The following is a 71536-nucleotide window of genomic DNA, read 5'->3' as shown; positions in this document are numbered from 1 at the left end:
CCCATGGAACTAGTATGACCTTCGTGCTTTTGCTGCGACAAAGCATTAGTCAGTGGGTCTGCAACATTATCATCAGTATGCACTTTACATATATGTATATCTCCTCTTTCATTAATCTCTCGAAGGAGGTGATATCTCCTAAGTATATGCTTTGCCCGGGAATGGGACCTTGGTTCTTTAGCCTACGCGATGGCTCCATTATTATCATAGTAAAGATCAACTGGATCTGTGATCGATGGAACCACACCAAGTCCCGTTATGAATTTCCGTATCCAAACAGCCTCTTTGGCTGCTTCACTGGCAGCAATATACTCAACTTCCATTGTAGAATCAGCTACTGTCTCTTGCTTTGAACTCTTTCAGCTTACAGCACCTCCATTAAGGCAAAACACAAAACCTGACTGAGATACTGAATCGTCTCTGTCTGTCTGAAAGCTGGCTTCAGTGTAACCCTTTACAACCAGCTTATCATATCCTCCATACACCAAGAATGAATCTTTAGTCATATTCAAGTACTTAAGAATATTCTTGACTGTTGTCCAGTGACCCTCGCCAGGATTAGACTGGTATCTACTCGTCATGCTCAAGGCATACGAAACATCAGGTCGAGTACATATCATCGCATACATTATAGATCCAATTACCGAAGCATATGGAACTTTACTCATACGACCCTTATCATCTAATAATTTAGGGCAGTAATCTTTTGAGATCAATATCCCATGACACATTGGGACATATCCTCTTTTTACTTCTTGCATCCCGAAACGATGCAATACTTTGTCAATGTATGTACTCTGACTTAGGCCGATTAATTTCCTTGATCTATCTCTATAGATCTTGATCCCTAATATATAGATAGCATCACCTAAGTCCTTCATCGAGGAACTATTTCCCAACCAAGTCTTAACAGCCTGTAGAGAAGGTATGTCATTCCCTATTAGTAATATGTCATCTATATATAGTACTAGGAATGCCACGTGGCTCCCACTAACCTTCTTGTAAACACATGGTTCATCTTCATTTTGAATAAAGCCAAATTCTTTGACTGTTTCATCAAAATGACGATTCCATCTCCTTGAGGCTTGCTTCAATCCATAAATAGATCGAAGCAACTTACAGACCATCTTAGCAAAATTGGGATCGACAAAACCCTCAGGTTGTATCATGTATACATCATCTTCAAGGCTCCCATTTAAGAAAGCGGTTTTGACATCCATTTTCCAAATCTCATAGTCGTAGTAAGCAGCTATTGCTAGCAAAATCCTGATGGACTTGACCATAGCAACTAGTGAAAAGGTCTCATCATAGTCTATACCATGAACTTATTTGAAACCTTTTGCCACCAGTCGCGCTTTATAGGTCTGTACTTTACCATCCATGTCAGTTTTCTTCTTGAAAACCCACTTGCACCCTATAGGTTTTATCCCTTCAGGTGGATCAACTAAAGTCCATACTTTATTTTGATACATGGATTCCATTTCAGATTTTATGGCCTCTAGCCATCTCTTGGAGTCTAGACTGTTCATAGCATCTAGGTAGGTAAGAGGCTCATCATTATCTATGAGCATTACATCATCATCTTGAGTCAAGAGAAATCTATAATATCTCTCTGGCTCATGACGAGCCCTACTAGATCTACGAACAACCTGTGTTTTCGGAGCAGGAACATCTTGATGTACTTCCTGCCCATTTTCCAACTCTGGTTCAATATTATTTTGTGCAACTCGATCTTCATCGAGATCTATAGTCCTCCCACTAATTTTCTTTAAAAGTAACTATCTTTCAAGAAATACAGCGGTTCGAGCAACAAACACTTTATTCTCGGTAGGATTATAGAAACTATACCCTTTAGTTTCTTCAGGATATCCCACAAAATAACATTTATCCGATTTTGGTCCCAACTTGTCAGACACCAAGCGTTTCATAAACGCTTCGCATCCTCATACTTTCATAAAAGACATGTTGTGACGTTTCTCAGTCCATATCTCATATGGAGTCTTTTGAACCGATTTAGTTGGAACTCGGTTTAGTGTATATGCAGCTGTTTCTAGAGCATAACCCCAGAAACTTATTGTAAGATCTTCTAGACTCATCTTCGATCGCACCATGTCCAACAAGGTACGATTTCTCCTCTTAGAAACTCCATTCTATTGAGGCGTTCGAGGAAGATTAAGTTGTGATACGATATCACACTCCTTCAAGAAACCTTTAAACTCGAGGCTTAAGTATTCTCCTCCACGATCTGATCGTAGAACTTTTATACTTTCCCCTGTTTGCTTTTCCACTTCAACCTTGTATTTTTTGAACTTTTCAAAAGAATCGGATTTGTTCTTCAAAAGATAAACATATCCATATCTACTGAAATCATCAGTAAAAGTAATAAAGTAGTAAAAGCCACCTCTTGCCATCGTACGCATTGGACCACATACATCACTATGTATAAGTCCTAATCGTTCGATGGCCCTTTCACCTTGTCCGGTAAAAGGAGCTTTAGCCATTTTGCCAATGAGACAAGATTTGCATTCTTCGTATGATTCAAAATCAAACTTATCCAAGTAACCATCTTTATGTAATTTGGAAATGCGTTTCTCATTTATGTGACCTAAACGATAATGCCAAAGGTATGTTTGATTTGAGTCTTTCATCTTAATACGTTTATTATCATTATTTATGTTATAGACAGGAGTATCTATATCAAGAATATATAAACCATTAAACAAACGTGCAATCCCGTAGGTAACATTATTGAATCAAAAGGAACAACTATTGTTCTGAATCAAAAACGAAAAACCTTTCTTGTCCAAACAAGAAACCGAAATAATGTTTTTGCAAATTGCAGGCATGTAAAAACAGTTATCTAGTTCTAAAATAAGCCCAGTGGGCAACGATAAACGATAAGTCCCTACAGCTAAAGCAGCAACCTTTGCTCCATTGCCAACTCGTAGGTCGACTTCTCCCTTCGCCAATGTCCTACTTCCCTGCAGTTCCTGCACATTTATACAAATGTGAGAACCACATCCAGTATCTAATACCCAAGATGTAGAAGTAGACAAATTGACTTCAATAACATAAATACCTGAATCAGAAGCAGTAAAAACAACCTTCTTCTTCTTCAGATCCTCCAAATAAGCATGGAAGTTCCTCTTCCAATGACCTGGTTTCTTGCAATAGTGACAATCACTGATAGGATAAATAAATCCTGATTACATAATTAAATATTACAGTTTGGGCGGCAAGGCCCAATAAGAAGATGAATGATATTCAGACCAGAAAGGTTAGCATGTTGATCAGGCCTGATGGACCAGATCAGGCCAGATGGAGCAAAGAAGGCCCAAAAACCCTGTATATTAATTAATTTTGTAATTAATTAATAAGGGAAAAATCAGCTATTGAGAAGAGTCCCGATAAGGATATAAATCCTTGCAGATTAGCCTCAAGGGGACCTAAAAGGATAAGGAATCAGTTTACTACTATCTAGGGCTCCAAAGTCCATTCTAATTATGAGACTTGCCCACCAAGTCTCCTATACCAAGTCCAATTCAAGGACTCCAAATATCTATATAAGGGACCTCACCCCACAAATCAGAACTATGTTTTTTGACTTGATCCTTGGCAATCAGCAAGGTACGTAGGCATCTTGTTAAGGCAGATTGAGTCACGAAACACAAGAGCAGTCAAAATCGAGCCTTGAAGCTCACGTTCCATAGTACTAAATACAGCAATTATATATATTAGTTTTTAATCCATAACATTTGGCGCCGTCTGTGGGAAAGCACAACAACAATCATGACGAGAACACGGAAAACAATTAGAGCTCTGGAGGAAGGAACACCATCGGGGACAACCCAGGTGATTTCGTCAGCCGTAGAGATTCCTCCTCATTCAACTTATGCATCTACTCAAGGGGAAGCCCAGATAGGGGCAACTCAACCTCAGCCACAAGGGACGACTCCCCGGACTATTCAAGGTACGAATCCTCAAGTTCAACAAGTACATGTACCTGTGAATTCTCGACCTGTTGGGTATGAATATTCAACTGTTGTTACTACTAACCCCCCTTATGGGATGCCCCTTTACCCCGAGGTTGGAGGAAGTGGACATTCTGGGAGAAGTGAAGCACAAGGGCAATCGCCCCCCTATATACGAGGTTTGGCTCCTATCCCCGAAGATCGGGAATTTTCTGGTCCTTATACTGAGAGAGACTCCGAATCTTCAGATGATGAAGTGGCCCCAAGAAGGAGGCGTCCTGGCAAAGAGCCGATGGCCGATGGAAGACAACGCCCTCAAAGCACCCAAGGGGCGAATCCCCAAGAAGTGCAGGAAAGAATCAGGGCTCATGAGGTTGAGATTCAAAGGCTGAGGCGCGACTTGGAGGCGCACCAGACCACCAGACCCTAGATGCCCCCTAGGGGGAGAAATCCTCCTCCTGTCATAGATCTGGATGGTCCGATACGGAGAAGGGCTGTTGTCCCAAGAACTGATCCAAGCAATCTTCTTCCCCTTGGAGATCCCGATGATCCTACTCCGCCCTTTACTGAAGAGATAATGAATGCCCACATCTCAAGGAAGTTCAAGATGCCAACTATCAAAGCCTATGATGGCATAGGAGATCCCACTAATCATGTTAGAACGTTCTCTAATACACTGCTGCTGCAACCCGTGAATGACGCTATTAAGTGTCGGGCCTTTCCCCAAACCCTGTCGGGTATGGCTCAGAGGTGGTATAGTCGCTTGCCCCCAAACTCCATTGGGTCGTTCAGAGAGTTAAGTCAGGCTTTTATTAAGCAGTTCATCAGTGGGAGAGTCCATGAGAAAAGTTCAGCATCTCTTATGAGTATTGTGCAGGGAGCAAAGGAATCCTTGAGAGATTACCTGAATCATTTCACAAAGGAGGCTTTAAAAGTCCCAGATCTTGATGATAAGGTAGCCATGATAGCACTGCAACAAGGAACTAGGGATGAGTTTTTCAAGATGTCCTTGGCCAAACGTCCCCCTGAAAGCATGTTGCAGCTCCAAGAGAGGGCAGGGAAGTATATCAAGGTTGAAGAAAGCATGAGGAAGACTGTATTAAGTAATGAGCCCACTGGAGGCAAGAAGCGGAAAACTGATTTGGAGTATATTGCTAAGGACAAGTATCCTAGAACCGAACAAAATTCTGATTCAACCCCCAAGAAGGGAGGACCTGGGCAAAAGTTGACTGAATACGCTAAGCTGAATGCTCCTAGAAGCCAGATTTTGATGGAGATTGAGAAAGATAGAGATATTCATTGGCCTAAGCCCTTGAAGGCTGATCCCGCCAAGCTGGACAAGAGCAAGTATTGCAGATTTCACAAAGATGTTGGCCATGACACCGATGAGTATAGGCAATTGAAAGATGAAATTGAGTTTATAATTTGAAAAGGAAGATTGAACAAGTATACTGGAGAAGAAGGGGATAGAAACAATAACGTGAGAAGGAACTTCGATGACCGAAGGAGAGATCAAGAAGATCAGGGGCGAAATCCCCAACCTAGGGGACCAGTGATAAATTCAATTTTCAGAGGATCACGTCCACAAGGGCCTGTGATCAACATAATTTTTGGAGGACCAACTGCTGCAGGGTTATCCAAGAACTCCAGGAAAGCGTATGCTCGAGAAGTTATGCATATAGTTGGGGAAGCCCCGAAGAGGGCTAGGAAAGGAGTAACAATGTCTTTTGATGATTCTGATCTGGAGGGTGTGAAATTTCCCCATGACGACCCGTTGGTCATAACCCCGATAATAGGGAACAACCCGGTAAGAAGGGTCTTTGTGGATAATGGAGCTTCAGTGGATATTTTGCTCCATGATACTTTTTTAAGGATGGGATATAATGACTCCCAGTTGACCCCAACCGACATGCCGATATATGGATTCGCAGGAGTAGAATGCCCCGTAGAAGGAATAATCAAGTTGCCAACAACCATAGGACATGAACCAAGGCAAGTAACTCAGATGTTGGACTTTATGGTGGTGAAGGCTAGTTCGATCTACAACGCTATCATGGGAAGAACAGGGATACATGCCTTTAAGGCAGTCCCTTCTTCTTATCATTCAGTTATGAAATTTCCGACTCGAGATGGGATTGGAGAAGAAAGAGGAGATCAAAAAATGGCAAGAAGCTGTTATGTGGCCTCTTTGAGGGCAGATGGAGCTGGGGGGCAGGTTCTACCTATTGAAGATATGGATGTCCGAGAAAATGATGAGAAGAGAGGAAAGCCAGCAGAAGACTTGGTTTCGATTCCTTTAGACCCCGATAATCCTGAAAGGATGACTTTCATTGGAGCCACATTAGAAGAGCCCCTTAGAGGGAAGTTGGTGAAATTTTTGCAAGAAAATAGTGATGTGTTTGCATGGTCAGCAGCTGATATGCCAGGCATAGACCCGGAGCTGATTACTCACAAGTTAAACGTGGATCCAAGCAGGAAGACAGTGAAATAAAAGAAAAGAATTTTTGCCCCCGAAAGATAAGAGGCTATAAAACAGAAGGTAGAAAAGCTCTTAGAGGCTGGTTTTATTGAGGAGATTCAATTTTCGGAATGGTTAGCAAACCCTGTAATGGTGAAGAAGGCTAATGGAAAATGGAGGATGTGTATAGACTTCACTGACTTGAATGATGCATGCCCAAAAGACTGTTTCCCGTTGCCAAGGATTGATACTTTGATTGATGCCACTGCTGGGCATGAGATGCTGAGTTTCATGGATGGATTTAGTGGATACAATCAGATTAAGATGCACAAGGATGACATTCCAAAGGTATCGTTCATCACTGACTTTGGTGTTTATTGTTATCTTGTTATGGCTTTTGGCCTTAAGAATGCAGGAGCCACCTATCAAAGGTTGGTAAATAAAATTTTTAAGGATCTTATTGGTAAGACCATGGAAGTCTATGTTGATGACATGTTAGTCAAGAGTCTAGTAAAGACTGATCATATAACCCATTTGAGGGAAGCTTTTGAGGTCCTGAGGTACCACAAGATGATGTTGAATCATACAAAGTGTGCTTTCGGAGTAGGATCTGGAAAATTCTTGGGATTGATGGTCTCAAAGAGAGGAATCGAGGCTAACCCCGATAAAATAAAGGCAATCCTGGACATGGAACCGCCAAAAATTGTCAAGGATGTTCAGAAGCTCACAGGAAGGGTTGTTGCGCTGGGACGATTCATCTCCAAGTCAGGAGACAAGTGTCTATCATTCTTTAAGTCACTAAAAAATATTAAGGACTTTGTATGGAGCGAAGAAAACCAGAAGGCTTTCGAAGAGCTGAAGCAATATATGGCGCATGCCCCGTTGTTGGCCAAGCCAGTTTTGAGTGAAGTTTTATTCTTGTACTTGGCTGTTTCAGAGAGTGTCTTGAGCGCGGTGTTGGTTAAGGAGGAACTGAAAGTCCAGAAACCCGTATACTATGTCAGCAAAATTCTTCATGGTGCTGAATTGAATTATTCAACTATTGAGAAATTTGCTCTGACCTTGGTAATGACTTCGAGAAAGCTGCGTCCTTACTTTCAGGCTCATCAGATTGAGGTGCTAACAAATCAGCCACTGAGAAATATCATTCACAGTCCCAAGGCAAGTGGGAGATTGATTAAGTGGGCAATAGAGCTGGGAGAGTTTGATCTCAAGTATAAGCCGCGAACGGCAATAAAAGCCCAGGCGCTAGCTGACTTCGTGGTGGAGTGTACCATACCCAACTAAGAAGTCGGGGGGCAGGAAGATACCATACCACAAGACAAGGGAGTCGATAATGGGGGCAAAGAGAAGGATGATAAGGAGAAAGAATATTGGGTTCTCTATTTTGATGGAGCATCAAAAACAAATTCCAGTGGAGCAGGATTGGTTCTGCACAGCCCTGATGGGTTCTTAATTGAGTATGCTATGAAGCTAGACTTCCCAACCACAAACAATGAGACAGAATATGAAGCCCTGATAGCTGGCCTTGGCCTAGCTGGAACACTTAGAGTCAAAAACTTAAAGGTCCGTGGAGACTCGAAGCTGATCATATCCCAGGTAAAGGGAGAATTTGAGGCAAGAGATGATACGATGGCTAAGTATGTCCGCCTAGTAAGGGTTGTGATGACCCAATTTAATGAATTCCATGTTGAGCACATTCCAAGGGAAGAAAATGCAAAGGCAGATGCGTTATCAAAGTTTGCTTCATCCGAGATAGAAGAAAGTTCAGGAAGTGTGTACTTCCGTGTTTTAAAGACACGAAGCATAGATGTTAAGCTTGTGGCTCCTATAGGCCTGGGGACGTCATGGATTGATCCCATTAAGGCTCACATTCAAACCGGTTGGTTGCCAAACGATGCAACTGAAGCACGGAAGTTAACTGTTCGGGCACTAAGGTACTCTCTAATAGATGGGATTTTGTACAAAAGATCTTTCGTGGTTCCTTATTTAAGGTGTCTCAGGCCCGATGAGGCACGCTTGGCTCTTGAAGAAGTGCATGAAGGTATTTGTGGACAACACTTGGGGGGCAGGGCTTTGGCTCATAAGATAACTCGTTTAGGCTTTTACTGGCCAGAAATGATGGCTGATGCCAAAGAATATGTGAAGAAGTGTTACCGCTGTCAGAAGCATGCACCTGTTGTTAGGCAAACCCCTGAGATGCTGACCTCTATCAACTCGCCTATTCCCTTTCCTATGTGGGGAATGGATATTTTGGGGCCTTTCCCCACGGCCACGGCACAAAGGAAGTTTCTGATTGTAGCCATTGATTATTTTACCAAGTGGATTGAAGCCAAACCCTTGGCCAAGATCACAACTAAGCAGGTTGCACAATTCCTGTGGGAAAACATTATGTGCCGATATGGAATTCCCCGTATCCTCGTCACTGACAATGGAACACAATTCAACAATGAGGAATTCAAGAAGTATTGTGAAGAAAATGAAATTGAGTTACAGTTCACCTCCGTGGCTCACCCACAAGCCAATGGGCAAGCGGAAGTAGCAAATCGAATAATCCTGGATGGACTAAAAAAGAGGATCGAGAAGTCAAGAAATAATTGGGTGGATGAGATACTTCCCATATTATGGGCCTATAGGACTACCTGTAGAGTCACGACAGGAGCAACTCCTTTCATGTTGGCATATGGGACAGAAGCAGTAGTTCCCGTGGAGATATCACATTCCTCTCCAAGGATTCAGGCTTTCAATACAGAGGAAAATGAAGAAGGGCAGAGGTTAGCCCTGGATCTAATCGATGAAGTGCGAGATGAGGCACATGCAAAGATAGTAGAATATCATAAAAAGGCTTCATTCTACTACAACCTAAGGGTTAAAGAAAGGTTTTTCAAACAAGGTGACCTAGTCTTGAGAAAGATAGAAGCTTCTGGTGTAGGACACAAAGGAAAGCTTGCCCCGAATTGGGAAGGGCCGTACAAAGTCAAGAGCGTTCAGGGTAGAGGAACCTACAAGCTGGAGACTATGGATGGTTTTGAAGTCCCGAGAACCTGGCATGCACAAAACCTGAGGGTTTACTATGTGTAAGATAGTTGAAGTACGATTCTCACTTTCCAGTATGACAAGTAGGTTTAAAAGCACCTTGAAGCTTTGCTTGCGTAGGATTTTATATTCGAGTAGAATTTACATTGTCAAGTTGTTATTGTTAAGGGTCGAACCCATACTATGTAAGGTTTTGAAAAGCCAGACTTCATATTAAAAAGTTTGAAATTATTTCAACCTATGGATGTTTAAGTTGTGATAATACCTTGTGTGGATTTAACAAAAAATCATGCTTTGACCATTGGCCAATTAGTTCGAGTTTAAATGCGTATCAAGTATTGGAAAGATAAAGGAGAAAGAGGTGAGTAAGAAAAGCAGCATATGAAGTAACCCCGAAGGGTAACAAGTTCTGACATAAACAAAGTTCACATATTGTCTAAAAAGAAGATATACATAAAAAAAAACTTAGGCCTCGGAAGGCTGGGATTCTTCGGAACCACTATCTGAAGTCTCCTCGGATGTCTCAGTCGTCCCCTTAGAAGTCCCCATAGAGGTTCTATCAGAACTGCCTTCGGATGCTTTGGATGATGCGGGAGACACTGGATTCTGAGGCGCAGCCCTTGGAGGCTCTTCCACCCTAACCTTCTTCACAGCATGCTCAGAATCTTATTCGGAAGAAGTCTCCTCCTCCCCAGAGCTGGACTCGAGTTCTTTCCTCTTGTGGCCTTGGCTCCCTGACGGGTCATCCTTGATCAGGCCAACAAGCTTATCAGTAACTCCCCCAAGTTCTGGAACTCGCACAGGGCAAGGAAAGGAGGACTGCTCGAGGACTTCTGGAAATTCATCTTGGATGGCCTGTTATCCTGAAGGCTCAGAAGGATAAAGCCTTTGACGGCTGGATGGATACCCAGGAGTTCAAGGACTTAATGGTGGAGCACGATGCCCTCCTACACCCAGTTAGCTATAAAGAAGGTCGGGATGGCCTCCACAGCAGCATCACAGCCTTCTTTATAGCTAACTGGGTGTAGGAGGGCATCGTGCTCCACCATTAAGTCCTTGAACTCCTGGGTATCCATCCAGCCGTCAAAGGCTTTATCCTTCTGAGCCTTCAGGATAACATTTTCAGCCCAGGCCGTTTCCAGGTCAGAAGTGGAAGAGGCAAGTTGAGCCTCAAGGGCCTCTATTTTCTGGTTGGCCTCCTCCAACTTCTTGTTAGCGTCCTCCAGGCCAACCTTCCAAGCCTTGGCTTGGTGAATCGCCCCTTGAAAGTGGGTGTTAGCTTACAAGAGAAGCAGCAAAAGTATGAGATAAGAAAATCAAAAAGGGCAAGTATGAAGGGCATAGGAAAAAGACGTACCGTCGCCAAAGCCTGGGCTCCGAAAAGCTCATTCCCCTCTAAGTCCTGTTGAAGGACAAAGTCTTGATAGTCCACCGGGGAGATGGAATGCTTAGACCATTCCTTAGCAAGCGTCGTGCTACCAACGATTGAATCCTTGCCCCGGATTCCCCAAGCAGGTTGAAAATAGGCCCCTGGCCTCTGCTTGGTGCGCAAAACTTGGTTGGGGCCTTCTTCGCCTGGTTCCATTGCTTGGAGTAGGAACTCCGGAAAGCGGTCACCAAGGCGCGGGTCTTTAAAGACCTTTCCAGCACGCTTCATCCTGGTTGTCTCCAGGTCTTTAGGCTTGGTGGCCTCCTCAATTTTCTCAGCCACTGCAGCAAATAAGATAAGTAAGTTGAGTAATTGGTAAAACAGAAAATGAAGGAAATAAAAAAGTGATATAAGGGAGGAAACTTACTTTTCTTAGGGACGGGAGAGAGGCCGCGTTCTACAAGAACGGTCTCCCTGATGAGGTCCCAAGAATGGGAAGTCCCATTATCTTGCGTCAGGAGGTTGAAAGCTCTAGCCTCCTCCTCAGACAAAGTTATATCGTTTGGGCTCCCATCAACGGCAAGCCTAAAAGACGATCGAAATAGGGTGCCCCAATCTCCACCCTCCCAAACGACGAATAAAAAATCTTTCTTCCTCCCCAAGTTGTTGTCAGGGATTGACTTCACGTTCACAATGTGGGGAATAGTAGGGCACTGGTTTAGAGAAACCCAACCCGGACTTTTATCAGGGCTGTTTTTGAACTGGAAAATCTTTCTGAAAACAGCAACGAAAGTGGGGACATTGTGTTTGGCACATTGCGACAGATAGCACAGAATGAGCCTCCAAGAATTAGGGGGAGTTGGCAAGGGCTGATGCCCACATCAGCTAGCAAAAGAGGAATGAACGGATGAAAAGGGAGTCTGATACCTGCCCTTATAGTATCTCTATAGACGCATAATGCATTCTTCTTCCACTGGCAGGCCCTATCGTCCGGACCTGCAAGAACCAGCTTGAAAGGTTCCTTGATTTTGAAACAGCTGCTCAACTTTTCCAGCTCCTTGGGATCCCGCAAGGCACTAATATGGTCGTGCACGTCCAGGTGCGCATCAGACGGGTACTCATCCCCTCGGGTGTTGATCATGTCGATCAAGGAAGTGTACCTTGATCGAATAGGGAATTCATTGGACTTTCTAGCCACGTTCATCTTGGCCAAACGAGTCATTTTCTTATCAGCCATCTGAAAAAAGGAAGGAATTTTACCAAAAGAAGTGCATACAATGTAAAAGTAAACACAAGAAGTAAAGGGAGGAATTTTACCTGAAGAAGTGCTCCTAAAAAAAAGAAAAAAGGCTTTGCTACTCCGACTTACGGTTATTGCTCTAAGAATCTTGGCAGGAGGAGAAAGAAGAAGAACTTAGAAATGAGAAAGTGAGGAGTAGTAGCCTCTTCTCACTCCTTTATATAAGAGGAAAAGGGAAGTTGAAGGGACAAAAGCCCATTAAGGATAGAGGCCCAAAGAAAAAAGCCCAGAAAAAGGAATATTCCAGAATATTCCAAGGAATTCTAGAGAATTCTAAACAGGTTAAAAAGCCCAGATCAATAAGAGGCCCAATAAGAGTTAGGGAGGCCCAGTAAGATTTAATAAGGCCCAATAAAGAAGGCTAGGCCCAAATCCAATCCATTAAGGATAGAGGCCCAAAGAAAAAAGTCCAGATCAATAAGAGGCCCAATAAGAGTTAGAGAGGCCCAGTAAGATTTAATAAGGCCCAATAAAGAAGGCTAGGCCCAAATCCAATCCATTAAGGATTGAGGCCCAAAGAAAAAAACCCAGATCAATAAGAGGCCCAATAAGAGTTAGAGAGGCCTAGTAAGATTTAATAAGGCCCAATAAAGAAGGCTAGGCCCAAATCCAATTAGGATTTAGAAAATATAATACCCTAAATTGTAGCCCTAAAAGATGAAAGGCCCAAGACCTGGATTCAGGTCGAAAACCAGGTCGTGAATCCTTCCCAAAATCTTTCGAGCAGACACCCGAAAATAATGGGTAAAAAAGACCAGAATTCAGGTCAAAATCCAGGTCGTGAATCCTGCCCGAAATCTTTCGAGCAGACACCCGAAAATAACGGGAATAACAGGACTGGATTGAGGTCGAAACTTCGACCAGGAATGAGATCGAATGAGCCAAGCATTTTTCAAGAATGGAGTTTAAAAAACCTAGGCTAAAACCCAGGTCGAAAATCGACTAGGATCCTGGTCGAAAACCAGGTCGTGGATCCTAGTCGAAATCCTTCGACCAGGGAGCATGAGAAACAGAGAATTTTCGAACAGGATTCAGTCGAAATGTCGACTAGGATTCTGATCGAAATCGCTCAAGACCAGGAATTGAAAAAAGGGTAAGTTTTCGACCTAGATCCAGGTCGAAAGTTCGACTAGGATCCTGGTCGAATTCCAGGTCGTGGATCCTAGTCGAACTCCTTCGACCAGGATTGCAAGGCTGACCCATATCTCGACTAGGATCCAGGTCGAAATTTCGACTAGGATCCTGGTCGAAAAGGGCTGGAAATCTGAAAAATCCCAGAAATAAGGATAAATCCCGGAAATTAAGGGAAAAATCCAGAAAAATAAGGATAAATCCCAGAAATTAAGGGGAAAATCCAGAAAATAAAGGGAAATCCAGAAAATTAGGGAAAAATCCCGTAGTCAAGGAAAAATTCATGGAAATTAAGATAATTCCTGAATAAAAGGAATAGAAGTAGATCGCTGTAAACGTGTAGGTCGCTCCACACTTTACGCAAAATGATACCCTGTAAAGGAATAAATGAACTTAACTTTCGCGAAATCTTATACGGTTTCCCAAAGGTTGAAGGGAAAATAATAGGATAAATAAATCCTGATTACATAATTAAATATTACAGTTTGGGCGGCAAGTCCCAATAAGAAGATGAATGATATTCAGACCAGAAAGGTTAGCATGTTGATGAGGCCTGATGGACCAGATCAGGCCAGATGGAGCAAAGAAGGCCCAAAAACCCTGTATATTAATTAATTTCGTAATTAATTAATAAGGAAAAAATCAGCTATTGAGAAGAGTCTCGATAAGGATATAAATCCTTGCAGATTAGTCTCAAGGGGACCTAAAAAGATAAGGAATCAGTTTCCTACTATCTAGGACTCCAAAGTCCATTCTAATTATGAGACTTTCCCACCAAGTCTCCTATACCAAGTCCAATTCAAGGACTCCCAACATCTATATAAGGGGCCTCACCCCATAGATCAGAACTACGTTTTTTGACTTGATCCTTGGCAATCAGCAAGGTACGTAGGCATCTTGTTAAGGCAGATTGAGTCACGAAATACAAGAGCAGTCAAAATCGAGCCTTGAAGCTCACGTTCTATAGTACTAAATACAACAATCATATATATTAGTTTTTAATCCATAACAATCACCAACCTTTGGAACACCACCTTTAGGCTTCAAATCCTTGGTCGGATCAGGTTTCGGATTGGCATTCGATTTTGATCCCATCTTCCTCTTGCCTTTCCATTTACCCTTTCCTTTGACCTTCCCCTTATTCACCATCAACATGGGAGCAGGGGATGTCTTCTGAACGTTGGTCTCAGCAGTTTTCAATATAGCCAACAGTTCGGTGGGGTTCTTATCTATCTCATTTATATTGTAATTCATCACAAATTGAGAATAGCTGTTGCTTAAAGATTGCAAAATTAGGTCAATCTGGTGCTCCCCAGCAATCGGGGCACCCAACTTGGCAAGGTACTCAATATACCCAATCATCCTTAGAACATGCGGTCCAACCGGATCACGTTCTCCCTGCTTACATGCATGCAACGATTTGAAAGTATCAAACCTCTCCTGACGAGCCTGTCCTTCAAACATATGTTTAAGGTGCTCAATCATATCATAAGAATCCATATTCTCATGTTGTTTCTGAAGTTCAGCACTCATGGTCGCTTACATGAGACATTGAACATCCGTGTCATCATTGATATGTTTCTGATAAACATTATGTTGAGCACGGGATGCTCCTTCAGTGAGAGGTGCAGGGCGAGGGATATCTATGACATAGAGCTTGCGCTCTTGTTTGAGGACAATCCTCAAGTTCCTCTGCCAGTCAAGGAAGTTTGTTCCTGTCAGCTTGTCCTTCTCAAGGACTGATCGCACAGAGAAGTTGTTTGAATTGATTGCCATTTGATATCTACAATGTTTAAAATACATAAGATAAATTAGTTTAGAGATGATTATTAAATTATGTTCAAGTGATTATTCATATATATTCAAAATATATATCTCCCACTATTTTATCAAATTAATAGCCCTAACTATTAATTCGGAAAGAGTATCTTCTATATACTTTCTAGTGAGCCAAGATCCAAATTTTCACAACATTTTAGTTCAGCTTTGGCTTTACTCCCAAAACATGATTCAATAAGGTAGATAACATTTGTCAATTATATCAACTATATAACTCTTGGATAGTTTAGTGGAACAACATTTATTCTTATTTATCCAATAAATCTCACCAAACCCTATGCCTCTAAGTTCACAATCCTATTATGGTAACTTAGTTAAGTTAAAACCCAAAGGTCTAAAAAGTATCATATACTTTAACACGCCGTCCCATGATAGATGGGAGTACTTCGCTCTGGCGAACCCACTCCTTATCGATATAGGGGTTAACGCGTTGGACATATTGGAAGGAATCTAAATAACTTAATATACAAATTAGGATTTTGTTAGTATTATAATGATCATGATCCCATCATAAAGAGATTCCCAATTTTTCCTTGAATAAAATACTTCAAATCAATACTCGTCAATGGTTTGATTTCCAGGTAGTGGAGGAGTCACATCGGTATCGCTTAAAACCCACAGCCTTACAAGTTCTATGAACCCGTTGTTGACAAAATCGCCCCATGTCGGAAATAAAGAAGATTCCTATTTCATTTCGTGTTTCATAAACACGAGAATCTCATAATCGTTTGTAAATTTTAAAATCTTGAGTCGTTACAGATTTTATCTTGTCTAGGCATGGCATGGGTGACGTATCTAATACATACATTCATGCATGATTAATCTAATTAAAGCATGCATCGTTACCTATTCTATACATACATTCATACATCAATATGTAAAGTGCAATAAAGTAAATGTGTTTGGTTATGGCCACATCCTATGTGATCTTTATCAAGCTCATGATAAAGATCAAGGTCAATCTAATGTGGTGATGGAAATAAATACAATACTTATTACATAAGTCTTCTTCTTTGTTTAGACTTCTTGTATGCCTCGTCTTCTTCTTTGAATCACCTCCATTGGATAGCCTTCTTGAGTCTTCAATTACATTACATGATTGAAAGTAAAACTAATTTAATGAACTTACAAGAATAACTTGAGTTACATTCGAGATTTATGATTACAAAGATTGACGACATGCAAGTCGTATTTAAAACCAAAACCATTACACTAAGGTCGAAAGGCCATAACCATCCACCATGCTCATACAACACATAAAAGCATGTTAGAATATATAATCCGATCTTAACATATCATATTATCCATGATCTAATCAAAAAAAATATGACAAAATCAGAAAAATCATAATCAAATCAGAAAAACAAGAATCATTGTTTACGGGCAGTAAACGACGTCAAACGCCTTACAGACGAGTCGTTGATAGCTTTAGCTATCAGTTTTGTTTAGACACTCGTTTACCTATGGAATATGTATTCGTTTGCATACATCGGACACCAGACCCAGATTTCAGCAAATCTGCAGCAGCCAATTCAGAATCCGTATCTAATATGATTCTCATAATTAGAACAAATATAAATCATGTATATATCAGTATATATACAGATTACATAATCATCTTATGATTATAAAACTCACATGAATATCATATATTCAAAACCATACATATACAAGCATATTATATCAACATCAAATCATGGCGAATCACGTACATGCTCATATATCAAAAACGGTTAAACACATAAACGAATTAAAAACTTTTCGCAAGTAGCTCTGATGTCATTGAAGGGTTTTTAGCACATAAGCGCAACGAAAATGTAAATTTAATCCTTAAAAAATCGAACCCTCCGCAGGATCCATGCGAAAAATAATATTTAATTCGTAGTTCAGTATGTTTACCTTAAGAAGCTTTACGTTAATGAAAAGATGGAGGTCTTGAATGATCACCACGTAGCCCGTCGCTGGAACGATCTACGCCTTGAAGGTATCCACACGAATGATTGCCCCGAGGATGGGTGTGTACTAGCACGTTCTTGAGGCCGCCTTCTTACTCTCTCTATCTCTCTTCAAATTCTAGGGTTTATGTTTTATCAAATAAAACGTGTAACCCTAATTCTATTAGAAAAAGATATTATGTAGGCAAGAGCTATTGGGCCTCCAATTCTAAACTTAATTTTAGAGTTATTATTAATTATTAAATTTGAAATTCTAATTATTGTATTATTAAGTCTCACTTAATCATCCAATAACTTAATTTCAGATTTAATATTAAATTCGAATTTCCTATTTATTTAATTAATTAAGTCACACTTAATTAATAACAAATAATTCGAATTACTTATATTTAATTTAAATCCGAATTTAAATTAAATAATCCTCCAATCATTCTTTGTGCGACCCTTTAGGTTATTATTACGTTGGCAACAATTTTGAATCTAATTTAAAATCATAAACAATGAGCGGCATCTATTAATACATCATTGCTACCCAAGTAATAATAATTAAATCGGTGATCGATTAAACCTTTTGTGTATAATGTACAATGTACTATAATCCTTTTAACCATATATTATAGATTAAACTCGAGGCATATTATGTGTCATCCTCTTCATAATTTAATCCAGGTTTCCTTGATCGATGAGTAGACTATAACATCAAATCAACATTTGAGCATGGCCATGCATTTCATAGTCTAACTCAAACAAGAGGCTAATAATATCACTCCTAAAATAGGAGGGTTAAATCATTTCTAGATCATTCATATTTCTCATATGATTCATAATATACCCAATATACACTTTTATCATTACCCGATCAAAGGTAACTTTTAATGCAACCAAAGTATATTAATTCTCATATAGAAACATAATGATTTCAAGTCTAAGGACCAATACATCATTATCACTGTGAGAATTACTTATGACACAACAGACATGTAGAATCTCACATTGGGTCTTCCAGCACCATGTATATAATACATGTGCCTGTGTTTTGACTTTAGTATCACTATACCTATGATCAATGAGATGTGATCATCAATCAACATTCACACTAGTCTTAATGCATTATTATTGTCCCTTAATAATAATACTCGACTAGGGATCTTTAGGAATATCGATACTATTCTCATAATCTCATTTCTAAGTCACGTACTTAGAGATATAAAATTACATATCATATTCCAAGGACATTTATTAATCTAACATCTTATCGCAAAAAATAAAGATATAATAAATTACTAAAGAATAATCCATATAATCAAAATTAATAATCCAAATTTTTCATAATATAAACATAATAGTGTTGTCTCTAGGGCACAAACACTAACATATTGGGTTCCCTATGTTGATGAGTCATGATGGGTTACTAGTCCCATTCCCAACCGAGACTTAAGGACAACAGCATGCTGAAGTCCCTTAGTGAAAGGATCAACTCGGTTATCTTGAGTTCCAATGAACTCTATAGCAATAATCCTATCAGACACAAGACCCCTTATAGATTTTAGTCTAACTTGGATGTGTCTCTTTGTTTTAGCATTATAATTCACACTTCTGATATTGTCGATAGTTGTACGGCTATCACAATGAACAGAAATGGTAGGAAGCGGCTTGCTTACTACAGGTAACATTGACATGAGTCCATGTAACCATTCAGCCTCCGTTCCCGTGGCATCAAGTGCACACAACTCAGCCTCAAAAGTCGACTGAGTATTCAAAGTCTGTCTAGAAGACTTCCAGGACACTGCTCCACCCGCAAGGGTAAACACATATCCATTCACTCCATTGGAAACGTATTTCTTAGCTATCCAACTTGCATCACTATACCCCTCGAGTACCCCGGGAAATCTCCGATAATGCAAGCCAAGGGAAATAGTTCCCTTGAGATATCTAAGAACTCTATCCAGTGCCTCCCAATGAGTCTTGTTTGGACATCTTGTATATCTGACTAACTTAGACACAGTATAAGAAATATCTGGTCTAGTCACATTAGCAAGATATTTCAAACTCCCAATAATATGAGAATACCTTAACTGAGACACAGGAACTCATGAAATATTATTGACTATGGTGACTTTTGAATCATATGGTGTACTAGCGATTCTACAATTTGAATAACCGTACTTCTCAAGTGTAGATTTCTCTATGTGAGACTGTGACAATGTTATTCCATCAGTTGACTGAGTCAAATTAATCCCAAGAATCACACTAGCCTCACCCATATCCTCATTTAAAAGTGCTTCTTCAAGAAACTATTTGTCTCGTGAAAAATCTCAATATTGGTTCCAAACAACAGAATATCATCTACATACAATCACAAAATCACACGATCATTACCTCTAACCTTATAGTAGACACAATTGTCACTTTCATTAACTAAAAACTCAAAGTCTTAAACAGTTTCATCAAACTTTTTATGCCAGTGTATAGGAGTTTGTTTAAGGCCATAGATGGACTTGACTAGTCTATATACTTTCCTCTCATTACCAGAGGCAACAAATCCCTCAGGCTGATCCATATAAATCTCTTTTTCAAGGTCACCACGAAGAAAAGCTGTCTTTACATCCATTTAATGGATGATAAGACCATGTACGGAAGCCAATGTAATAAGCATTCTGATTGTTGTCATTCGGGCAACATGAGAGTATGTATCAAAATAGTCAATGCCTTATCTTTGCCTAAAGCCCTTAGCAATTAGCCTAGCCTTGTACTTATCTACTGAGCCATCAGGATTTAGCTTTCTCTTGAAGATCCATTTACACCCAATTATAGAACACCCAGGAGGGAGATCAACTAACTCCCATATTTCGTTAGAAACATTTGAGTCAATTTCACTCTTTATAGTGCATTTCCAATGCCTTGACTCCGAAGAATCCATGACTTGACCGAAAGTTAAAGGCTCACCATCGACATTGTAAGTGATAAAATCACTTCCAAAGTCCTTGACTACCTTTGCACGCTTACTCCTTCTAGGTTCCTCTACTTTATTAGGAGTAGAGCTACTACCAGGATCCGCCCCCACATTTGTCATCTTTTCCACATGATCAGGAATAGAACTCGATGTGTGAATGAGATCATTCTCAGAATTACCCAAAGGTATACCAGTTCTTATAGGGAACACTTCCTCAAAGAAAGTTGCATCACAAAATTCAACTATTGTATTCTTCACAATATAATCTATATCAGATTTTAACATTAAAATCTCATAGCAGTAGTGGTTTCTAAAAAGCCCAAAAAGATACAATCAATAGTTTTCGGACCTAGTTTCTTTCTCTTGTGTTCAGGGACAAGCACCTTAGCAAGACACCCCCACACACGAAGATAACTCAGACTTGTCTTATAATTTCTCCATAATTCATAAGGTGTCTTGTCCATATATTTCAGAAGGACTCTATTCAGAATATGGCAATCCGTATTCAAAGCCTCTCCCCACATGTACTTAGGCAACCCAGAATTAATCAGCATACTGTTAATCATATCTTTGAAAATCCTGTTCTTTCGCTCTGCCACCCCATCAGACTCAGGTGTGTATGGTGGAGTAAACTCATGAACTATACCATTGCTTACACAAAATTCATTAAACAAGGTACTCGTATACTTACCACCTATATCAGACCTCAAACATTTAAGTACTTTGCCAATTTGTTTTAGCTTCATTTTTATACATAATGAATTTATCTAGTGCTTCATCCTTTTCTTTAAGCAAATAAACATAACAATATCTACTACAATCATCTAAAAAAGTAATGAAATATCTATAGTGATCCTTAATCAACACACCACCAAATTCACATATGTCCTAGTGAACTAAATCTAACAAGTCTGAATCCCTAACATTATTATGAAAAGGTTTTCTTGTTTGTTTAGCTGTTACACACACTTGACACTTAGATTTCTTATCACTGGCATGCTTTGGAATCAACTCTAAATTCATCATAATCTTTAGAGTACCAAAATTTAAATGACCAAGTAGTAAGTGCCACAAGTTAGATGATTCAACACAATTAACAAAAGGTGCAACACTACCACTAATAAAATCACCCAAAACAGGTTCAACATTTATTAAATATAAACCATCAGACAGGTAACCCTTGCCAAAAAATGTACCAGTATGAGTAATAACTACTTTATTACACTTCAAAGAAAGTTCAAAGCCGTTCTTAACTAAACAACTTCCACTTATTATGTTTCTACCAATAGAGGGAACATGATGCACTCTAGTGAGAGATGAAATCCTCCCAGAAGCAAACTTCATGTTCACGTTTCCTATTCCTATAACTTGTGCAACACTGGCATTCCCCATCGTCACTGTCATTCCATGACTCTGTTGATAAGATACAAACAAACTAATATCAGCATAAATATGCACATTAGCTCCAGTATCAATCAACCACTCATGTGATAGATATGGGGAAAGTAGTACAGGATTGTAAGTAACATACCCATCATCGGTTCCAGAGGCAACAACGTCACCAATGACCATGTTCTCTACAGGCCCACTCGTGGTTCCAAGTCCAAGCATAGTATTTGCTTGAGCTACCACTCCAGCTTTCTTAGCTTTCTTACTTGGACAGTCCTTGCTCCAATGACCAACCTGTCCACAAGACCAACATGGTTTGTTCGCCTTTGGTTTCTTAGCCTTGTTTCTTGTCAGTTTTAGTGTTAGCCTTCTTAGTGACTCTCCAATGACCAACCTGTCCACAAGACCAACATGATTTGTTCGCCTTTGGTTTCTTAGCCTTGTTTCTTGTCAGTTTTAGTGTTAGCCTTCTTAGTGACTACCTTTCTTTTCTGTCACCTTCGAGCTCCCATGTTCAGCAGACATCACATGTCCTTGTTTGGACTTGTGTTGCTGCTGCACAGAGATGTCCAACATCAAGTTAGTCCAAGTGATCTCTCCTTTATGTCTTTTCAGGGAGAGAGCAAACTCTTCCCAAGACTTAAGGAGCTTTTCAATCACATATATTACTCGAAACTTCTCAGGAAATACCATACTGGACTCACCCAAAACATGAACCAACATCTCAAACTCATGAACCTGTTCAGTCTTGAATTTTCCATCCACCAGCTTGAAATTAAGAAACCTAACCACAAAATACTTCTCAAGTTCTTGAGAATCAGTATTATGGGTTTGGTCCAGCTTATCCCATATGACCTTAGCAGTATAGGCATCTGATGAATAAACATCGAACAAGGTATTCTTCAAGGCTGCCAAAATAGCCGCCCTAGCCACCCCATCATTCTCAGCCCATAAGGCATAAGCCTTAACAGATTCAACTTTCTCTTGATCCAACACAGGAGGATCATATTGTACCACTGGCCATAGACCCTTAACCGTTAACCAGAGCTTCGTCATTTTCTGCCAACGAGAAAAAGAAGTTCCACCACTGAATTTATCAGGTATATCTGATAAATCAATTGGCTTGGAAAAACGATACGTGATCTAGTCAATGGATGCAATACCACCAGAACCAGACCAGTCTCAACTATTTTCTGAACATCGGCAGTTGCGTTAACCATCTTGCTAATTAACTATATATAACTTTAATCTCTTCAAGATTATTGGGTATTATTCTATATTACGTGCAATAACGAGACAGTTATATAATAAGGTATAGTAAGAACAGACAATTAAACCAAATAACGAACTAACGAAACAAAATACGAAGGCAGTAACAAACTATTATCCGAGACTTAATTGACAAAGAAAAATAAAGAAAACTTATCTCTTATCGCTTTCTAAATTCTGATAAGAATAAGAACACAACTGTTGAGTCGCCTGTGATGGGATGCGGCAATATCTCTTCCAGGATAAAACAACAACAGATCAATCTGGCGACAGAACCAGCAGCGATCAACGGCGACTCGCACCTCAGTTTGCCTATAAAAAACCTATGAAAAGAAAAATATCACTTCCAGGATAAAACAACAACAGATCAATCTGGCGACAGAACCAGCAGCGATCAACGGCGACTCGCACCTCAGTTTGCCTATAAAAAACCTATGAAAAGAAAAATATAAGAGTTCCCACCAGCACTAGGTCACACAAGTATTCCAATTATACTAGTAGTTGTAAACAACACTAACACAGGATGTTATATCAACTTAATATCTTTCTTTTATAATATCAATGTGGGACAAAATCATCATAACCCATTTCAAACAAGCAATTTTGTCCTAATATATTCATGGATTCCACTAAGAAAATGTTTTATATCCGAACATGAAAGTTTAAGTAATCATGCCAAGTAACAACCTTCAAAATGTTAGATTACGGAAATCATTTCAAAAATATATATAAAATATGGTTCAAACTTTCCATTTTTTAACAGCTTTTATTTGATCTTAGTTTTTATACTTTTATCATATAATTCTTATCAACTCTATTTCGGCTCTATTTTTTCAAATGAAACAAACCACATAATTGAGTGTATTTGTAACAGTGTCTATACTAATAAAATACTATGTTTATTTAAATTTTGTTATTAAAAAATTGAGTTAATTGCACTTTGCAACCCCCACCTTTCATTTAAGATCAAAACAGTATACCTACTTTACAAAATACAGTTTGCATTCTTTAACTTTCAATATCAACTACAACATGCATCCCTTTCGGTTTTAAAATTGAAATTGAGATGTTAATATTAATAACTAAAATTTCAAATTAATTAAAATATTTATTTTAATACATTTTTTACATGAAAAAAATTATAGCTATATTCTATTAGTAATACTCTAAATTAATCATAATGCTAAATACTTAAAATATATTTATTAAGCAAAATATATGTTTATATATATAATCATAAAGTTTATAAATAAATCTATATTTAAAAATTTTAAAAATTATACTGAGTAATAAAATAATTGACATTAATATTATTTTTATAATTTGAAATTCTAAATTTTAGTTTAATTTTAAAAAATTAAAATTATTATTTAAATATTTTGTTGAATTTCAGTCTTATCATCCACAATATAAATTTTTTTAACAAAATGGTTAAAGGGATGCATATTGTATTTGATGTCTAAAATTAGGGGTTGCAAACTGTATTTTTGAAAGTAAGCATATAGTTTTGTTATTTAATGAAAGGGCAAAATGTAATTAACTCTAAAAAATTAGTTAAGTTTGCCATGTTTTGTCAGTGTCAGCGACCAGTGGGAAAGAGGGTCCTATTTCTGATTTCTGTCGATTAAATCTGAAGTTTTGTTAGGTTTTTCACAGAGTGTACAATGATTTGAGTAGTATTTGTAGCACGTACATAGATCTATCTCTGAAAGGGGCAACTCTGTTCTACTTTTATTACAATTTGGAGGTTTTGCTAGTGTTGGAAACATATCTGTCAAGCATCTTAAAAAAATGACATAAATAGCTGATTTTTTATTAAATAATACCAAAATAGCCAAGATTATAAAATTGGCCAATAATGGCCGATCCAACCTGCCATTGCAAGATGCGTATATGCTAATATTTAATACATTACTACTACTTGCGTATCTAATAACAAATTCTATTTTATGTATGACGATTCTGTGGATTCTGTGGTGTGTTTCTGTGTGTGTCAGCTGCTACAAAGAGGTAAGAGTACAGGTGCTAAAAGAAATGATGTTGGACCCACAATTCACATGGGTTGTTCCTTACGTTTGTTATAATTAATAGTAATACGCATATTAATAGTAATACGCATTAAGTAAATGAATATTTAAGTTTACATACTATGGTGCTAAATGCGTATTTTTTGTTATATATTTTGTAATACCTCACTTGTGATTGCGTAATGCAGGTTACTACACTCCCAAATGCGTATAGCGCAATACTCCGTTTTGATATGCGTAATCTGTCGGCTAAAATTGGCCAAGTATTCAGGATCGGTTATTTTGGTAATTTTTGTTTAAAAATCGGCTATATTTGTCCATTACCCTCTTACACCATATGTAATTAACTTTGATGCTTTTGGATGATGTTCGTCTAATTTTTGCAGGATTTCATATATCGACTACAAGCTAAGGCATCATGGAAAATGAAGTGTGATTAGTTGCTGAGTTTTGCAGTCTTTGTTTTGTTTATTTCATTTTTTGGAACTTTTGCAGTTTTTGTTTACACACACTTAATTTGAAATTCAAACATCATTCTTAGAAGTCTTCATTAAGATGGTTTTACTTTTCAAAAATTTTCCCTGCACAGCAGAGCAATTTGCAATCAAACTCCTGCGCTTTGTCCTTGATTACTTTTTGTTACTGCGACTTTGAATTTATCCCAAATTCTTGTGCTTAGTTGTTTCTGTGACTACAAATAAACTATCACTTGTTATAGACACATTTTGTTTTTTTACACTTGCCAAACAATCAACTACAAATTATCCATCTCGCACTTCTTAGAGCAAGTCCCATATAATGCTGTGCTGTGATGTCATTTCTATAATTTGAAATTAAATGTCAAAGTTTCAACTCCAAAGTATTTCTGTACTTGAATATGAATATGCATATATGCATCCTTGGTTCTAAATTTGAAATCAATGATGCATTTATACATCTAGCCACATCATCAAACTACTACAAATGAGATAAATGTTGTTTCTAAATTTGAAATCAATGATGCATTTATACATCTAGCCACATCATCAAACTACTACAAATGAGATGAATGTTGTTGTGCTTTAAATGAAACTTAGGGTAAAATGACAAAATTTAGGTAAATTAGAAAATATTTTGTTTCAAAATGCATCTACCATTGGAGTTCAAGTTTTATTTTAGCATAAAAAAAAAATTTTGATGTCAAATTATAGCAATAACTATTTTACATCTTGTATTGGACTTGGTCTGCACACTTTTCAGGTTTCATAAGTTGGCAGGTTGTGGCAATATACATTTCTTTTTAGAGTTGCTCAAAAATTTCAAGAGTGATGAAAGTAAGGGAAATTGCTTAGATTCTTATGATTTTGAAAAAATCGGTAAATTAATTATTTTTAAACTATTAAATTTGAATACTTGAAACAAATATTTTCTAAAAGGGATAAAATCCCAGTGATTCACTCTCGATCTGAGCGTGGTTTTTTAAACTGTGTTTTTAAATAAAAGGACGGGAAAGAGTTAGGATGTATATAACGCGTTTAAGTTTCACTGTTTTAGGATAGCAGGCAAGTTAAGAATATGGGGGGGGGGTATTACATTCAGCAACTTGTAAACATAAGAAACGAAATAATGAAGTGCAGTGTTCAATTTGGAATATTACATAACAATCTTACAAGGTACCCTAAAATGAGTCCTTTGATAAACATATACAACAATGTATCATGGTAAAACAATATAGTAAGTACATTGAAAGCAGTATAGTGTATAGGAAAATCCAATGCACATAGAAGGTTTCGGTAGCCAAGACAATGATGACTCAGAAGAAAGTGGCGGAAATCAAAGCATATGAAGCCATGGATATATACAAGAACATAAAAGACGTTGAGAACTTGGTAGCACTTGAGTCTGCTCCTGGTGATGGTACATTCTTTGATCCTTTTCCTGTACCAAATAAAACAATGATTCTCGTATGATTATTATAGTGCTGCATATGCATGCATAAAGATGCAACATGTCAAATCAAGGTTTTAAAGAAGTTGCAGATAACCTGATGTCCCTGATGGTGTGTAGGTGGGAGAAGCAGCTGTAAAGTTTCAGAAGACATTTCAACAAGGTTATCTTAAGAAGACTTGTTCGAACTGATGAAAGAGTTATCGATCTATCTTACCAATACAACGGCTAATTGGAGGAGTTTCCACCTTGCAAGCACTTGGAAGTGCCAAAGCCTGAGTCTGATTAAGGTTGATTCCCAGAGATGAACTGCCACCATTGATTACTTGACAAAGACACTGTGGTTGTGACCTGACAACAGTTGCAAACTGAGTGCAACATCCAGAAGATGGAATTGAGGAATTTCCTGTAACGTAGTCCAAGCATGGAGATAGACTAATGATCACAGTGCTGCAACTGGCTTGAGCTGAAGTACTCGTAATTACAGCAGCCACAATGACAATGGTTAGTATGAATTCTATGTTTCTCGCAGCCATTGAAGTCCTTTTCCTGTTCGTTTAATACTGATGAAGTAATGGTATATGGATGAGATTATTGTCTGCTGCTGAGCTTCTGGATACATGCCATAGGAGAAGGCAATTTACTTATATAAACAGAAATATTTTAGAGTATGAAAGTTGGGTCACCTACTTTCTCTTTACAGTGCCAGATGTTTTCACAAGCACCTGCTTTTGTTACTTTATTAGTGTTTTAACTTATGAACTAAGTGTATAGCATGCGCTGCTTCTATTTTTCAGTCAATTTAAAGGTATGCTTGGTGTGACTAAATTAAAAGCATGACTCTGCATATGCGTAAAAACTCCAGATGCCTAATCTTATTCATTTCCATTCCTTACTTCTTATACAAGGCTATGCTTTCTAGCTATGAAAGGGACATACTGCATTTCATATGCTACAGTTCTGTGTTAAGTTCCCCAAAATGTTACGAAAAGGGCTTAAGATGTATATCACGCTTATTTGTTAAAACAGTCCTCACTTGTAATCCCATCGCGTAAGTGAAGTGTGGATCACTAGGACAGCAAAGTCAAAGCAGTACTAATACCATGTTAACTTACTAATTTTCCCAAAATCTTAAGGGAATAAGATTTTTCTTCAGAAGCGTTTTTTTCTTTTGGGGGGGGGGATACTCTCGATACTGAAATTGACTCGTTAGTGTCAAATCTAGCGGTAGCACATTTCTCCTGAAATTCAGTCACTTTACAGAACCAGGTACTTGACCATCATTAGTGTCTCTAAAACAGGTACTTTTTGTATCCCAAAAGTCGTCATGTTCCAAATAGAAGCAATTGTATAGTAGATCATGATCCAGATACACTTGATGCTGAAAATTGCACGAATTGCATTATTGTCAAATTCGTGGAGTTTGTTTCTGGGTGTTGAGCAATGTCTCCTGAATTTCAGCAGATTTACAGAAACTAGTTACTTGAACAACATTAGTCTCTCTAAAACAAGTGTTTTTATTTCCCAAAATGCCTTATGTTTGAAATAGAAGCAATTATATAATAGATCAGTGATGCTGCTATGTTTCACTTTTTGAAGCTGAACAGGACTATTAACTCGCACAATGAACCTAAGTGCAGGCTAGAATGATAAATTTGCAGGATAAATTGACTTTCTTGCATACCACTGTGTCCAATAGGTACGCGACTTTATTCACTTGACTCTCAATGCTGAAATTAAATCAAATTTCTTTAGTGTCAAATTCAGTAGAGTTCATTTTTCGGTGTCGAGCAAAATCTCCTGAAATCAGTTGCTGCACAGAACCAGGTACTTCAAAACCTTAGTGTCTCTAAAACAGGTAGGTCCTATTTCTCAAAATTCATCATGTTACAAATAGAAGAAATTATATAGTAGATCATGTTCCAGATACTCTCGATGCTGAAAATTGCATTGAATTGCATTAGTGTCACATTCAGTGGAGTATATTTCTGGGTTCTGAGAAATATCTCTAGATTTTCAGCAACTTTACAGAACCAGGTACTTCAACAACATTAGTAAGGAGAGATAGAGCAAAAATGCAATGGACAAGAAGAAAACTTTCAGAGTGCAAACTTTAACTTATCATTCATGCCTTTGATTACAGAGGTCACGCATACATATAGAAATCATAAGGCACTAGGCCAACAATATGGATAAGGACAGGACAGCTATACTAGGAAATGTAAATAACGGTAATGCTGAAAACAAGGAGTGCAGAGAATTATTTTAACAACTTATTATGTGGTCCTGCAGAAGGTGACAAGGCAAGACAGGTGGCAGCATATTCCTTTCATTACTCCCCTTCAAGCTGAGCTGGAGGCTGTGCTGAAGCTCCAAGCTTGTCCAGTAAGAAGTAGTGTTGCTTGACAGAGAGTGGTTTAGTCAACACGTCTGCCAGTTGAAAGTGAGATGGAACATGGGTGGTAGTGATTTCACCAACATTGATCTTGTCTCTGATGAAGTGGCAGTCAACCTCAATGTGTTTTGTACGCTCGTGCATTACGGGGTTGGCTGTAATGGAGAGAGCAGCGAGGTTATCACAGTGTAAGATGGTTGGGGAAGTGGGGTTGAGGCCCATGTCTTTGAGGAGGGCTGTGAGCCAGGTGACCTCGCATGCTGTTAAGGCCATAGAACGATATTCTGCCTCCGCGGTTGAGCGAGCCACAACATTTTGTTTCTTTGTTTTCCAGCTAACAGGTGAAGTGCCCAGGAGAAGGCAGAAACCGGAAGTTGATCGCCTTGTTACTGGACAATTTGCCCAATCGCTGTCCGAGTAAGCATTGATAGATGCATTTGAGGAAGATGTGAGAAGAAGACCTTGAGATGGGTTGCCAACGAGATAGCGAAGGAGTTTCTTAGCAGCTTGCATGTGGGCATCAGTTGGGTGATGCATATATTGGCTCAGGATGTGAACTGGGAATGTGATGTCGGGGCGAGTGACTGTGAGGTAGATAAGCTTTCCAACTAGACGTTGGTATGGGTGGGGGTCAATAAGAGGAACTCCAGTGGTGGGTGTGAGCTTGAGATGTGAATCCATTGGGAGTTTTAATGACGAAGCAGTGGACATTCCAAATTCTCGAAGTAGGTCTAGAGTATATCGTTTTTGAGAGATGAAGAACCCAGCTTTAGAGCGTGAGATTTCAATGCCCAGAAAATAGCTCACTGGACCAAGATCTTTCATGTGAAACTTTTGGGCCAACATTGTTTTTATGTACTCAATTTCAGTAGGTGCATTGCCAGAAATCAGGAGGTCATCAACATAGATTAAAACTAGAGTAATAGATGTACCTGAGGTTTTCTTGAATAAGTTGTAATCAGTTTTTGATTGTACATAACCCAGCCCTTGTAATGTCTCAGATAGCTTACGAAACCATTGGCGAGGGGCCTGTTTGAGGCCGTATAATGATTTGAGAAGTCGAAGCACTAAATTACCAAGGGAGGTGGGGGAGGAAGTTGCAGAGATTCTGGAACCTAGCCCCGTGTAGCCTTGAGGAAATTTCATGTAAACAACCTCCTCAAGGTCGTCATTTAAGAAGGCGTTGGAGACGTCCATTTGCACTGTAATCCAATCTTGAATGGCAGCTACAGCCAACAAGGTACGCACTGTTGTTAACTTTGCAACGGGTGCGAATGTTTCAGCATAATCGATTCCATAAACTTGTTTGCATCCTAGTACGACAAGTCTTGATTTGTAGCGTTCAATGGAACCGTCTGGGTTGTATTTGGTTTTAAAAAGCCATTTGCAGCCAATGGGCTTTTTACCTGGTAGAAGGGAAGTCATAGTCCAGGTGTTGTTGTCTTCTAGAGCTGAGAGTTCGTTGTTCATTGCCTCAATCCAGTGAGGATGTTTCAGTGCATATTTGAAGCTGCAAGGATCTGTGTTTGTTGAGAGCTGAGCAGATAAGCAATGAAACTGGTCAGCAATTGGAATGTCTATCACTTGAGCAATGTTGCAGGAAGAGTGCATACTATGCACATAGTCATTCAGCCAGGCTGGCTTTCGAGCAGCTCTGGTGGAATGTCTGAGAGGACGGTTTTCTGGCGAAGGCTGAGTATCAATTGGATGTTCAACAACTGGTTGACCGTAAATGACAAGGTCATCATCAGTAAATGGCTGAGTTGGGGCTTGAGGCATAGGAACAGGGGTAGGCTGTATATATGGCTTTGGGCTGGAATTGTTTAGAGGGAAAACATCTTCATGAAAGACAACGTCACGAGATACGAACGTTGTCATAGAAGACAGGTTTAACAGTGTGTAACCTTTTTGAGAGAAAGGGTAGCCAATAAAGACACAGGGTACTCCCCTTGGGCCAAATTTATCACCAGTATGTGAGGGATTTGCAGCAAATGCCAAGCACCCAAAGGTTTTGATGTTGTCATAATCAACGGGTTCGTCATATAGGATTTCATATGGAGTTTTGTTGCCCAATACTGGTGTTGGCAACCGGTTGATGATGTAGACAGCCGTTAGCACACACTCGCCCCAAAACTCCAAAGGTAGTCCAGCTTGAAAACGAAGACACCTAGCTACTTCAAGCACATATCGGTGTTTCCTTTCGACACGAGCATTTTGCTGTGATCGATGTGGACAGGATGTCTGGTGTGTAATGCCCTTTTCTGCATAAAATTGTCTGCAACTCTCATCACCGAATTTTGCTGCATTATCCGATCTAATGGTCTGAATTTCAGCTTTGAAGTGAACTTTAGCATAGTTATAGAAGGCCTTGATAGTTGATATATAGTCAGATTTATATTTGAGCAAATAGACCCATGTGACTCTTGTGCAATCATCGACTATCGTGAGAAAGTGTTTGTATTTGCCCCTGGTAGCCAACTTGTACGGTCCCCATGTGTCAATGTGTATCAGTGAGAATTTTGTAGCAGCATGTGACAAGCTCAAGTCAAATGGCAACTTGGTGAATTTTGACATAGGGCATGTGACACAAACTTGATCAACTGGAAGCATGTGAGACTTAAGAGAGGGGATATACCTGAGTTTAGCAAGGGGGGCATGTCCCAGCCTATTATGCCATAAAGTAAATGTAAACGTTACAGATTTTGATGCAGATTTGACAGAGGGAGGAACAGGAGAATCCTTCATGTAATAGAGACCATTCTTTAAAGTGCCTAGAGCCCTGGTGTGTTTTGTCTGAGCATCTATGATTTTGCAGCCTTCCGGGTGGAACGTGACAAGACAATTGTTGTCTTGGGAGAGCTTGTGAATAGAGAGTAAGTTATGTTTAAATTGAGGGACATAGAGTACCTTTTGAAGCTGCAGACCATTTTTCATTGACATGTTACCAATGAAAGTAATTCTTGATGTGGCCCCTGTAGGCAGCTTTATAATCAAGTCTGGAGGAGCTGGTTGAACATTTGTCAATCTGTCAAGGCTAAAAGTCATATGGTCACTGGCACCCGAATCGATGATCCAATCAGTGCTATCAACTGCAGACATGTGGCATGTGACCATTCCTGAGAAACAATGCTCAAGTTCATCATCTGTGACAGAGCTGTGTGCACTTTGGCCCATGTCATTGGTTCCTTTAGGTAGTAGGTTTAGCAATTGCTGGAGCTGTTGAGCTGTGAATTTCATTTCTTCCTTGCCAGTATTGACCTGCACAGCAGAGTTAGCATGCATGGGATGGCCAGGCCTATTTGGTGTTGAACTCTGTGACTTTTGTTGGGGTTTATATTTTCGATGCCATCTAGGATAACCTACCACTGCCCAACAGCGTTCACTACTATGGTTTCTCTGACCACAACCAGTACATGCAGGGCCCTTATAATCAGTTTGAGTCTTACCAAACATCGCTATAGCAGCTGTCTCAGCTACGTTGAACAAATCCTTTTGAGACTCTTCTTGTTGTATAGTGGCATACGCAGATTCGACACTAGGTAGGGGATGTTGCATCAACATTTGACTTCTTAAAGCAGCATAGGTATCATCTAGACCATTTAAAAACTAAAAAAGTCTAGATTCACTTTTCTGTTTCTCAATAGCAGCTATAAAGGTAGTAACATCAGTTGCTACAGTGGTGACTACAGGAAGAACATTCATAGAGTCTATCTCCTCCCAAAGACTGCTTAATGAAGTAAAATACTCATTTATTGATATCTTGTTTTGTTTTAAGGCAAACAAATCCTTGTTGAGTTTATATTTTCTTGACCCATTACTTAGAAGAAAACGTTTCTCCAGTTGTGTCCATACTTCAGCAGCAGAGTTAATAAAGAGAATAGACTGTTTAATGCTATCTGAGACATTGCTATGGAGCCAAGAGATTACCAGATCGTTGCATACATCCCACTGAGTAGCTTGAGTTTCATCATCTGTGCTTCTTGTGACAGAGCCGGTTACAAAACCAAGTTTTCGCTTTGCAGAGAGTTGGATTTCGAAGGAACGCTTCCAAGATCTGTAGTCTACAGCACCCTGAAGCTTTGCAACACTCACAGAGAGAGGGCCATCAGATGGGTGTAAGAATAACGGATTTTGCATATCCGCGAACGTGAAACGACCACCATTTGCCATTGTGAATGGCTATAAACTTTCTCAGATCTGGGACAGAAAGACACGAAAACAGATTGAGAAGGATGAATGAGTGAAAGATAATGAAACTCTAAGTTTAAATCTCAGTAGATCCAAAAAAAGCATGTATCGGCTCTGATACCATAAGGAGAGATAGAGCAAAAATGCAATGGACAAGAAGAAAACTTTCAGAGTGCAAACTTTAACTTATCTTTGGGGTATTAATTGCCTTTAGTGTCCACAATAAATTGTGAGAATATTGGGGGTGGCTGGGAATCAAACCTTAGTTCTCCCGCCAGCCTAAGCTCTGATACCATGTTGAGTAACCAGCTCATCTAAAACCTTAAGGTGTTAGAGGAAGGCCCCAATAGGATCATATATTTAACAATTAGTCTCTAAAACTAGTACTCATTATTTCTCAAAAAATGGATTATGTTTCATATTGAAACAATTATATAGTATATCAGTGATGCTGCTATGTTTCTCTTCTTAAAGCTGCACAGGACTATTAATTTGCATAATGAAGCTGAATGCAGGCTGGAAAGACAAATTTGCAGGATAAATAGATTCCCTTGCCTTGCATACCACCGAGTTCAGCTTCTTGATCTAAATATTCGCTACAAAATTTCTTGACAACTTTCTTGACTAGGTTCTTTTCAGTTATTCTCTTTAAACTTGCGATATCAATAGACCATAAACAACTGTTACATATGAAGAGATGAATATAGGGTTTCCAAAAAGGATCTGGAAAACTCGAGCTGTACTTACCACCGCACATTTGGTTAAATAACTTTGGTACCAGTAGCACAGTTCTGCCGACTACTGTGAAAATTAGTTAGTAGTTGTTAAAATAAGTGGAACTGGAGTGCTATCTCTTTTGAATGAACCATCTGATGTAATATAAGTCGAATTTGATGCCAACACCACTTCTCTTTTCTGCCAATGTAGCTATGCACCAGTATCAAAGATAAGTACTAGAAGTCGATATTTGGCCATTAATTGATTTATAGCATCTATCATTTATTTGACAGTTTCAAAGATAAGTGCTAAAAGTCTATATTTGTCCATTTATTAATTTTTAGCACTGCACTTTAGTATTACAACGTGCGTTCAGATTCCATTATAACATCAATGAGCAGTAAAAAAAATTCTGATTAATATATTTCGCTGTAAAATAGCCATTACATATTCATCCCAATAGGAAGAAAATATCAAAAAAATCATCACAGAGGTGAAACAATGTAAAATACTCAACAAATATGTTACAAGTAGAAATACGAATGATCCAAGATTGCTACTTGTATAAGGCCTGAACAGTACAGGACTCAGAATTTGGTGGCTGCTGAAGCACATGACGCAATGAAGAGAGCAGAAAGCACAATATGAACGGGCACTTTGATGTTTCTACCATCAGATGCGGTGCCATCTGTCGAGGGAACTGTTTTAGACCCTCCTCCTGCAGTTTGCAGTGAGTTAGCTATAATACGATCAAGGTATGGACATGGTGTTCTGTAGATTACTTATATTGTATGCCAACTGTATTTCAGTTTACATCTCAGATTATAGATCTTAAATTTGTTCACTGCACACTCATCTTGTAGAAAATGGTTATATATTGTACATGACTCTTCCATGTTATAATTTGTGTTGAAAGATTCACCATTATTCTATAGCTGTCTGGACATCATTGCTTTGGCTTGAATTCCTACGCAATTTCGCAGTTGCTTACTACTTATTTTTCAAGGATAATGACACACTGGCCAATTATAGCTTAGCAGGAAACAATGTTTCAGTATGAAGTTTATTTTTGTGACATTGGACCTTGACTGTACTTAATTCTGTAAGATATTGACTACCTGATGGATTGTTTGAGTCCGACGGAGTGTCAGGTGTTTCATCAGAAGAATCAGATGGAGATCCCTCTGGTGAACTGGTCGGTGTGGCTGCTGAACTTGTTGGCGATCCATTTGCAGCTGCTTTTACGAGAAACAAATATTAAAAATTTTGTCCAAGTTAGATAACCTGTTTACGGCCTAAGGCTAATTTTGACATTATAAATAATTAACTGCAAAAGATTAAAAATAGAATTTAGCTTACTGTTGCATTGACTTAGGGGTGGAGTCTGCACGTTGCAAACACTAGGGAGTGTTAGAGCCTGAGTTTGATTAATGTTTAAACCCAGGGCAGCAGCACCACCACTCAAGACTGTGCAAAGGCACTGTGGCTGTGCTTGAACAACATTTCCGAGTTGTGAGCAGCAAGAAGATGACGGGGTTGATGAATTTCCGGTGATGTAGTTAAGGCACGAGGACAAGCCAAGAAGTGCACTACTACAGCCCGATTGAGCCATGGCTCCTCCACATAACATTACTACTAGAACTAAAACTAGGCTCATTCTGATCATTTTAGAAGCCATTGCTGAATCTTTAGGATAGCTGAACTTCACAGAAAGAGAGGCCTTAGAGAACCTTTATGCGATAAAGGAGAAGAGTATGCTAGGTTATGAGAACGTATTGTTGATTGGTGAAGAGGAAAGGCCGGGTCTTGGAGTTTAAATATGTGAAATTCAGTAAACAGGAAATGATATATAGGTAAACTTGGGTGACCAACCCTTGGTTTATTATATTTGTATCCCATATAATTCAAGCAGTCATTGCAAAATTCAGTTGAAGTAAAAATTTTGCTTTCTTATGTTTATTTGGTCATACGACATTCAGTAGATCAATTAAAAACAAGATAAAAGGATAACCAAACAAATCAAATATATTGTGATATTATCTCTATTCCATTAAGTAGATCATGGGTTGTACGAGGGAAAAACTAGGGGAAGAAAATAAGAGCCAGGTATTTTATAAATTACTGTCTCAGTATAAACATGTTACTTGTAAAAGTTACAAAGCAATTACAAATTGCAATATGCCAAACCTACCCAACTAGAATAGGTGAACTCCCCTGTATTGTGTCAAAACAAACAAGAAATGATGTATCAATATCATAGTTGTTGAGCTCCAATAACTACTTCAAATCTTCCATTTTCCCTCCAAACCTCTAGAAACCCCCATATACTCTATATTTCATCATTGCCAAATCCTAGTAGCTGTTAAATGCAATAGTTTTAATATCTTAGTTCTGCATTGTGCTCCTAAACCTCTCACTCTCTTAATCATGGAAAATGCCAATTCTTTTTTGCGCCTAAACTTACTATCTGCAACTATGTTATTCCTTTTTGTTGTTTCTGTCAATTGTCAAATTAGCACACCATGCACTTTTTCAATGCTAACCAGCTTCACACCATGCTTGAATTTTATCACTGGAAGTACCAGAAATGGTGCTTCTTCACCGTCGACTGCCTGCTGTAATTCTCTCAAGTCTCTCATGAGTACTAGCGTGGATTGCACTTGTCTCCTTGTCACAGGAAATGTGCCCTTTTCACTGCCAATTAATCGAACATTAGCAATTACACTTCCCCGAGCATGTAATTCTGCTAGAGTTCCAATTCAATGCAAAGGTAAAAACTTTGCTTAACCAATATTATTAAGACGTTACAGTTCAAGTTACTTATGAATCTCTAACCCTCAAAGTTTTATATCAATATATGTTGCAGCTTCGGGTGTCCCTTTACCTGCTCCAGGTATATAACATCGTAATTACAATTCAGAACAATAAAATATCATTGCATTAGAACACTTGATTTAAATATCTCTATTTTCTTAACATTGATAGGTCCTGCTTTGTTTGGGCCAACTCCTCCACCTGCTACAGCTGATTCTCCATTCAGCCCCACGGGTATGAATAACAAACTAAATATATGCAAGTAATTAAGATTAGTGACTCATAACAAGAGATGATGATCATGAAACGTATAGTTCTGCGGATTAAGACATGCCCGAATATGGATCTATTTCGCCAACCTTTGCAGTAGATTTCATGTAAGTAGGGCAGGGGCGGACCAAGGCATATATATCTACTATGTGAATTACTTGTACAGGGTCCCTACTGCATCTAATAATCTGTGTCAACATTTGGCCCTCTGATCTCAGACAAACAACAGCTACTGCATATAATTAAATTTTATATCAGCTTACTAGACGCTTATCAGCTACAATTTATTTATTTTTGTTTTCAAATGACGTATAGCTTCGAAAGCATCAGCACCAGCAAATGCACCAGCTAAAACTACTAGTGGAGTGGAACCGGGCAGCTCACCGGCTGAAACAACCTCAGAGAATATGCCGCCTACTGCAACTCCGGGGATTAGGCCAGTGCTCAATCCAACGTCTGCTTCAAGTAGTCAATCTTCTTATGCTTTATCACACTCTCTTTTGCTAGCATTTCTTGGGATCACGCTTTTGTCCAAATAGTCGAGGCCTCATTTAGTTCAATGTATGCACAAAATTACCTTAAACAAAAGCTTATTCATATGCATCATTCATCCACTGGATGAACGCTAATTGTTTTGCTTCTTGTTATTGCTCCCATGTAACGGTCCATGAGGATCAGATTCAGTCTAATTATATTGGCATATTCGATTAATTTCAAAGATTGCAACAAGTTTGATACAAATTCATGTAATCATTTTGTTTGGAAATGAAAAGTTTCAAATCCACACATATCGGGGATTGGTTGATACACATGGCAATCGAAAAAGTAGGTCCCCAAAATTTTTTAAATTTTTACCTAATGCGAATTACTATATTAAATATGCAAAAAATTTCAAATTTTTTACCTAAGAATTACACCTTGTATATCAAATACACAAAAGGAAAATACTCATAAGAGAAAATTTTACTTTTTTTTGTCAAATTTAAAGCATATCTCATTAATTAATAAAATGAAAGAGACTAAATCGGAATAAATTTCAAGATCCAAGTTGAAAAACAAATAAACGAGTTAAATAATTAGCCGCTTTATTTCCGGATTACTTAACTAACTGAACACAAATATTCTGAAAATTAAAAATAAAAATAATGGTATTCTAAGCAATTTATCATGCATCTCCCCTGAAAACAGTAGGTTGGCCCTTACATTAAATATCCTTACATTAATTTAATGGATAGTGAAATATTTGGAGGACTCACTTGAGCTTATATTATGAACAAAAAAATTTTGTTCGAGGTGAAAATAAGTGATTTTCACCATCGTCCCAAATGGATCCCAACTATCCACCTATAGCATGCTGAAAATGTTATTTATACGAGATATTATGATATACTATAAAATTTATTTATAACACAATCACCACATCGCACAAAATGAGATATATCGCATAAAGCAAAATAATCAAACACACAAATAAATCAAACAAAATGAAATAAAAAAACCCAAAATTCAAATATTTTGAAATAACACCAAATTATAATATGCTGTTAAACCAGAGATTTTGAATCAAAAAACTGAATTTTGTTATAAAATTTGAACTCTTAACTTAGTAGATCTCAAAACTAAAGTGATAAATTCAATTGGATTTTTCAAATTTTGTGGAACAGAAACTCGATTTTATTGAAAAATATTTTAATAAAAATATCAGAAATTGAGATGAAAAAAAACTATTAAAAATAGAGAAGAAGGATGAAAAAGGACATGATGATTTGCGTTAAGGAACATGGTACGACCTACTTTGGTTAATATTTTATGAGAAGAGGGAGTTGGATAGAAAAATCTTATCTTATATTTATATAAAGGAAAATCTGAGGAGATTCTTTGGTGGTTGACGTGGCATGTTCCAAATTTTTATTTTGATTTTTCCTAATTTTACAAGGCTACAGGTTATTGATCTAAAGTATAAGAATTAAGAATAAATATGTAAAATAGGTTTTACAGAAAGTGAACAGCCATACTAATAATGATGGAGGAGTCTAGAAGGTTTATTGGTTTATATTCCGTAACATATTGAAATTTACTTCTCCTTACCTCTGTATAAACCTCTATATAAATAAGCAAAAATACTTAGTTTTGCAGTTCCAATTTCTGTTCAGGTATGCATAATTTCTTATATGAATTTTCTATATATAATCTTGTAATGCTATATATTTGGCTACGAAGCTTTTATGCTCTGTGTTGGTGATAAATGGTGTTGAAAATTAATTTCTTTTTAAAGTATGGGTAGAAGTAGCTAAAAAAGAAAGGTCTAAAACAAAGCAGAAAGGAAGCACTAAGGATGACTCATCTAAGACCGCGTCATGATGATATCCGATGGCAGGCTGATATTAGAGGATCTAAGAATAACTTAGTACTTATACTAAATCCCACAGAGGAGAAGCCAAAATCTGGTTCATTTTTATATTGTTAGCAATACTAGATTTTCTATATATCATGAACAGAAAAAATTTCTCTTTAACAAATAAAACAATATTTTACTCGGACATTCACTAAAACAACTGATCTTCATTAAAAAGAAATAGAATATTTAAATTAATAATTTCAAATTTTCATTTGATGACTCACTCTTCGTCTAATTATAATCCTCCCTTTATATCTTTTCCTTCAAAATCTCATAATAAAAAAATACAAAAGAACACGTCAGTAAATAACAATTAACTAGCGTAAAAACTCGTACGAGGTACGGTCCTGTATATATATATTTATATATTATCTCAAATAAACTTGCATCTATATAAAAATAATTTTGAATATAATAAATAATTATTTTAACTTTTTACAGGTTTTTCTTACCTCTTTTTGTTTTCATACATACTATTGCAGGGTATTAGATAACTTAAGTGTTGAGGGCTTAATTTTTATCGTAGAGTTTGATTTTAACTTACCTCGATAAAAAAAATTAAAATTATATCATTATAACTAAAATATTTGAAATTTATTTGCAAGGATGTGTATCGGGTCATTTCAAGGTCGGGAAGTACTATCCCCGCCCTGATCCCCGAACACACTTTGAATCCTAAACGGGAATTTTTTTCATTACCGATTCCCGCTGGAATGAAGATTCCCACGGGGATGCAGGGATATTAAAAATAATAATTTTATATTTTTAGTATATTTTTAAAATAAAAAACAGTCTACTAATTCGTAATATATAAAAACATTGATAATATCTTATAATCTTAATATCAAATCATATTGAAATTGATTTATAATGCAAATGAATGACAAATTAAAAATATATATTAAATTATAATGTAAAAAAATTGATCAATAAAAGTACTGATTATTTTAAAATTATTATATTTTTTAAATACTATTTTTATAAAAATTTATTTAATAATATATATATAAATAGTCTACTAATTCGTAATATATAAAAACATTGATAATATCTTATAATCTTAATATCAAATCATACTGAAATTGATTTATAATGCAAATGAATTACAAATTAAAATTATGTATTAAATTATAATGTAAAAAAATTGATCAACAAAAGTATTGGTTATTTTAAAATTATTACATTTTTTAAATACTATTTTATAAAAAATTATTTAATATATATATATATATATATATGAATATGAGGTGAGTGAAACTAATATGAGGTGGTGGAATTTTTTAAATTTTATAATAAAATTACAAAAACTAAATAAAAAGAAGGCACGTAAATAATATAAATCAATATTTTATTTACTCAAAAATTAAATTAATAAAAAAAAGAATTTGATAAAAAAGAGAGAATGTGTCTTATCTAATAAAAAATTTAAATAACTCAAGAAATTATGTAGCACAATATTTTTGAGTAGAAAATTTGGGGTTTGATACTTATATTTTACAAAAATTGCGTGAGAAATGACATTTTTAAAATTTTCAAACATAAAATGCAAAATTGTAATTTTACTACCATTAAAATGTCTCAATTTACCTGTAATCCTTTTTTAATATATCGGAGAAGATACAATTATACGGAAACTAAAAAATGAAGTTACATAAATAATATAAAACAATATTTTATTTATTCAAAAGTTAAAATAATAGATAGAAAGAGATGATGTATTTTATTTAATAAGATTTGTAATTAAAATTTAATGTGATATATAAGACAATGAATGACAATGACATGTAATTTGACAATAGATCATAAGTGCATCGAATCTTGGTGTAAACATAATTTTTTCTTAATTTTAGCTTAAACTCGTAACTTCACGGCCATTAAAATGACAATATAAAAAGGGAGATAAATGTATAGATTTAAAACCCTTATTGATAAACCCTAGACCTCATAAAAAAAATCCAACGAGACTTGAAAAACATCCCAATTGAATCCTTGCTCTTCCTTGAATCCTTGCTCTTCCATTTTTAGGTACTGTCATTCAATCTATGACTGTATGTGTGTATATATATGTATGTATTCTCACAATTGTGCAATATTTCACATTTTCTTCTAGAATTCATGCTTAAACTTTTTTATGGGATTGGTTGTTTTGAATTGGTTTAATTAATGTTGAATTAGGTTCAAATGGGTTGGAAAGCAGCTCAGAAACTTATACATCACTGGAAGATTCTCCGTGGCGATAATGTAACAAACACATCTCTCCCCTTGTAATTACACACATTTCTTAGTCGATTTCGTGTATTTTTTTTAGTAAATTGTATATTTGTAATGCAAATTAATTTAGCATACAAACTAAGGAATTGTTTTTTATGCTTATAATTGTAATTACATATTTTTAGTAAATTGTGTAATTGTATATTTACATTCACATTTTATGAATATATATATTTATTATATGATTCTTGAAGCCTTGCAGTTTAAGATAGTTTGTACTATAATTTGATCGTGTATATATATTGGTTTATATCTCTATGGAGAGTAGATTTTAGTTTGAGAATGTTGAATTATTACGCAGTTACAAAAGTGCAGAACTATCTAATACCGAACATGTAGAACATGACAGCTGTTCACCGTTTTTACATAAACCTCTTCTCCACAGATCAATATTTTATACATTTTATGGAAATACTTTTTATTCTACTTTTGTCGGATTCGATATTTAACTGTACAAGTTGTTTGTTTTTATGTTCTTTGCAGGTGATGGTTATGAGAGGCAAAGATAAAGGGGAGACTGGGATTGTAAAGCGCGTTATTCGCTCTCAAAATCGTGTTATTGTTGAAGGAAAAAATCTGGTGAATATTATCACTCCATTCTACTATCAGACAGACATTTGTTTTTACTCTGTTTCACCAAAAACTGTTTGAGTGATTAGGTAGTGATAATTTGAGATACTCTCGGTTGACCTTGTTTTTGGCTCGGAAAAGAGGTAGTTGAGACTTGAGATAAGAAAAATTATGATATAACATAAATATCTTTTGTGAGACTAAGCAACAATCGACTGGTGAGGTTCTATATATTGTATATAATTATATATATAGAATAGCATGATAGTACGGAAGAAAGTGAGAGATGGATACATTAATATACTTAATTTGGAAATCCGGCTATCAACGTTTGGCTCTCAAAGCGTTTGTAATAACTTGGGAAAAAAACGAATGCAATTATCTAGATCAGGCAAGGCCTTAAAAATCTCACATAAAAGGTTATGTCTTGTACACAAATTGATTGGAGGAGTTATACATCACAGGAACACACTAATAAATAATACATTTTCCAATGTGGATAAATTTTACACGTATAGTCGTATACCTTCAGTCCCTGGAAATGTTTGTGATGAAATATATGTAGCATTCATTCGAGTTGTCTGAGAAAACCTTTGTTTAACACAATTAGAAGCTGCATGGTTAATTGCCTCTTCTTTTTTCTTTTTGTTCATTAAGTTGACAAATAATGGGTGTAAGCCAAGCATATTTTTCTTTAACGTGTTTAGATTATTCGTCTTGACAGCCATAGAATTTGTGCTTTACGTTTGTTGATTCACAATTTTCTCCTCTTACAGGTTAAGAAACATATTAAGCAAGGTCAAGGTCATGAAGGTGGAATTTTTACAGTAGAAGCTCCACTTCATGTCTCAAATGTTCAAGTACTAGATCCAGTGTCCGAGTCTGTAATCTAAAAACCAAATTTCCTGTGACTGTTAGCTACTATTTTTTCTTTTCAACTGACGGTTATTGATTTTTCATATAGAAAGCCTTGTAAGATTGGGATCCGATATCTAGAAGATGGCACCAAGGTCAGAGTTTCCAGAGGCATAGGTGCATCCGAGTCCATAATTCCTCGCCCTGAAATCTTAAAGATTAGAACTACCCCAAGACCAACAATGGGTAGGTGGCAATATGTGCACTATCTGCCCTAATTTATTTTCCCTTGCCTATCAGATTGTTTAATGCTATCGATGTGCCACAAGTGAATTTCAATTGAATTTACATTCTCCCATTTAGACAGTGCAGCTATGTTTATTTCTTTATTTAAGTTTTACTTTGGTGCTTGTCTGAAGTGGAAAGTAGAGGCCTTGACATTGTTGTTTAGTATCTATTGTTGTTTATATTTTTGCTTCCTTGAAGTTCTAGGGACGGGGTGTGTTTGTAGATTTTGTACTGTAAATTTGGTTTTAACCTTAAGGAAAGACATGACCATCTAAATTAGCAGTCGTTCTTATGGACTTGATGATTTTTCTAAAATTCAGTTTGGTTTTGAACTTTTTGTTAGCGTGCAAATAAATTTTGATATGGGTTGATGGATATTCTGTCATCTTCTTAATCTTCTTGTGCTTCTTCTTGCAGTTGGTCCCAAGGACACGCCTATGAATTTGGTTTTAGAGAGGACATTTGACTTTAAAGTTGGAAAGGGCATGCCTAATCTTTAATCAGTATGATACTGGATTTTATTCTCTTACGCACCATTTTTCTCTAAAATAAATTGATTTTTGTAGGGATATACAATAACCTGTAATGTACTGTATACTCACTTATTTGCCATCCTCTAGGTGTCTTTGCTCATCCATCTCATAACAAGATCATATTGATAATTGATTGAACTGCCTGATCATTTTAAGAGCTTTTTTTTTTCCAATATAGTATCATTAGTAATGGCAGCATGCAATTGTGAATGTATGTTATTGTTTATGTTTGTTGATGACCTTTTATTTTCTGGACATATGTTTGTGATTAATATAAATTAGGAACACCTCTAATATTTATGTAAGTAGTATAAATTCTAGTGATTAATTAGGGAGACCTCCAGATTATTTAATATTTATGGAAGTAGTTCAAATTTCAATATAAATTTCATTCTGCAATTACCTTTTTACATATATGATTATAAATTGGTAGAAAATGGATTCCAAGTTGTATTTGATGCACCATTAGTGGTCATGTATTACTTGTGTTTGTAGGTTCCATGATGCACTGTTGGTCTAGGTCAACCCTACGATATATTCCATGTCTCGAGAGCTTATATTGTGTGGTGTGAATCCCATTTAAAACATGGGTTATATAAGTGACATTGGAAGAAGTTAAAGTAAGAACTACAAGTAAGAAGCAGGCTAGAAGAGCTTAGAGTATTGTGCAATTAAATATCTAGCCCAGTATATAATATAAATTGTAGATGAAGTTAAAGTTTGTCAGGTTGGTTTCGATAGGGTTCCACATTTCAAGTTGGAGAGAGAATGCACTAGATCCTTTCTTTGATATATGCTTGAGGTTTCTTTTAGCTAGACAAATTCTCATTGTTTATGACATACAGTCACTCACTTAGGCGTGTGCTAGCCACATCTTGATGTTTTTATCTTATAAGTTACGTATTTATTTATTATTTCTTCAATGATTTTACAAGTTATCTTTGGCAGCTTCGTGTCTATAAAACGTAATCATTTCACTAGTGTTCTAGTTAAACAACCTGTACGATATATTTTAGAATATAGGGGCATCTAAAGCAAAATTTTCTACTGAATATCTTTAGGATAGGATTTAGCATCCTCGATTTGGAGGGGCAAGTAAATATGGATGTTGAGAGACTTTTGAAATGATTCGTTAGTGAAAAAACAGGGATGTATGACAGTAAAATGTATTTGCAGAAACTTCATGGGATGGAAAGGGATATGCAACAAATATCTGTTGCCCTTGCATGGTAGCAACAAAGTGAACTAATCGGGAAAAAACAAAACTAGTAGTGTACTGTGAGTATCACAGGGAAGTAGTGAACACCAAATTGGCAAGACTATAGTTTTATAAGTACAATGTGTCTTCTTTAAGTGTTCATAGTCCCTTAAACTGAAAGAGATCACTGCTTCCGACCTTTGTTTGCACTGGAATTTTCTTTGCTGTCATTGTTTATGATAAATTTGATTTTGTAATTTGTTTCCACAATTTTATAATCTTATAAACTTTGTAAATTGGTCCCCGTATACATTATTTTGCTTTCTCTTCAATGCCTCTGTCTGGATCCTTTCAAGTGCAGTACTGTTGCTAAAATGCTTATATATCTAAATTAAATTCTGGTTGCAGTATAATGGATGCAGTACACAATCAGAAATGATAGAAAATAATATAAATATTTAAAGATGAGATGAAGATAGGAATTAGGAAGGACCTAGGAAGCAAAGCTTGGTCTAGAAGGAAGGGTTTGAGCTCCTGATTACAGACATTTGTTATGAATAATCTAGTTAGTGTTTCGGAAGTAAGAGGCTAGGAACCTGAATTTACTGATATTGATTATCATTAATATTACTTTCATAGAAGCAATCTTTTTGTGAAATTGAAATAGCAAATCCCGGAATTTGAAACCAGCTATTAGGCCAGAGTAATTGTTTGGAAAAATGTCCAGCAATACCGTAAGAAAACAGTAAGTATCTTCCAAACCTGTTTTTTCGCGGCTTTAGAACAGAAATGTTATGGTAAAGTATAGTATAAAAACTTGAAAACAATGTTGAGCTTTTAACCTAAAAGCACTGCATATGTTGATCAGAAGCCCTTCAAAATTCATTTTATGTTTTTTGTTTCTAATTTAAAATGACCATTTACATTACTGCATACAATACGCACAGCTATGCAGTTATTGGACCATCTGGTTTTGCTCAAACTGAAAACTTTCCAATTTGGATCATTCATTTTTTTTTTCTGAAGAGTTGAACAAATTTCATTACCAGAATAAGAGAGTATTTGAAGACTTCATTGAATCTAAAACTCCAGTTTACATGAAGAAGAAGCAGTGTATATTCTTTCTGAATGTGTATTTACAAGCTTAAGAAATGAAGATTACAAGGAGCTGATATTTATACTCCTATCTTACTAATTGACAGCTGTCCTATCTCTAACAAAAAACAGTTACAAACAGTAAGGTGTTGTATTGGTAAAAGCTAATTTTAGCTTATTATTAAGGTCAATTTATTATTATGAGTAATAAGATCAGTCTTATTAGCCCCCCTTTTGACCGAAAAGGCATGATTCAATTTTCTTGAACACTCTGGTATGCTGTAGACTAACTGAACAGTTTCGTCAACATTACTTGAAGCTTGGTCAACAATTGCCTTGGAAGTTTCCTTATTCTTATTTGCCTCCCCACAAATTGAGAACGTCAGTCCTAATTTGGAAGAACATAACCAATGAGGGACCTTACCCAGTCCCTTGGTAAGAATATCAGAAGTGTTATCTTTAGTAGAAATCTGAGAAACATAGACTAAATCATCTTTGATCTTCTCACGAATAAAATGACAGTCAATCTCAATATGCTTGGTACGAGCATGATAAACAGGGTTGGCAGTCAAATCAACAGCAGACTTGTTGTCACAGAACAAAGGAACAACAGCATTGACATGAACACCCAGATCATCCAGATCAGACAACAAATTCCTTAACCACAGTACTTCACAAGAAGTATCGGCTAAAGCACGATATTCAGCCTGAACTTCGAGATGTTAAAGACTGCTTCGTTGATCGCCAAGAAATGGCAACATTTCCAAGTAAAAAACAGTAGCCACGTACAGACCTTCTATCATTAGGATCTGCACCCCTTGTAGCTGCAGATTGTTATTGGCAGGGAAAAATAAACCATGTCTAGATGTTAATTGTAAGTATCTTAAAACCCGTTTCACTGCAGTCATATGAGCCTCTCGAGGAGCATGAATAAACTGACTTAGCAACTGAACATAGTATGCTATATCAGGCCTAGAAGAAGTAAGGTATAACAATTTACCAACAAGAGCCCTATAAGAAGAGGGATCAACCAGTAGAGGACCAGAAATTGAACTATCATACAACTTCACATGAGGATTAATTGGAATGGAAAGTGGTTTGCAATCAGACATATCAACAGAAGCAATGAGATCTGTAATAAACTTGTGTTGCACAAGAAATACCCCTTGTTTATTTATGTGAAGTTCAAGACCCAAATAATATTTGGCAGGGCCTATGTCTTTAGTACTGAATTTTTGATCAAGAAGAGTTTTCAAAGATTGAATAAGATGAAAATCATTACTTGATTGTAAGATATCGTCTACATAAACCACCACAACTATGAAACTAGAACCAATACTGAAAGTATATAAAGAACGATCATACATGGACTGTTAATAACCAGCTTCTAGCAGAGTAGTGGTAAGCTTGGTAAACCATTCTCAAGATGCTTGTTTTAACCCATATAATGACTTTATTAATTTGCAGACAACATTAGGAATTGAGCTATAACCAGCAGGTCTATAACCTAGAGGTAGCTCCATATAGACTTCTTCGGACAAGCCCCCGTGTAAAAATGTATTATTCACATCAAGTTGTTCAATGAACCATCCCTTGGCAACATCAATAGCTAAGAGACTTCTAACTGTAACAAGCTTAATCACAGGAGCAAAAGTCTCATGGTAGTCTAACCCTGCGGTTTGAGTATACCCTTTTGCTACTAAACGAGTCTTAAACCTATCAATTTCACCAGTAGGTTTATACTTTACCTTAAAACCCCATTTACAGCCAACTTTAGGTTTTCCAGGTGGAAGTGACATTAAAACCCATGTATTGTTTGCTTCTAGTGCCTGTAGTTCATTATCAATAGCTTGAACCCATCGAGGATCCTTGATAGCTTGATAATAGTGATGAGGTTCAGAGATGATATCTGACTTATGACAATATGCCAAAATCTCTTGATTATCAGAATCATAAGTATGATGAGACATATGAAGAGAGAACGGATCTAAGGCAGAAGGAGATGAAAGGAAGTTATGATTCTCCATGAGTTGACTAAATAATACTGTGGGTTTTGAGGAATTAGGGACATGATAATCATTCCACCAAGGTGGTCTTGCTTTAACCCTGGTAGAAAGTCTGAGAGATTGCTCAGATGAACAAGAAGGTAAATATGTACTACGAGGAATAGAGGAATCTGAAATATGTGAGTCTTTAGTATGAGGAACATTCATATCAAAATGATCAAAATGATCAGAAGACGCTGAAAAAGGTGGAGATGAAGTAACATGAGAAGATACTTCTAAAGGATTGGTGGTTAAATGTAAATCAGGTTGAAGAATATCAGAAGTAAAAGAATCTGAGTGATGAGAAGAAAGCCAATCAAGAAAAGTATAAGATGTACAAGATGTGGTAGTGACAAAAGGCAGTGAGGTAGAAGACTTATGGTGGTAAGGAAAAATATGCTCCAAAAACTTAACATGCCTACTAACAAAAATGGAGTAATTGTCTAACCTTAACAATTTGTATCCCTTTTGTAGATATGGATATCCTATAAACACGCATTGAATTGCCCTTATAGCAAGCTTATCCGAAGAGTGCACAGAAGCATAACATAGACATCCAAAAGCCTTTAACAAAGAGTAATCACGCTTTGTGTTATACAAAACTTCATAGGGACTTTTATGCTGTAGAACAGGACTAGGCAACAAATTCACTAGGTAAGTAGCAGTGAGCAAGAACTCACCCCAATATTTATGAGGCAAGGCTGACTGGAATCTCAAAGACCTAGCAACCTCAAGTAAATGTTTATGTTTTCTCTCCACTCTAGCATTCTGCTGTGGAGTCTGAGTACATGATCTTTGATGTAAAATTCCCTTTTCAGTAAGGAAAAGTGAAAAATTAGAGTTAAGAAACTCACTCCCATTGTCTATTCTGATGGTTTGAATTTTGACATGAAAATGATTGTCAACATAGGCCACAAAAGCCTGAAACTTCTGAAAAACTTGTTGCTTACTAGACAGAAGAAAAGTCCAAGTTGCCCTACTATGATCATCAACTATCGCTAAGAAGTATTTACAGCCTTGTGTAGAAGCTATATGATAAGGGCCCCAAACGTCCATATGAATAAACGAAAAAATTGAAGAAGCATAAGAATCACTATGCTTAGAAAAACTAAGCATTGATTGCTTCAAAAAAGGACATATAGGACAATCTTTGTTACAATCAATAAGTTTGTTGATGTGAGGAATATGGCTTAAAGTAGTATTAGGTGCGTGCCCTAATCTAAGATGCCATAATTTTGAACAAGTAATAATAGAACTAGAACAAGTGACTGCAGAAACCTTTTTGGAAGATTGAGCTGATGAAGAAGCTTGAGCTTGAGAGAAATAGTATAAACCACCCTTTTCAACACCAGTTCCCAGAAGTTTCTCCTTGTGAAGGTCCTGAAAAATGCACTTGTCATGAGAAAACTGTACACTGATGTTAGAATCTAGTACAAGTTTACTAACAGCCAACAGGTTGCAATTGAACTGAGGTACAAACATAACATTTAAAAGTTGAATTTCATCAGTCAACTGAATTGTGCCTATCTGATCCACTTGGATAATTTGACTATTTGGCAAAGCTACATGAATAGGTTGAGATGCATGAACCAAGTGAGTGAACAAACTCTTGTTACTACTCATGTGATAAGAGGCCCCTGTATCAATGACCCACACAATTTTTAAATCCAGGTGTGAAAAAGACATCATAGAATAAGCCAAACCTGCCATGCCATTAATATGATCTTCAGGAGTTGAGCATTTATTTTGCATCATAAAATTCATCAAAGTAGACATCTGTTGCTGCAATTGATCAATAGTAACTTGCTGATTTTGAGAAGATTTAGAAGATCCAACAACAACATTACCCATAGTAGAAGTCTGAACAGAACCAATTGGACCACCAAAAGATCCAATAGTACCAGTAGCTTGCATTGCTTGGGGAAGGGCCCTATTGTTATTGCCAACAAATTTTTCCCTGCCTCTACCCTTTGGTGGATATCCAATCAGTTTATAACATGTTTCCTTAAGATGTCCCTCTTTATGACAGTAAGAACACTTGAGAGATTGTCTTTTAGAAGTAAGACTTGATGCATATGTAGCACTATTTGTATCACCATTAGAAATACTAATTCTGACTGTGGCAATAAAAGAAGTAGGAATGGAAAAACCTAGTCTCTGCCTCTCTTCTTGTTTGACCAAAGCAAAATCTTGAGGTACAGTTGGTAATGGAACCATCATCAATATCTGTCCCCGTGTAGCAGAGAAATTCTCATTCAAACCCATTAAACACTGAAGTAATTTCTTTCTCTGCTCCCAATCTTCTTGAAGCTTATGGGACTCACATTTACAGGTAGATTTACATGGAATCAAAGGTTCAAGAGCAGTATATTCATCCCAATGATTTTTCATCTTGTCATAGTAAATTTCAACAGACCTATCACCCTCCTCTAAGGCATGAAGATCCTTAAACACCTGATACACTCTATGACCATTGATACTCGAAAATTGATCATTCAACTCATCCCAAACCTCCTGAGCAGTAATGACAAAATCCATGCCATTGCTAATTTCATCAGACACAGTATTCAAGATCCAGCTAATTACCATATCATTGATTCTATCCCCTGTGACCTCAAAGGGGAAGAATTATGGGGTTTTTGTAATATCCGGGATATATCGTGTAATTATTTTTTGCTATTAAATAATTATTATGTGTGTTCAGTATTTATTCTGTGAATTAATTGTTAAGCGTTATCGGTGTTTGGATATTTAAAAATATTATTAATTGAGTATTTTAATTTTCATATGTCCAAAATAAAATATAGATTATTGTCATATCTTCCTAATTATTTTTATGTTGATTTATGGATTTATAAGAATCATATGAAATTTCTAAAATCTTTTTCTGAGTATTTAAAATCTATTTTATAAAAACGGGAACCAACTGACGTCACCCGTTGTTACGTTTTTGGAACCCAAAACTCTTCCGAGAACTCCTTCCTAACCTAATTGTAATATTCCGAGCATATTCCATGTTTCGACTTTTTCGATCCGGCGTACGGTTTGTTCTGCGCGGGTCCCGGCGCAATATTTTCGATACAATATTTGTTCCGATAAATCAATAAAACCCGTATTTTCGATAAACGGGAGCTTTTTATTAAACTATCCCAATTATCACTTCGTAGTACGTGTAACCAGGCGCTGAGACCAAGACCGCAATACAAATTGTACTGGTTTGGATAATTATCCTGAAAACCGATACCGTTTGGATCAGTTTTTATAAATAAACGTACCGTTTTATATCCGGAATGATCCAACGGGATACTAATTTTCCGTAATTATAAATAGCCTTTTACCGTATTTTATTTCGTATCAAAATCATTTGCAGATAGTTAATTTTATAATTTTCAGAGAAAAACCCTAAGTACATAAACTGTTCTAAGAATCAAACAGCAAAACGAAGACGTTACCGATCTCTGTTTTCAAAGCTTGAGTAACCAAAACGAAGGGTTTGAAGTGTTCTACCAGATTCTGAGCTTCGTTTTACTACATAAATCAAAGTTTATTTTCTATAATTTTATTTATTTTCGAATTAAATTTATTAAAAATATGAATTTTTGGTCGGATGATTGTTTGTATGATTTGATGATTGCATGTTGTAGAGCTTGTTTTCCTGATGATTTTGATATATTATACGTCTGATTTGGAGTTCAATAACATGACCAAAAGTGGGTTTAATTTTCGAATTTCAAAATTAGTGTTTATAACCCGTATGAATGTTCTTAATTGAAATTTGGGGGTTTTTTTATTCTGGAATAGATTGATGTTGTGATATAGTGGATTGTATTCTCTGTGAAATTTGCAATCTAGTCGTATAAGTTTCATGAATCACCGAGGTCTGTAGAGAAGGAAGTTGTCTTTTGAAATTTTCCGAAGTTCGCCGGAAACTGGCAAACTTCACGGCCAAATTCCGGCCAACTCAGGGATGATTAGAACAATCTGTTGGCATGGTTGTATTCCTGGTAAAGTATAGATATGATCTGGAGGTGTTAGTGGGGTGAGAACACCGGGAACATGTTCTCCGACCACCCCTGTATTTTCCAGCGACGGGGCTGGAAAATTACAGTTTAGTACCTATAGTTTTGAAAACGATGCAGTTTGGTCCCTGAAGTTTCCAGAGTTTGCAAAAATTGGATTTCTGTTTTAAAAATGTTTAAAAATCATATTTCCTATTTATTTTTATTATAAAAATTTGTTTTTAATTTTTGAAAATTCTAAAAATTAGTATTTTAATTCTGAAAATTATTTTTAATTCCAAAATAAATCTAAATTAATTAGTTAATTAATTTCAGTTAATTTCTAATTGATTAATTGGTCAATTAGTTCGAAAATTAATTGATTAATTGATTTAATTAATTATTAATTGATCTTAATTAATTACTTAATTAGATTTAATTATTTAAAAATGATTTAAAATTTTGAAAAATAGTTTCGAACTTTGAAATATTATTCTAAATTATTTCCAAGGCTCGATAATTATTATAAAATTGTTTCGAAGCCAGAATTGGCCAATCGAACCCTGTTTGTTAACCCGAAATTGATCCAACGACCCGTTTTAATTCCAAATAATATTTTAAAAATTATTTTAAATACCAGAAAGCCTATTTATGACCCGAGACTTCTTTATAAACGATATGTCATTGATTACGTGATGTATTATGTGTTATACGTGACTTGTTAATTGACTATCGGTCTATATATTCAGTGTTTGCTTGATTATTGCATAACTTTCAATCCGTTAATCGGATTTGGGTGAAACGAATGGTAGATAGAAGTATGTGTTGAATAGAATCATTTGAGTTGATTATTGATAGATGCTTATGATATGTGAGCAGAAGAGGCAAGACGTAGGAAAGGGAAACATGTAGTTGAGGAGTAAGACAATTGTGATTGGAAGCGAGTGCAGGATAGTAAGCTAATACCAGACAAGTGTTCTGAACTTTCTCGAGATATTGTAGTACTTGATAGTCTTGTTGATATTGCGAGTGCTTTGAAGCACTGAAACCCAAACCCTGATTCCAGTTATTGTTCTTGAGCCATGAACCTTATTCTTTCTATACCATTGATTGTTGTATACCCAAACACGAACCTCAAGTATACAATACTACTCCACAAATACATACACATTAAATATTAAACACGGAACCAGACTGCTTACACCTTCAAACCATTGTATTTTATGCTTTGAAAGCCCAAATCTTTGAAACCCTGAAACGTTGATTCCTTTGTTATCCAATTCTTTCATTACCCAGCATTCAAACTTTGAAATTACCTTATTGATCCTTACAAGGGTTGAAACCCTTTCACTGTTAAACACTCATTGTTGTTAATGATTCTAGTTATTGTTTATTATTGTTCATTCTATTATTATGTTAGAATTGGATTGTTTTTATAAAATTATGGACCAGATTCGTGGTCAGACCATATAATGGTCAAGTTAGGCCAATGTGTGCCTTGGATCCAGTAGTTAGAGCAGTGTTGTGTACTTTGCTCGGGGTTAGTGCGTGACTGATCAGCAGCCTAACCTTGGTTTTTTTAAAATAAAAGTATAATATCCAATTCTAAATCATAATCCATTGTTCACTTAATATCATAATCATGTTCACTTGATGATCATTATTCTCAGTTTTGTCATTGTGACTTGCTGAGCTAGTTAGCTCATTTGTGCGATATTGTTTCTGTTCTTTTCCAGTTAAGAAGGAACCAGTTGGTACCGCGAATCCCCAGTCCAGCGCGAGAGCTAGGGGTTCAGGTTGATTGAGCTGAGCTAGTAGGCTTCTTTTGGGATAATTTAAGTCTGTAAAAGTTTGTAATAATGTTTAATACTCAGTTTTGAGTTTGGAATAGTTGGGATTTGAACGGTATGTAATATAAGTAGATGTGGGCTTGTGTGCATACTTTAACCTGTTGCGATCCGTGGTAGTTGGTAAGTAGGGTCACTGCATATTATAATTATCTTTATTATTGTTATTAGCATGTTATAAATAAGGCGTGTGTGGACCCCAAATTTCTGACCCAGGTTTGGAGAGCGCCACAGTTTTGGTATGGATCCATTAACTATGCCTAACTTATTCTTAGCGGACAAAGCAATTGTGAGAGAACGTTTCCAAGGACCATAGTTTTCGGCACTACTAATATTTAAATAATATTTTTCTTTTTGAAATCTTAATCTACCAAGTCGATTAAAATTCTTTTATCAGGGTACGATAATAAGTTTGTATGCAAAACTTGGGGCAATAATTTTTTGTTTTTCATTACGTTTTGCTGATGAATAGAAATTAATTCTGAACTCATCCAAAAATGCATGGATAGATACTGATCTCTATAGAAATATCGTGATCTTAGTACATAAATTAATTTAGATGACGATGTTTTTTTTGAGAAGTAATGAGGATGTAATTTTGCATGGGGTTTTGTCAGTCTCACGGGTACTCATCTTTCACCGAGCCGTACGTCCACGTATCATAGCCCTTGTTTAGTTTGATGAAACAGGGATGCAATTGTGGTACAGATACATCCCTATCCCCTATTCCGATACACACTTGTTATTTCGTTTGTTTTCGGATTGTACAAATTTTGTTACAAATTTGCCAATTACAGTATATGCTTTTGATGATATTGATTGTGTGTTTTAATTTCGAATAATTATTAGCAATGCATCCTAGTCTTATACAAAGATACGTATTTTTTGTCATGTACCTCTTTTTAAAAAAATATGAAGAAAATGTCTTGTACAAATAATTAAGTTTAAACTTATGATCTCCGATTGACTCCTATAGATTTTTCTGAGAAAAATTAAAAAAAATATGAAGTATATATCATTTTGGATCTCCGATTGATCACTCTGGATGTTTCCTGAGACAAATTAAATCAATCAAAACCGAAATTGATGTAGCGTAAAGAGGGAAAAATAAAAAGAAAAAGAAAGGAAAAGGAAGAAGATATCCATTGGATTGAATTATAGCATTGGTAGGCATTTGGGTTGTCAGCTGCCGCATTTGTCTTTGTTCATACGCGGCGATAATGCTGAGCAAGATAAACACCACGTAGTAATGGGAAAATGGACACCTGGCTTCCTGCATGTAGCTCTTCATCTCATCTCTATCTCTTCTCCTCACCTCTCTTCCCCTATAAGTACCTTGTTCCTCTCCTCCATTTCTTCATCCATCCATCAAGAGTAGACTTCACTCAACAACAACTATGGCCCAAATGATCAAGCCTTTAGCTTTCTTTTTGCTTCTCTCAGTTTTGCTACTTTCTGTTAGTGCTTTTATAAACCACCATGACCCTCGTCAGGATCCCAAGAAGGAATACAGGTTTGTTGTTAACCTTGCTTCCATCCTGTCGTAACTTATTATTTCATTGTCCAGTTTGTTGTTTTCTAATAATTAGTTACACACTTACACTTGTATATGGCAATATTGAAACAGTGAATGCCAAAGGAAGTGCCAGAGAGAGTCTGAGCCAGGGAGAAGGCAGCAACAGGAGCTGGAGGATTGCCAGCGTCAGTGTAAGGACAAGTATGAAGAGCGCCAAGGAAAAGGTGGTGATTCATATCCTATAACCGGAGGTGAATCACAACAAGATAACAACCCTTATGTGTTCGAGGACAAGCATTTTGAAACTATTAGCACTCAACATGGCAGACTCGGAATGCTTCCCAAATTCTCTGATCATTCCCCGCATCTCCGGGGTTTCATCAACGCCTTCCGTTTTGCCTTCCTTGAGGCCAACCCGCAAACTTTCGTGTTGCCTCACCATATTGATGCGGAGCTCATCCTAGTTGTTGTTCAAGGTGTGTAGATAGATGCAATGCATGTCTATTATTTGATTGTGATCAAAATGGTTAAAATTAACTTAATTATTGTTTCAGGAAGGGGAAGAATTAGCTTGTTACGGCCTGATGGAAGACAGAGTGTAAATCTCAGAAAAGGAGATGTTCTCAGAGTTCCTGCAGGAACAACTGTTTATCTGATTAATAGAGACAACAATGAGAAACTTGTGATAGCCAAGCTCGTCCAACCTATCTCCACTCCAGGCGAATTCCAGGTAGCTAAGACTGTTTTTAAAGATATATATGATCGTCAAACTTGTACATAACACCTTTTTTATGTATTAATTTTGTGTGATATGTCAGCCATTCTTTGGAGTTGGAGCTAAGAATCCAGAGTCCTTCCTCAAGGCTTTCAGCGGTGAGATTTTGGAAGCCGCATACCAAGTGAGGATTCAAAACATTCGAAATAAGTACTGATTGTTGTTAATTCTTGGTTTTAATGGTGTTAACTTTGGCTTCATTTGGTGTGAATTTAGCAAAAGAGCGACAAGATTCTGAGGTTGCTGGATCAACAGAAGGCTGAATTTGTTGTGAAAGCTTCTGAAGAGCAGATCAGGGCTCTGAGTCAGAAAGATGAGGAAGGAGGTAAAAGCATATGGCCTTTTGGTGGCGAATCATCCAGAAACAAGATAAACCTCTTTAAACAGCGTCCTGTTGAATCAAATGAGTTTGGTGAGCTCCGTGAGGTTAATCCTAGTGACTTTAGGCCGCTTGAAGATCTTGACGTTTCTGTTTCTTTTGCTAACATCACAAAGGTTTGTCCGTTTCTGTGTCTTGGGATGGATGTGTGGTTGATTCTTCGACAATGCATGTTGATTTGTCTAACCTTGATCATGCGTTTGCACAGGGAGGCATGTCAACTATTTTCTTCAATTCCAAGTCCATTAAGATCTCTGTGGTGAGGAACGGAGAAGGCCTACTTCAGATGGCATGCCCACACTTGGCACAGGAGTCACAACAAGGCCAAGGAGGCTCGCAGGAGCGCCAAAGGGGCCGAGGAGGTTCACAGGAGGGCCAAGGAGACTTACAGGAGCAGGTCAAGTATGAGAAAGTGGAAGCACGTTTAAGGCAGGGTGTGGTGTTCATAACCCCTCCTGGACACCCTTCTACTTTGGTAGCTTCCAACAACCAGAATCTAGAGGTTATCTGCTTCGAGATTAACACAAGGGACAATGACAAAACTCCTCTTGCAGGTAACTACTCACTCTGTCTTCACGGATCGATTTATGTATATTTGAAAAGAGAAGCTAACGAACTTGATAAATGATTTTTCAGGGAAAAACAACATATTTAGCCAGATGGAGAAGGTGGCCCAGGAGTTAGCTTTCAACAGGCCATCTAGAGAAGTGGAAGAGATAGTAAGGGCAAACAACAATGAGTGGTTCTTCAAGGGTCCTAACCAACAGCAACAAGGCCGTGCCTTGGAGTGAAGCACAGGCTTGTCAGTGGAGTAATGGTGGTGCATCAGTAGCGCTCTGGAGTACTTTTTTCTATGTTATCTATGAATAAAACGTGCATGTAAATTTTAAGTGAGTTTTGGAAGAAAGCAGTAATGTGGTTCTCTCCCGTGTAATCCTAACGATGATGATGATGATGATGATGATGCTGCCTATAATATATAAATAAACATTGCCTTGCTCCTAAGTGTCTCTGTGTGCTACTTTAATCTTCAAAGCATTTGCACTTTGTCATTTTAGAATATAATTAGATATTATAATATATATAGCTATATAATATATATTGCAGAAAAAGTAATTCAATTCAAAATCATTTATTTATCAAAATCTACATATTTATTGTTAATATAATATTGCTCTACTAGTATTCAACACCAAAATATAATATTAAGATACAACAGTAGATAAAATATAATTGGATTTTCTATTATATATACTTAATCCAATTCAATCAATATCTAATATTTCTCAATATAAACATATTTTTTGTAAGAATATTACAACAAACCATCAAAAATAAAGAACAATACTGCAACAAGATTAGAAGTAACAATATATGTATATTAAAAAATTATATAAAAAAATTAAAATATAAATAAAATAAAATAAATAAATTTTAGAATACCGTGTATCGCACGGATCATATATTTATAGAAGTAAAAAAAATCACTCTCTTTAATAATGCACTCTCGTACTCTCTCTTCTGGAGTTTCCACTTTCCTGTTTTCGGAACTGCGAGTAAATTTGCTGTGTTTTTATTGTTCATAAATCTAATATCGTATAAATATATTATTTATTAATCAATAAAATAAGCTATTTTATAATATCATAAAAAGTAATTTAAATATTTTTATAAAATTATTTAATAATTTAATTTATGGCATCTTATAAATGTTTTAGTTTATAATAATAAATATTTATAACTGATATCTAACTTTTATGCAGTTACAACTTATTTTATATAAAAGTTAAATCTAATTTTTATTATTTTAAATTTAGGTAAGTTATAAAAATATAACTATGCTAAGATTGACTTGCAACTAAAGAATGATTTAAACAATATTAAAATTATTGTATGAGTTTAAGATATATTTAGGACTTCACGTGTCTTTTACTACACTCCCATAGCCGTTTTTTGGGGTCTTTGATTATTTTTACCCATTATTTTAGAATAACAAAAATACATATTTTAAAATTATATGGTTATGTATAATCGATGTGATATCCATTCGACAATTGAGCATCTTTAGTTAACTATTTTTCTTTTTCTTTTTATTTAATTTTATTTAATTACATTTAATATTATCATCCACGTGACGTGTTCCACTTAATGACAATACTTTATTTATTTAACTTTAATATTTTATAAATGTATAAAATTATAAAATTATTCAAACATATAACAACTTAAAAATTACACTTACAATTTAATTTAGAAATGGGAAAGGTCTTAACGGGACTTATGGAATATGAGCTGATCCAAAATTAATTTTTTCCATATAGATAGAAGTCTGAATTCCGGAGTGGACCGTTTAGTAAAAAATGGATCAGTAAGGTCCAGATTGGTATGAGGGAGGCAGTTATTAGGATCAGTTGGAATTCGATGTTAACTTTCAGTTTTGGTAAAGCATTTAGGGTTCGTTTGGTTCAAAAATTTGGTTATAGGTATGTGTTTTGTTCATTCCAAACTTAGTACAGTAGAATCTCGTTAAATGAATATTCGATAAATGAATAACCTCGTCTAATGAATAAATTTCTTCGGTCCCAACTTGGTCCAATGGGCTTAACGAATAATTTCACTTAATGCATTAACGAATAAATACAAATGAAGTCTTTATAGGCCCTATGTAAATATAAATAAATAACCATTATATTTCAAATAATATATTTTTATTTATATAATATATCATGAATACATTTCATTCAATGACTAATTTTCAAACATATTAATAAGTCATATTTTTTCGAAAAATGCCTCCAAAGTTGATTGTTTCTTTCCTCCCCAAAATGCATCTGATCCTTGATTTTTATAAAGCATGCACCACTTTTGAAATATTTTGATCATATTGCAGCAGATAGTTTTTTATATTGACAATAGTTTGAAAAGCTTCTCTTGAGGATACTTGTGGTATAGTGATGCTATCATCGGGTTCGGGATCATTTGCCTCATCATTTAGTACAACTTCAATGATTTCTTCGTCCGTAGGAGAATCCATAACCGCATTATTCTCTTCAGGATAGTTCATAATATGTTCAACATTCATCACATTTCTATAATTTAATTTAAAAAGGAGTTTAGTTAAATCTTGGATATATACAAAATGATATAATTACAAAAAAAGTTTAAAAATATCATCTAAATGAATTATTATTCATTTATCGATAAATAAATATTATATTCATTAATCGATAAATAAATAATCTCGCCAAATGAATATTTTTTTTGTCCCAAAGGTATTCATTTATCGAGGTTCTAATGTAGCTTGAAATTATTAATCACATAGTAGCTTGAAATGTATTTACATAAGAAGCTTCAGATTTGTTATGAACTCCATTATTGATCACATAGTAGCTTGAAATGTATTTACACAATTGAAGCTATACAGAGAAAAGAGAAATCGGATCTATGTTTGTCGCTAAATACGCGCTAATAATACACGCAAGTATACGCATTCGCAAGTAATATAGAATCTTTTTTAATTCGTTCCCACAGAGACTGACTTGATTAACTAATTAATTTATGCACTTAAGCAACAATGTATGGTTATTATTCAATGCTAAGACGATAACAATTTGAGGTTGTTTATAACTAAGAATTAAACTAACAATTATAACTAAGAGAGTAAAGATGATTGAATTAATATATATGACAAACATGAGATTCTAAATTCATTAAATACTTCATTCAATAACATTATTATTCTTAACCTTAGCATGTAATGGTGATGACTCTAATTAGATAACACGAAACTGATAAACGCCAACTTTCATTGCACGAGTACCATACTATCAGACATCTACAAAATAGATAGAAGCTGAATATACACCAATTATATTGAGACCCTATATGTCTATAGAATTTGACAACATAACGGTGTAAGCACAAGTTATCTATCTTGATTACATAGGGCAAGTAAGATGGTTAAAACGAATCATGCATAACAATACATGAACCTATGCTAGTATGGCAAGTTCTAAATCCTTAAATTCACTGTCGCTTCATTAAAGATTAACACACTATCTTATAAGTTCGCGACGATCATAAGACGAATACGCACAACCAATACTAGGTTATCATACAATCACCACACACTAAGGCATTGAAACAAATTAACTAAGGAAATCTGTTAGGTCGCACAACACTGTAGAAGGGGGTTGAATACAGTGTAAAATACAATCAAAATGATTTAAAGCACAAGTAACTGAAAACATATGTATTCGATATAATAAACTCTGTTATAATGGAACTGTTCTCTCTCAATGATGAACAAATATCACGAGAGCTGCTAGGTTACAATATATGATCTTCTCAATGATCGTAACTCTTATAGAGTAAACCTATGTCAGTGTTTATATAGACACACAGTTACAAGATAACTTCTAGTTGATATGGAATATAATTCTGTCTCCTAAAATATATCAACCAGATATCTTATATGATTCTTCTAGTCCTCTAACTCTTTCCACGCATATCTTCTTCTTGTATAAGTCTCGATATTCTTTCCTGTGAATCAACTTCCTTCCTTAACTATTAGTCCTCCAATACTTAAGTTCCGATATCCATCTTCTGATATTATCTTCTGATAATCTAAGTCCTGATATCCTTAAGTCCTGACTTCCAGTAAGTCCTGATTCCAGTAAGTACTGATATTTCCTGTTAGTTAAGATCTGAAAACTAAATATGAAACATATTAGACATGACATCTCAAATATATCCAACAATCTCCCCCAACTTGTAAATTATGCAAGAATGTACAAGTTAATAGATTTGATGATGTCAAAAATATTTAATTTCAAATGCAATAAGAGTTTAATAAGATTATTAATTACAACTTACAAAACATCCAGTTTTACCAACATCACTGAATCAATTTGAATCCATAATTATTCTTAACAAAATCATTTATCAGATTATCTTCAGCTTTCTTTAGAACTTCAGCTAACTGTACTTTGACCTGCATCAGTTCTTCTTCATTAGTATCACCAATTTGATAAATGGATGTTCTGAGATCTTGAATGGATGTTCTTTCAAGTCCATCACCAAGTCTGATAACCTTAGGATGTGAAGAGTTTTCGTTATAACATAAGCATCTTCCTTTTAGAATAACTTCCACCTTAGCAGAATTCTTCAGCATAGGAATTTCTCTTCCATCACCTTCATTAATCATTGGACTGTAATGAGAAGTCTTTGTACCAGAGATTCTGAATAGATCTCTTATAGCCTTCAAAATATATTCTGACCATCTTCTTGTAACATCAGATTTTACTTCCAGAAGATAGTGAATATGTTGAAGTTCTCTGATAGACTTCTTTAATATATCAGTATCAGTTAATCTATAAGTCATTCCATCATTGAGAAATAAGATCAATTTCTCTTTGTCATGAACATCTATCACAACTTGAGCAGACAACACCTTGTCAAGGTGCCTTTGTTTGATTTGTTCATATGGTTTGTCTGTCAATATGAAAAGATCTCTTAGAGTAACCTCTACTCCTGTTTGAATCTTCTCTTCGTTAGAACCTAATCCAGCTCTATCTCTAGGTTGCTTGGCTTTCAACCCAAATGTAGCAAGTTGATTAATCATGAGATTGGATTTTGGTTCAACTGGAGTAGCTTTCTTCCATAACAGCTTCTTCTTATCAGCAATTGTCATTTTATCCAAATCAACTTGAGCATTGTCAGTAGTTGATCTCTTGATAGCTTGATCAGAATTTGCTGTTTCTTCTGTACCTTCCTGTCCTTTATTCTGAATAACAACTTGAGCAGTGTCAGAGGTTGTTTTAGAATCTTCAATTATCTTTCTTCTTTTCAGAATTTGAACAGTTTCATCTTCAACAAGATTATCATCAGTTACTTGAACTATTTTACACACTGGTTTCATCAGAGCTTGAGAAGTTTTCAAGTCCAGTGACTTGGTTGGTTCATAAATTTTTCCTTTCCCTTTGTCTTTGGGATCACTCTCAGTCTGTGATCTAGTTTTGACCTTTGAAGTTTCAAAATTTGACTTTTTCTTGATCACAATGCCTTTTTCCTTAGGCCTTGGTGGTTTCTTTGCATCAGAAGCTTTAGACTTATGATTTGTCTTCTCAGCAGCAAATCTAGCTTCTTCCTCCTTGAGAGTTTCTAAATCCATTCCTGGATTGTGTTTCAGAAATAATCTTCTTGCTATCTCCTCATCAAGTGTCTGGAATTTAGGATCTATATAATAAACAGTAATCCGCTTCCCATTTAATTTCAGAGTTTGCAAGAACTTCTGAGAGTCTTCAGATCCTGACTGAATCAGAATATCAGAACTTGACATCAGACTTTGCTTATCACCACTTGACTTCAATCTTTGAGCATTCTCAGCATCAGAACTTGACTTGTTCTGAATAGAAGATTTTCCTTGAATTTTTCTTTGACCTCTGCTCTTTTCAGAGTTTCCCTGGTCATCACCTTTATCATCCTTTTTCTTCAGTTCTTGAGTAGGTGAGCATTTGGACTTAACTACCTTCTCCCTTTTTTGGCATCATCAAGAAGTAAGAGAGAAAGAAGAAGTTCAACTGAAGATTGGATTTCATCCAATTGAGCTTTCTGAGAAGCTTGATTAGCGAGAACCTCAGCAATTTGGGCCTGTTGCTTCCCTTGAGTTTTCTCAATGGCTGCAACTTTTTCATAAATAGGTCTGATATACCTGTTCTTGTCAAGCTTGATCTGTAGATTGAACTTATCAGCTTATTCCCTGAGTGTATCAACCTTTTCATGAGTAGAAATATGTAGACCTTGTAGATGTTTTGTAGACAGAGCTGTGATCTTGAGTTGTGTCTTGAAATCAGCATTTGTAAGCAACTCATCAGCTTTTGCAATATGCTTTGTCAGAATTTTAGAACATGGAATAAAATATGATTCATTCCACTTCTTGGTCCACTCAACACCTCTGTGAGTATCCTCCCAAGGAATAGGTGCTTCCTTTTCAACACATTTCTTCACCAATTCTTCCTTGCCCATAGTAGGTACTGGAGTCTCAACAGAAACACTGTCATCAAAACTTGAGGAAGACTCATTATGTTCTGATAGCTCAACAGTGTGTGAAGCAACTGGAGATTCAGGAATAACATCATCTAAATTCTGATCAGCGGAATTTATCTCCAGAGCTGGTGTCTTTGATGTAGATGGAGCTTCCAAATAAAGAACTTTAGGTATATTCAAATTATGAATATCTATTTCAGAATTATCAGTTTGTTCTTTAGCATCATCTGTAGCTTTAATAGGAGAGACATGAGGGGTAACAACTGTGTCATTAGCAGTGTCTTTGTCTTGAGCTGAAAGGGCTTCAATGATAATTGGTTCTTGTGAGATCAGAGATTCCTGATCCCATTCCTTAGCTTCTTCAGTATCTTCTGATATAGCCTTAGCCAAATACCTCCTTTCCTTCATTTTCTTCAATCTCCTTGCCAATGATGGAGTTGCTTCAGCAGCATCAGAATTTACAGATTTCCTTTTCAAAGTATCAGACTTTTGAGCTGCTTTCTCTTTCTGAGAAGTAACATTCTCAGCTTCAACTATCACAGGTTCAGATGCATGAACTCATGCTTCAATTATTTCCTCAAATCATCAAAAATTTTTTTTGACCATTATTGAATCAAAACATTCATCACGGGATAAAGTTAAAAATCGATGAAGTAAAGATTAAGAAATTACAATTAAGACATGCACAGTCACATAATTTGAGAAACAAAGGCCAAATCTTGCAATTTAAAGGAAATTTCATTAATATATCAGATGAGTACATTTCATGAAATTTATCAATTACATGCAAAAATTACAAGATAGTCCTATTCTAAGATTCTTAACATCAACAACCTTAGTCCTAGTCTAAGAAAACCTAACGACTAGCTCTTTCTGTTGCTGACGAAGAGCACTGCAAGACGGATGATCCGTTCTTGCTGACAGAGAGCTTCTCTCCTTTCCTCTTCCAACCGATCAAGATGGAGATGGTATTCCATCGAAAAGAACAAGAGTTCTGTGTGAACCTCTTGTGGAACTGAGTTCCAGAGCTCTTCAGGAATGGCGGTGACATGCCACTCCTGTTGTCAATCATCACAACTCAACTCGATGTTGAAAGTTTCATAGTTCAGGAACAAGTTGAAACGAACCATTTTTGTTGATGAGAATAAAAAGAGAGTGAGTTCGTGAGAAAATGAAAGATGTTTTGGTTGGAATGAATAGTCGGTTTAAATAACCAATAGAATACCAAGGGACGCGAGGAATAGTTAACAATTACAAGTACAAATAATGATCCCTCGACTCCCTAGACTGATGTGTAATAATAACAGTCAGTAAAAGATCTAAAGCAAGAGTTAATGGGCACGGGAAATAATTAACAATTACTGTGCACATGCAGTTTTTCAAGACATACACGTTAACCACTAACCCATAATGATTATGATTATTTTTATCTCACCCAAATTTATTCTGATGTAAATATGACTGTTTCAGATTTTACCACAAATAAGTCAAGTAAAGAAAAATACCACGTAAGCATCAAAGATTCCATCAGGATTTAATATCAGAACTTAACTTATATCAGATTTTAACAGTCATCAGAACATGACTTCTGTACTCAAAAAGTGAATATCTTTTTCTGTGATTTTTCATACAAATACTGACTTGTTTTCTTCAGAGTTTAATCATCAGAACTTCCATCAGAACTTGTCCTCAAAAATTATGCAAATGACACTTAACTGTTTGTCAAAAATAACTATCACCACAGTAATTTTCATCATTCATATGGAGTGAAAGTGTATGCATTCATCAAAATATCAAATAGAGATTAAAGTCTGATCAACTTCAGTACATCTTAGAAATAAGGCATAACTCAGAAAAATGCTTAAAATATGTCATCAGTCATGATGTCTACTATAGAACAACTTTATGCATGAGTCCACCTCAACTGTTTATGCTCATTTTATGCATCTTTTGAAATTACTTTTTACAGTGGCTTCTCAGTGTAAGTTAGTCACGACTGCTTATCAGAATTTATGCTGTAATCAAAGTATTTCTCCAGTAATCATAGAGTGTGAAAAGTCACCAAGATTTTTTTTTTGCTTTTCTAATGCATATTACTTAATACCAGCAATGCACTTGGGTCTTCCCTTCCACAGTTTTACTCTAGATCTCAAAGGAGTACCTGACTTTTATTCTTTTCTTTTCTTTTCTTTTCTTTTGATAAGTGAGGCTTATCAGCACTTAGTCCATTCTTAATATTTAATGACAACAGAATTTGACAGATACGAAACAAGAATCTAGTTTGTGACTTAGTAATAAGATACACAAAGTAAACTTGACTAAGCTCAATATCAGAATCTGCTTGTGTTAATGAGTTTCCACATAAACAACTAGTTCAAACATGGGATTTCTAGTATGTTAAAGACTACTAGGTCAGCATCTAGCACAGTTATCCTCATTGGATTGAATAGTCACAGAACATTCAAAACACTTATCAGAGTATATAAATCCACATCAGATAACAATCAGCATTTAATGAATTTTCAAATTAAACACATATTACATATAGATAATACAATCTGTAAACACTGATCATAAAGTCTGATGCATGAGAACAAAAACATACAGATTTAGAGAAAGAACCTGAAACCATTCCAAGTTCATTTACCAATCTTATAAAAGTAGCTTCACATAGTGGTTTTTTGAAGATATCTGCTAGCTGTTGATCTGTTGGAACAAAATGCAATTCCACTATACCTTCATCCACATGTTCCCTAATGAAATGGTACCTTATGTTGATGTGCTTTGTCATTGAGTGTTGAACTGGATTACCTGTCATAGTAATAACACTTTGATTATCACAGTAAATAGGGATTTTAGAAAATTCTAACCCATAATCCAGTAACTGATTCTTCATCCAAAGAATATGTGCACAACAGCTCCCTGCAGCAATATATTCTGCTTTTGCAGTTGATGTGAAAATTGACTTTTGTTTCTTGCTAAACCAATAAACCAATCTGCCTCCAAGAAATTGGCAACTTCCACTAGTGTTTTTCCTGTCTATTTTGCATCCTGCAAATTCTGCATCTAAGTAACCAATTAGCTTAAAATCTGATTCCCTAGTATACCACAATCCTAGATCAGCTGTACCCTTAAGGTACTTGAAAATTCTTTTCACAGCTAATAAGTGAGGTTCTCTTGGATCAGCCTGAAATCTTGCACAAAGACAGGTAGCATACATGATATCAGGTCTACTTGCAGTTAGATAGAGTAAGGAGCCAATCATACCTCTGTAGTTAGTAATATCTACTGATTTACCAGTATCCTTATCTAACTTGGTTGCAGTGGCCATGAGAGTGGATGCAGTTGAACAATCTTGCATTTCAAATTTCTTCAGTAAATTTCTGGTATACTTGGATTGACAGATAAAAGTGACTTCTGCAGTTTTCTTAACTTGAAGGCCCAGAAAATAGCTGAGTTCTCCTATCATACTCGTTTAATATCTTAACTGCATTAGCTTTGCAAACTTCTCACACAGTTTAGAATTAGTAGAACCAAATATGATATTATCAACATATATCTGTACCAAAAGTAAGTCTTTTCCATGGTTGAGGTAGAATAAAGTCTTGTCAGTTGTGCCTCTGTGAAATCCACTTTCCAGAAGGAATTGAGCTAAAGTCTCAATACATGCTCTTGGAGCTTGCTTAAGGCCATAAAGTGCTTTGTCAATCCTGTAGACATGATTGGGAAATTTAAGATCTACAAAGCCTGAAGGTTGTTCAACATATACCTCTTCATCCAATTCTCTATTGAGAAAAGCACTTTTTACATCCATTGGAAAGACTTTAAACCTCTTGTGAGCAGCATAAGCTAAAAAGATCCTTATGACTTTCAATCTAGCAACTGGTGCAAATGTTTCATCATAATCAATACCCTCCTGTTGAGAGTAGCCTTTAGCAACCAGTCTTGCTTTATTCCTTGTAATTATGCCATCACTGTCAGTTTTGTTTCTGAACACCCATTTTGTACCAACAACTGACCTGTTCTTTGGTCTTGGCACTAGGGTCCAAACTTTATTTCTTTCAAATTCATTTAACTCTTCCTACATTGCTTGCACCCAATTAGCATCTTGAAGAGCTTCTTCCACTTTTTTTGGTTCAGTCTAAGATAGAAAAAAATGATAGAGATATTCATTTGAAGTTGCAGTTCTAGTTCTGACACCTGCTTCAGGATCTCCAATGATTAGATCAGGTGTATGTGCTTTAGTCCATTTCCTTGCAGATGGAAATTGATCTCTAGAACTGGATCCTCCCCATGATCCATGCTGTCTCCCTCAGCATTATCTGATGCTCCCCCTGTAGTTATGCTCTCTGAGACTTCAGAAATTGAATTTGATTTTTCAGGAGTTGAAGAATCAAAGCTTCCAGAATTATCAGAATTTGGCTCATCAGAATTAGATGAATCAAAACTTGAAAAGCCGGTGACAGGTTTTGATGCTACTTGAGAGTCTTGAGATGTGGTACTTTCTTCAGCTTGCTCTCCCTGGACATGTGCATTTTCTTTTAGAGTTGTTACCACAGTTTCAACGACATCAGAACTTATTCCATCAGAACTTATAGGATCATAATTTAAGTCATCAGAATTTCCAGAATCAGAATTTAAATCTTCATTCTCAAATCTCAGCTGATCATGATCATCGAAATCTTTAAGTCCAGTAATCTTCTTATCATCAAAAGAGACATTGATAGATTCCATGACAACTCTTGTTCTCAAATTGTAGACTCTGAAGGCTTTTGTGGAAAGTGGATATCCAACAAAAATTCCTTCATCAACTTTTAGATCAAATTTGGACAGCTGTTCAGGATAAGTCTTAAGAACAAAACACTTGCAACCAAATACATGAAAGTATTTCAGATTTGGCTTCTTCTTCTTCACCATCTCATATGGTGTTTTTTCCATGCTTGTTTATAAGTGTAGCATTTTGTGTAAAACAAGCAGTCTGCACAGCTTCAACCCAAAAATAGGTTGGTAGCTTTGCTTCATCAAGCATTGTTCGTGCAGCTTCAATGAGAGTCCTGTTCTTTCTTTCCACAACTCCATTTTGTTGTGGAGTTCCAGGTACAGAAAATTCCTGTTTGATTCCATAATCTTTGCATAACTCTTTCATGACTGAATTCTTGAACTCAGTGCCATTATCACTCCTTATAATTTTAACAGAATCTTTGATCAATTTATCTAGCTGTCTGACATGATCAGTTAGGGTAGATGTAGTTTCAGTCTTCTTGTGCAAGAAGTACACCCAAGTGTACCTTGTGAACTCATCCACTATAACCATAGCATATTTCTTCTTTGCAATAGACATGACATTGACTGGACCAAATGGATCAACATGTAGTAGGTGATAAGGCTCAAGAATTGATGACTCAGTTTTGCTCTTGAAAGAAGATTATGTCCAGAGTTTTTCCAATGTTGCCATCTCCATAAGAAACTTCTGGGCCAGCTTTCTCCACAAAATCTGATAGTAGGGCTTTATTTCCAATCATATGTCCTGAACATCCACTGTCCAGAACTAGGATGTTCTTCCTGTTGCCCTGCAATCACAAAGACCACTAATGGTTAGTTTTAAGGACCCAGACTTGCTTGGATCCTTTGGCCTTTTTAAGTTTGTTAACATTTGCAGCGGATTTAACATTAGAGTTTATGCTAACAATTTTAGTATTAACAGTATCAGATTTTGCATCATACTTTACACTAGAAGGAATTAAAGCAACTTTCTTTAAAGAAGGTTTTATCTGATAATAATCATAGTACAAAATATGATATTTCTTACAAGTATAAATGGAATGCCATATACTACCACAATGAAAACAAGGATTTTGTGGCTTAAATCTAACAGACTGATTCTTAACTCCTGACTTAGAAGGTAAGAAGTTTATATTTTTATTCTTCCTGCAAAAAGAAGCCAGATGGTTAGAGTTTCTACAGTTATAGCATTTCTTTATAGGAGCATTAGGAACAGACATATAATTTTTACTTTTATTCACACCTTCCTTTCCATTCCTATTTTTCCTAGCTACATTTACCTTGTTTACACTGGTAATCTCTTTCAACTTATGTTTAAGCTGCTTCTTTGTCATTAAGCCTATGTTAACTTCAGTTGATTTATCATGTTCTAATTTTTCAGAAGTTGACTCTGCTATCACTTCTGTCTCAATATCTTTCATCTTTACAGAATTAGACTTTACAGTTTTAGCTACAAATTTAACAGGATTTACCTTTGGCTTAGTAGTCTATTTAACAATAATTGGCTAATTTGTTCAGTTCCTTTTTCACTTTTCTCATCTCCATAACCTAAGCCCTCTTTCCAGTTTCCACTACTTAGTATATCCTGAGTTGATCTGCCAGAGTTAGTCCAAGTCCTGATAATCTCTCTCTCCTTTTCTAACTCAGTTTTTAGAGATTTATTCATTTTTAGCACTTCATCTCTAACATAGAAAGCAACATCTATATCCTTCTGAGTTTGATGGAACATAACTAACTCTTTTTCTAAATAATCATTCCTCTTTTTAAAAGCAAAATTTTCAGAAGTTAATCTTTCACATGTTAAAGTTTGATCTCTATAGCTAATAAACATGGTTTTAAGATATAATCTCAACTCAGTAATATCATCATTATGAAAGGCATAAGTTATTTGAGGTACCTTTAACTCAGCAACATCAGAACTGCTATCAGCATTTGCCATCAAGGCATAGTTCTCCTCATCTTCAGAATCTAAGGTGTCTGTCCAGCTTTTCTTCTTTGTGACAAGAGCCTTGCCTTTATCACTCTTTCCTTTCTTGCAGTCAGGAGATATGTGGCCTTTCTCACCACAGTTGTAGTATTTGACATTTGAGTAATCTCCTCTGTCAGACTTTCCTCCTTTGTCTTCAGATTTTCTGAAGCCCTTCTTATCAGAACTTCTACCTTTCCTGGAAAACTTCTTTCCTCTTCTGAATTTCCTGTAGGCTATCTTTGTGATACTCTTCACCATAAGAGCACACAGCTTCATCATCTCTTCATCAGCATCTACTTCAGGTAGATTTTCAGTTTCTGAATCATCATCATCAGAACTTGATGATTCTAAATCAGACTTTATGATGAGAGCCTTTCCTTTTCCTTTCTTTGAGACAGTCACTTTGGGGGATTCCTCCTCAGTATTAAAAGCAACTGTTCTTGACTTTCTCCCATGTCTCTTGCTTCTTTGATCCATCTCAAGTTCATAAGTCTTGAGCATTCCATAAATTTCATCAAGATTAGTTTCATCAAGAGCATAGTTATCTCTTATAATAGTAGCTTTTAAATCCCAACTTTCAGGAAGAGCTAAAAGGAATTTTAGATTTGAATCTTTAATGTCATATTCCTTGTCCACCAGTGATAGATCATTCAAGAGTTTGACAAATCTGTCATATAAGTCAGTTAATGACTCATCACTTTTCGAGTCAAAGTGCTCATACTCTTGAGTGAGTATAGTCCTCCTGTTTTTCTTGATTGCATCAGTTCCCTGACACCTTGTCTCCAAAGCATCCCTATATATCCTTTGCAGTTTTGCATTGAATTACCCTATTGGACATGACATTATCAATGGCACTATGCAGCAAATGCCTTACCTTTTGCATACTTGGAAATAGATGAGATATCTTCAGCTGTGTATTCACTTTTCTCCTTTGGTATGGTCTTTGCTGGCTGATCTGCAACT

The 71536-nt window shown here is 36.2% G+C and overlaps 7 protein-coding genes across 8 annotated transcripts; 3 read left to right on the top strand and 4 right to left on the bottom strand.

The window, feature by feature from the left end:
- Positions 1–26700: 26700 nt before the first annotated feature.
- Positions 26701–27159, bottom strand: LOC141701169 (non-specific lipid transfer protein GPI-anchored 5-like). The gene is made up of 2 exons (XM_074504833.1): positions 26841–27159; positions 26701–26756 (listed from the first exon to the last, which is right to left on the bottom strand). Exons 1-2 carry the CDS (start codon positions 27157–27159, stop codon positions 26701–26703), a joined length of 375 nt encoding a protein of 124 aa, XP_074360934.1.
- A 5465-nt stretch (positions 27160–32624) lies between these two features.
- LOC141701158 (uncharacterized) lies at positions 32625–33188 on the bottom strand. The gene has a single exon (XM_074504818.1). It carries the CDS (start codon positions 33186–33188, stop codon positions 32625–32627), a length of 564 nt encoding a protein of 187 aa, XP_074360919.1.
- A 1131-nt stretch (positions 33189–34319) lies between these two features.
- On the bottom strand, positions 34320–35726 carry LOC141706314 (non-specific lipid transfer protein GPI-anchored 15-like). The gene is made up of 3 exons (XM_074509106.1): positions 35283–35726; positions 35042–35158; positions 34320–34641 (listed from the first exon to the last, which is right to left on the bottom strand). Exons 1-3 carry the CDS (start codon positions 35599–35601, stop codon positions 34511–34513), a joined length of 567 nt encoding a protein of 188 aa, XP_074365207.1. The 5' UTR covers positions 35602–35726; the 3' UTR covers positions 34320–34510.
- A 545-nt stretch (positions 35727–36271) lies between these two features.
- Positions 36272–37744, top strand: LOC141706313 (non-specific lipid transfer protein GPI-anchored 21-like). The gene is made up of 4 exons (XM_074509104.1): positions 36272–36693; positions 36790–36816; positions 36909–36971; positions 37323–37744. The coding sequence occupies exons 1-4, from the start codon at positions 36351–36353 to the stop codon at positions 37544–37546; spliced, it is 657 nt and encodes a 218-aa protein (XP_074365205.1). The 5' UTR covers positions 36272–36350; the 3' UTR covers positions 37547–37744.
- Positions 37745–41280: 3536 nt separating this feature from the next.
- Positions 41281–45444, top strand: LOC141708515 (uncharacterized). Of its 2 annotated transcripts, XM_074512177.1 has the most exons (7): positions 41335–41471; positions 41581–41646; positions 42160–42255; positions 43023–43126; positions 43211–43347; positions 43807–43892; positions 45099–45444. In XM_074512177.1, the coding sequence occupies exons 1-6, from the start codon at positions 41448–41450 to the stop codon at positions 43887–43889; spliced, it is 510 nt and encodes a 169-aa protein (XP_074368278.1). In that variant the 5' UTR covers positions 41335–41447; the 3' UTR covers positions 43890–43892; positions 45099–45444. The 2 variants fall into 2 exon arrangements, with proteins under 2 accessions (XP_074368279.1, XP_074368278.1); XM_074512178.1 differs by lacking the exon at positions 45099–45444 and having other exon boundaries at positions 41281–41430; positions 43807–44136.
- Positions 45445–50001: 4557 nt separating this feature from the next.
- LOC141701138 (uncharacterized) lies at positions 50002–50849 on the bottom strand. The gene is made up of 2 exons (XM_074504800.1): positions 50108–50849; positions 50002–50042 (listed from the first exon to the last, which is right to left on the bottom strand). Exons 1-2 carry the CDS (start codon positions 50847–50849, stop codon positions 50002–50004), a joined length of 783 nt encoding a protein of 260 aa, XP_074360901.1.
- A 4604-nt stretch (positions 50850–55453) lies between these two features.
- On the top strand, positions 55454–57780 carry LOC141708513 (vicilin Cor a 11.0101-like). Its single transcript, XM_074512176.1, has 7 exons — positions 55454–55618; positions 55733–56097; positions 56176–56351; positions 56440–56520; positions 56613–56891; positions 56984–57329; positions 57412–57780. Exons 1-7 carry the CDS (start codon positions 55503–55505, stop codon positions 57564–57566), a joined length of 1518 nt encoding a protein of 505 aa, XP_074368277.1. The 5' UTR covers positions 55454–55502; the 3' UTR covers positions 57567–57780.
- Positions 57781–71536: the final 13756 nt, after the last annotated feature.

Source organism: Apium graveolens, chromosome 2 (assembly GCF_009905375.1).
Source record: "Apium graveolens cultivar Ventura chromosome 2, ASM990537v1, whole genome shotgun sequence".
Taxonomy (NCBI): Eukaryota; Viridiplantae; Streptophyta; class Magnoliopsida; order Apiales; family Apiaceae; genus Apium; species Apium graveolens.
This window is presented reverse-complemented; position numbering and strand designations above follow the sequence as displayed.

Bases quoted from the DNA above. Each gene is read 5' to 3' on its own strand.
- LOC141701158 (XM_074504818.1), bottom strand. From the start codon at position 33,188: ATGGCAAATGGTGGTCGTTTCACGTTCGCGGATATGCAAAATCCGTTA.
- LOC141706314 (XM_074509106.1), bottom strand. From the start codon at position 35,601: ATGGCTTCTAAAATGATCAGAATGAGCCTAGTTTTAGTTCTAGTAGTA. The intron at 35,159-35,282 runs GTAAGCTAAATT...TCGTAAAAGCAG, and splicing joins ACCCCTAAGTCAATGCAACA to CTGCAAATGGATCGCCAACA. The intron at 34,642-35,041 runs GTAGTCAATATC...TGCAAACTGCAG, and splicing joins GGACTCAAACAATCCATCAG to GAGGAGGGTCTAAAACAGTT.
- LOC141706313 (XM_074509104.1), top strand. From the start codon at position 36,351: ATGGAAAATGCCAATTCTTTTTTGCGCCTAAACTTACTATCTGCAACT. The intron at 36,817-36,908 runs GTATATAACATC...TAACATTGATAG, and splicing joins TGTCCCTTTACCTGCTCCAG to GTCCTGCTTTGTTTGGGCCA. The intron at 36,972-37,322 runs GTATGAATAACA...AATGACGTATAG, and splicing joins TTCTCCATTCAGCCCCACGG to CTTCGAAAGCATCAGCACCA.
- LOC141701138 (XM_074504800.1), bottom strand. From the start codon at position 50,849: ATGGTAATTAGCTGGATCTTGAATACTGTGTCTGATGAAATTAGCAAT. The intron at 50,043-50,107 runs GTAATGTTGTTG...GATCAATTGCAG, and splicing joins TGTTCAGACTTCTACTATGG to CAACAGATGTCTACTTTGAT.
- LOC141708513 (XM_074512176.1), top strand. From the start codon at position 55,503: ATGGCCCAAATGATCAAGCCTTTAGCTTTCTTTTTGCTTCTCTCAGTT. The intron at 55,619-55,732 runs GTTTGTTGTTAA...ATATTGAAACAG, and splicing joins GATCCCAAGAAGGAATACAG to TGAATGCCAAAGGAAGTGCC. The intron at 56,098-56,175 runs GTGTGTAGATAG...TTATTGTTTCAG, and splicing joins CATCCTAGTTGTTGTTCAAG to GAAGGGGAAGAATTAGCTTG.
- LOC141708515 (XM_074512177.1), top strand. From the start codon at position 41,448: ATGACTGTATGTGTGTATATATAT. The intron at 41,472-41,580 runs GTATGTATTCTC...ATGTTGAATTAG, and splicing joins CTGTATGTGTGTATATATAT to GTTCAAATGGGTTGGAAAGC. The intron at 41,647-42,159 runs GTAACAAACACA...TGTTCTTTGCAG, and splicing joins AGATTCTCCGTGGCGATAAT to GTGATGGTTATGAGAGGCAA.
- LOC141701169 (XM_074504833.1), bottom strand. From the start codon at position 27,159: ATGGCTGCGAGAAACATAGAATTCATACTAACCATTGTCATTGTGGCT. The intron at 26,757-26,840 runs GTAAGATAGATC...GAAACTTTACAG, and splicing joins TCCAATTAGCCGTTGTATTG to CTGCTTCTCCCACCTACACA.